General features: G+C 41.7%; 1 protein-coding gene across 1 annotated transcript; it reads right to left on the bottom strand.

Moving 5' to 3' along the window:
- Positions 1–23,236: 23,236 nt before the first annotated feature.
- On the bottom strand, positions 23,237–71,078 carry RHEB (Ras homolog, mTORC1 binding). The gene is made up of 8 exons (XM_063100271.1): positions 70,632–71,078; positions 46,074–46,145; positions 42,503–42,570; positions 37,126–37,208; positions 28,219–28,275; positions 28,055–28,102; positions 27,242–27,323; positions 23,237–23,693 (listed from the first exon to the last, which is right to left on the bottom strand). Exons 1-8 carry the CDS (start codon positions 70,681–70,683, stop codon positions 23,601–23,603), a joined length of 555 nt encoding a protein of 184 aa, XP_062956341.1. The 5' UTR covers positions 70,684–71,078; the 3' UTR covers positions 23,237–23,600.
- Positions 71,079–72,089: the final 1,011 nt, after the last annotated feature.

The raw sequence follows: 72,089 nt of genomic DNA, 5'->3' as shown, positions 1-72,089 counted from the left end.
GATCTTCAGTCACATTTGACTGCTAGTTGGGGACAAAATGCTAGAGGAATGGACTTAGAATAAATATGGTGATAGAGCAAGAAAGAGCTAAGAACGCTGTCCTGATTTTAAGAAGACCCCAACAGCATGTAATCTAGAGGCACCTGTCGCTGCTGAGCGTTGGACAGTTTTAAATCATGCTGAGCCAGGACTTTCTCGCCTGCCTCCCTTGCTCCCACCTCTTGGTTTGGTCAAGTCTCTCCCCTTTTCAGGCAGCTTAGAGTCTAGAGAATCCTATAAGGAACAATAACACACCCACTACCAGGTTTGTCAAATCTTAACATTAGCCATGTTATTGTGAGATCAATATTTTTTTCTTTTAAAAAAGAAGTCATTACACATAGAGTTGAAGCCTTCCTTCCCCACAGGGAGAGGAAACTCACTATTCTGATATTTGTATTTAGTATGTCTTTGTGTGTTTCTTTGTGTGTTTTCTTATTTTTACTGCTGTGGCAACATTGTATACATCCTTCCACAATTTGTGAGGTTTTTTGTTGTTGTTAGAGATAAGACTTTCTGAAATGGTGAATAAACACTCTTGGTAAAGTTCCTTAGAAAACTAATTAAAATCTTCCGTCTAGTAAATTGCATACTAGCAAATAGTCAGTGTATATTAAAATCATTCAAAAAATACTATGTGTTTCTAGGAGAAACTGTGTCTTTCTAGGTGAAAGCCTACATGTCTCTAGGGAAACTGTGTTTCTAGAGAAAACTTGATGTGTTTCTGGGGAAACTGTGTTTCCAGAGAAAATTCTATGTGTTTCTAGGGGAAACTGTGTGTTTCTAGGGGAAATTCGATGTGTTTCTAGGGGAAACTGTGGGACAGTTCCTCACTGCATGTCGTGGGGCATCCATATCCCGGGTCCTGCCCACCCACCGAATGCTCATCCTGTCGCATTCTGACAAATGGAAACACCCTGCAAAGTTCCAACTGCACCCAGGGCCAATACCACCCCCTTTGTGGTCCGCACCTTGGTGGGAAATCGTTGCGTTGAAGCACGAGCTCACCTTGCATGCCACCAGATGCCATAATGGCTCTCCAAGGTCCTACTGACCTGCAGGTCCACCCACAGTGGGTTGAGGTCCAGTCACTCAACATCTGTTCATATGTATATTGCCCATTTGGACTTTCTCTTTTATAAATTGTTCTTTCATATGTATTGCCCATTTTTTCTAAGTCTTTCCTTATTGATGTGTGTATGTGTGTTGACCTATTTGTCTATTCCTTTGTTGTATATGTTCGTTGTAAGGACCTTTTTCCAGTTAGTGGCTCAGACCACTAGCCTAGACCCATTTTCATTAGGTTCTTTCATGGAGAGTTTCCAGGGTACATAAATTATGTAAATCCAAAGTCCCACACCTGCATAAATCCAATAAAAAATCAGGTGAATGGGGTTAATGAGCTTCTTCCAGCCCTTTACCCTGGAACTCTGGATGTGTGGGACAAGGTTTGGCAGAGGTCTTTTCCTGATGGCCCCACGCCTCGAGTATCATCCTTGGACTCTTGGGGGAGCAGAGCAGAGGGAGGCTTGGGAAAGGCCATCCTGGCAGTATTTGAAGACAGGGTTCAGGTCTCGCCTACAACCACAGCTGGCCAGTGTCCGGGCATCCCCTGTCTGGAGCGCAGCCTTCTGGACAAACATGAATTACACTGAAGTCACTGCCTCTGCCCACAGGTGTCTGCTGATCACGCAGGGAAAAAACGCAAGGCCATTTAGAATTGAGGGTTAAGAAGGACGCATAAACAGCGAATGCTTCCCACAAATCAAACGACAGGCCATCGGTGAGGGCTGCATCCATCTGGACAGGAGGTCCTTGAGCTGTAGTGTGGCAGAAGGTCAGAATTTGGAGAGGGTGGGTCAGAGGAGGAGGCATTAGGGGGACAGTAGAGGTGGAGACATAGGAAGATGTCACTAAAATACAGTAGGCTCTTTTATGAAGTCCTGGTGGCTGGTGGTGCCTCCTACTCGTAACATTCGCTAACTTGTGCAATATCAGCCCTCTCAGTGCCCAGCCCTCTCACTGTCCAGTCTGGTCTCCTCTGTAGACTCCTCTTTTTTGTCCAGCCCCTCAGTGTTGAAGCTCGTGAACTTGCCTGTGTCCTTTCCCTGTCAATCCTACCCACTCCATGGCTTCCAGTGCTACCCATGCACTGGTGCCCCACTAGGACACTTTCCACCTTCCCTCAAATTTTTCCTCCTCCTGCTCAATTACTTGGCCAGATCCCCAAACCAGGTGCCACGGTGGCCTCCAGCCCATCATTAGATCCCTGAGTTCCATCCATTCCCCACTTCTCCTATCCCTGCCCCTGCCCGCCACACAACCAGTCCCTGCTACCATCAGCTCCACCTGAACCGCCCTGGAGCCTCCCAGCCAGTTTCTCTGCATCCGTCTCGGCCCCTGCAGTCCACCCTCCACTCAGGCCAGAGTGCAGCCCGCCCCCCTCTCTAATTATGAAATATTTCGGGCAGACAAAAAGGTCAACACCAGGACTGCAAAATGGTGTAGCCTCTATGGAAAATGGTATGGAGGTTCCTCAAACAATTGCAGATAGATCTACCATACGACCCAGCTATCCCACTGCTGGGAATATACCCAGAGGAATGGAAATCATCAAGTCGAAGGTATACCTGTTCCCCAATGTTCATCGCAGCACTCTTTACAATAGCCAAGAGTTGGAACCAGCCCAAATGCCCATCATCAGATGAGTGGATACGGAAAATGTGGTACATCTACACAATGGAATACTACTCAGCTATAAAAACGAATGAAATACTACCATTTGCAACAACATGGATGGACCTTGAGAGAATTATATTAAGTGAAACAAGTCAGGCACAGAAAGAGAAATACCACATGTTCTCACTTATTGGTGGGAGCTAAAAATAAATAAATAAATTCACACACACACACACACACACACATGAAACGGAGGGTGGGGGGGAGAAGACATAACAACTACAGTTCCTTGAAGTTGATACAACAAGCAAACAGAAAGGACATTGTTGGGTGGGAGGAGGGAGGGAGGTTTCGGTAATGGGCCACAATAACCAACCACATTGTATATCGACAAAATAAAATTAAAAAAAAAAAAAAAATACTGGTACCTAAAAAAAAAAAAAAAGGTCAACGCCAGTGATCTACCTTCCAGCTTAAGGAATAAAACCTTACAAACAGCTGGGGCTCCTGAGTGCCCTCCCTAATCTGGATAATCTTTTCAAATCCAAAATCTGATCCTGCCACTTTCCTGCCTAAAACCCCTCAATGGCTTTCCCCTGCCCTTCCTGCGAAGCGAGGTCCGTGAGCACCTTTTTTTTTCAGTTGAAACATAATTGTGCATATCTGTGGGGTACAGCGTTGAACATCAATACCTGTGTGCAACATGGGGTGCTCAGATCAGGATAATTACTATAGTCATCATTACACAATGCAATCATTTTGTGCGGCCTTTGACCAATCTCGCACTAATCCCTCCTCCCGCCCCCCCTTTCCCACCTCTGGTGGCCTCAGTTCTGCCCAGTGCTGCCTCCTGAAATGCGGAGCCCGACCTGGGGTGAGGTCCACACTCCTGCACCGGGCTCGGCGTGCTCAGTGACCAGCCCCCCACCTCTCTCCCCTGTGCTCGGCACCTCCTGTCGCCGTGGCCGGCCCCGGAGGGCAGGGGGGCTCTGAGCATGGGGAGCTGCGGGCGTCACGGAGGAGGCTCAAAAGATCCTTACACGGGCACAGAAACGGGGGAGCGCGTGGTACACGGAAGCCCAAGGACGGGAGGGGGCTCTGACTGCGGTCCCGAGACACCGGAGGGCGGGCAGCTCTGCAGGGCGCGCTGGGTCCCGAGACACCGGAGGGCGGGCAGCTCTGCAGGGCGCGAGGCCACGGTCGCCCCGGGGAGCCCCTCCCGCACGAGACCCAGCTCTGCCCCAGCCCCCGGGCGGGACCCTGCCCACCTCTGCCCCCAGCTCCCGGGCGGGACCCTGCCCACCTCTGCCCCAGCCCCCGGGCGGGACCCTGCCCACCTCTGCCCCAGCTCCCGGGCGGGACCCTGCCCACCTCTACCTCCAGTCCCCGGGGCGGGACCCTGCCCACCTCTACCTCCAGTCCCCGGGGCGGGACCCTGCCCACCTCTGCCCCCAGCCCCCGGGCGGGACCCTGCCCACCTCTGCCCCAGCTCCCGGGCGGGACCCTCCCCACCTCTGCCCCAGTCCCCGGGGCGGACCTGCCCGCTGGCTCGGGAGGACCAGGATGGTGAATGAATGGACGAGCGAGGGCAGGCGGAGTGTTGTCCCCGGGAAGCTCGCCCGCTGCTTGGGGCTGAGCCCGGGCCCTCCGGGCGTGCTGGCCGCTGGTGGCAGCGGGGCGGGGGGTAGAGAAGAGCCCCTTAGCCGAATCTGGGCCCTTCTGAGGGAGCCTCTGAGCCAGCGGGGACCGGGTGTCAGCGCCCCCAGCCCGGCTCCTGGCTCCTCCCCATTTCAGGCCTATTTCTGGGAGACGAGAAGGCTTCTGCCTCCCGGCAGAGGGGCCGGAGGTCTCCGGGGGATATCGGATTAGGGCGGGCAAGGACAGGCTGCACGTCTGTCCTGGGAGACGTCCCTCTGTCCGCATCTCCCACCCTCAAATCCAGCGCCGTTTGGGTGAAGGAAAGGTGCTGAAGCCTGACGCCTAGTGGTCGTCACAGCAACTACACCGCCCCCCACCCCCGGGAAATCGAGGGGCAGGTGGTGGGGGGATTTAGAATCACAATAAATCCAATAATAGGAACAGTAATAGTAAGACGCTCATAGCGTTTGCTATAGCCAGGCACCAACTAAGGCTTAGTAGATATTGTCATTAAATTCTTTCAACAATCCTATAGGTGGGTATTATTATCCCCATTTTATAGATGTGAAAAGTGAGGCATAGAGTGAATAAGTAACTTGTCCGAGGTCACACGGCAAGTAAGCCGGGAAGCTGGGTTTTGAATTTAGAATTCATGCCCTTAACCACTACCGATAACTATAACTATCAGCTTTTCTTCAGCTCTTTCCCGTTTGGTGTGGCCAGATTTCCCTATGTGCATTCTTGTTTTAGATGTTGCTTCTTCAGTTCCCTCTCCTTCATCAAAGTCTTCAACAGTTCCTGATCTAATGACTCAAAGGCTGAAAATATGCCTGCCCTTTAAAAACTGTCCCTCAAAATGCAGGTTAAAAGCACAATGAGACATCACTGTGCATCCGCTAGGAAGGCAGAAATGAAAAAGACCGACAATAACTGGTGTTGGGGAGAACGCAGAGCAAGTGGAACTCCCGTGCACTGCTGGAGGGAATGTGAAATGGTGCAGAGACTCCGGTTGTTTATAAAGTTAAGATACACCTACCATACGAACTGGCAATTCTACGCTTAGGTGTTTACCCAAGAGAAATAAAAACATACACCCAAGACTTCTCCATATTGCCCATGGCAGCTTTATCCATGATAACCCCAGACTACAAGCAGCCCAGGTGTCCACCAGCAGTTGAATGATAATGGAACTGTGATTCACTCATACAGTGGTGTGGAATATACTATAAAGCATATGTACTTCACAGGGCCTGGTTTTCCAAAGCCTTGCAGTTTCAAATATTGACCTTGCAAGGACAGGAAATTTTCCTCAGGCTATAAGTCTCTGGTGTGAGATAAGGAATTGTGGCACAGCAGGTTGCTGGCTCAAAGACAGACTAGTTACTGATTGTGATGTAAAGACACTGAGAAACTGCTAGAGGGAGAAGAAATGTTTGTTAAGATCAAAGCTTTTGTTGATTGCCTTACTGGAATGTCATCTGGCTTGTTTCACTGAAAGTCACCAGCCTATTTTGTTAAACTATAACCCCACCTATGTTCTCTTCCTGTAACTTCCTGGTCTGGAAAATAAATGCAGGAAGAGAACCCCAATTCAGCATTAATTTTCCCAAGGAAGGGATCCCTCTTGCTGGAGGGTCCCAGGAAAGTTAACCACTTTGGGGCTTCTCACTGCTTGGAAGAGATGGGCTTTGAGTAATCCTTTGCATCTCCGTCACCCAGGGGAAGTGGGGTGACAAATCCGTGGGGGGCGAAGCAACACAAAGCAACAGAATGGAATGCCACTCAGCAGTGCAAAGGGACAAACTGCTGATACACACCATGGCATCAGTCTCAGAAATGTCATGCTGAGCCAAGGGAGCCAGACCCAGAAGATTGCATATTGGATGATTCTATGTGTATGAAAGTCTAGACAGGACATATAAGTCTTTGGTGACAGATGGCAGACAAGTGGCCACCTGCTTCAAAGGTGGTGGTGGCAGAAATGGGGATTTTAAGAAACAGCACAAGGAAACTTTTTCGGGTTATAGAAATGTTCTATATTTTGATTGTAATGGTGGATACAGGGATGTATAAGTTTATCAAAAACTCATCAAGGCCAGCCCGTGGCTCACTCGGGAGAGTGCGGTGCTGATAACACCAAGGCCCCGGGTTCGGATCCCATATAGGGATGGCCGGTTAGCTCACTGGCTGAGCGTGGTGCTGACGACACCAAGTCAAGGGTTAAGATCCCCTTACTGGTCATCTTTTTAAAAAAAAAAAAAAAAAACTCATCAAAATTTACACTTAAAATGGATGAATAAATTTATAGCACAAGCAGACAAGACTTTAAGGCAAGAATTTGGGGCATTCAGAGAGTTAAGCAAAGTAGTCATTTAAAAAGAACAAGAAACTATGAAACAAAAGCAGGAAGAAATAAACTAAAAATAGGTTAGATATGAGAGAATCATTTAAAATTTTTGGAAAAAAAATAAAGTCATTGAAATAAAAATTCTGTGGTACAAACTCTAGACTGGATCCAACTGAAAAATTGGGAAATTTATAGGCTGTTTTGAGAAACTCACCCAGAACACAATATATAGAGAAAAATATTAAAAAACATAAAAGCATATTTAAGTGACATGGATGGAAAACTGATAATTCCAACCTATGTCTAAAGGGTGTTCCAGGGCCGGCCCGTGGCTCACTCGGGAGAGTGTGGTGCTGAGAACACCAAGGCCCTGGGTTCGGATCCCACATACGGATGGCCGGTTCGCTCACTGGCTGAGTGTGGTGCTGACAACACCAAGTCAAGGGTTAAGATCCCCTTACCGGTCATCTTTTAAAAAAAAAAAAAAAAAAAAAAAAAAAAAGGGTGTTCCAGAACAGCAAAAGCATAATACAAACAGCAAAGAAGCCTTATTTGAGGAGATAATGGCTGAGAACTTTCAAGAACTAAAGACAATCTGGAATCCTCTGATGGAGAGTACACTTTGAGTACTGAACAAAATAAACAGAAATAACTGCACATCTAGACACATTGTGGCAAAACCCCAGAACATCATGGTTAAAGAGAACATTTTTAAAAATATCAGAGAGAAAAGCTAGACCACCTACAAATCAACAGTAGACTTCCCATCAGCAACAATATTGGTCAGAGGAAAGTGCAGAAAAGAATTCAAAGTGCTAAGGAAAGATTACAGCCAACCTCGAATTTCATGCTGTGCTAAATTTTCCCCCCAATCTTTTTATTGTAGTAAAATACACATAACATAAATTTTGCCGTCTTAATCATTTGTACGTGCACAGTTCAGTGGTATTCAATACACTCATTCTGCTGTGCACCCGTCACCACCGTCCTACTCCTTCCCTCTTTTCTTTCTTTCTTTTTTTTTTTAAAGATTACCGGTAAGGGGATCTCAACCCTTGACTTGGTGGTGTCAGCACCAGGCTCTCCCGAGTGAGCGAACCAGCCATCCCTATATAGGATCCGAACCCGTGGCCTTGGTGTTATCAGCACCGCACTCTCCCGAGTGAGCCACGGGCCGGCCTGTCCTTCCCTCTTTTCGTCTCCTAAAACTGAAACTCTGTCCCCCTTACATACTGGCTCCCCATTTGCCCCTCCCGCCAGCCCCAGGCAACCACCATTCTACTCTGTCTCCGTGATGTGACGACTCTAGGTACCTCATATAAGTGCGCTCTTGCAGTATTTGTCCACTTGTGACTGGCTTGCTTCACTTAGCATCGTGTCCTTAAGGTTCACTCAGGTTGTAGCATGTGTCAGAATTTCTTTCCTTTTTGAGGCTACTTCGTGTTCCACTGTATGGAGATACCACGTTTTGCTGATCCATTCAACTGCAGATGGACGCTTGGGTTGCTTCCGCGCTTTAGTTATTGTAAATAAGGCTATGAACATGGGTGTACAAATATCTGTTCAAGACCCTCTGCTGAACTATTATTAAGTGAGAATAAGGGGAAAATAAAATCATTTCAGACAGGCAACGGCTAAGAGCGTTTGCCAGCCACAGGCTATCACTAAACGGATAATTGAAAGATATATTTCCACGTGAAGAAGAGAGAGCCCAGATGGAAGGCATGGGATTTGAGAGACAGTGATGCAGTTAGTGATACATATGTTGGTAAATTTAACTAACTAGTTACAGCCTTTTAAAAGTTTTCTTACAAAAAGGAAAATTAAAACTACAGATTACAATAATAAACTTGGGGGAGAGAGCTCTTCTTTTCTTCAAGAGTAAAATACCAGATAATTATACTTTCTTTTTAAAATGTATAGTTAAGTATTGTGTTAGTCCATATCTGTTGCTTATAAGAGAATACTCTGAGTAATTTATAAAGAAACAAAATTTAATTCTTACCGTTTCAGGGTCTGGGCTGGGTAGTCCGTGGTCTGGCAGGTATTTCTGGTGAGTGCTTTCTTCTGGGTGAGCACTCTCTACAGGGTCTCCTGGCGTTGCAGGTATCACACGTGAGAATTACAAGAGCTCTCTCACGTGCTCCTTATAACGCCGCTGGTCTACGCCCTATATAACTCACTGTCCAGGAATGAATTAATCCATTCACAAGGGCACAGTCCTCACAGTCCAATCACCTCTCAAAGGCCCCACCTATCAAATACCATAATCGGATTTCCCTTTCTCTTAACACTGTTACAATGGGGATCAAGTTTCCAACACATGAACTTTTGGGGGACATATTTGACCCATAGCAAGTATGTATGTTAAGAAATTGAGGGTAACCACAACAAGAACTGAATTCCAAACATTCAGAGGAAATAAAGGGACGGTAGAAAACTTTATTGACCCTCCAGTGTACAGGAAAAAAGTAAAAAAGATGACAAAACACAAAATAAAATGGTAGACAGTAATAAATAGGAATAGATTTAATTTGTCTATTAAAAGACAAAGATGATGGTGAGATTGGACTCAAAAAACAAGTCAGCTAAAATGCAGGTTACAAAAAATACATAAAAATTAATCACACAGTAAAGTTGAAAAAAAAAAGGGGGTATTAAAAGCTATTGCACATAAATGTTAATATACAAAAGAATGCCACTGTGTCAATATTCATAATGGACAAGGGCTGGCCCATGGCTCACTCAGGAGTGTGTGGTGCTGATAATACCAAGGCCACAGGTTCAGATCCCATATAGGGATGTCCGGTTAGCTCACTGCTGAGCACGGTGCTAGCAAAAACATAATGGACAAAACTGAATTTAAAGTAAAAGGCATGAAAAGGGATAGATAGGGATGCTATTTAATATTGAAAGTTATGATCAAAGATTTTATTACTATTATGAATTTATTTTTGCCTACGAGTTCAGCCTCGAAATATATGTAGCAAAACTAATGTAATCATAAGGAAAAGTTAACAAATGCACAGGCTTGGTGGCAGAATTTTTTGTGTCAGAAACAGAATAAGCAGGCACAATGCTTAGTGGGGGTATTGAAGATCTGAACAACAGAATTAACAAGCTCGATCCAGTGGATAAATATAAAAGCTGAACCAATGAATTGAGACCATTCCTTCTTTTTAAGGACTCATGGACTCTTTATAGAAACTGATTTCCATTAGGTCATAGTGGAAAACTCAACAATTTTTAAAGAATTAATACAGAATAGTCTTACTCACTGATTACGAAGTGACTAAATCAGAAATTAACAATAAAGGGGCCGGCCCGTGGCTCACTCGGGAGAGTGTGGTGCTGATAACACCAAGGCCACGGGTTCGGATCCCATATAGGGATGGCCGGTTAACTCACTGGCTGAGAGTTGTACTGACAACACCAAGTCAAGGGTTAAGATCCCCTTGCCGGTCATCTTTTATAAAAAAAAAAAAAGAAATTAACAATAAAAAGATAATCCCCCAAACTCCATATTTTTGGAAACTTAAAATGGACTCCTAAATAATTTATAGCTTAAAGAGGAATAATGAAATTATTTAGAGTTGAATGATTTTTTTTTTTTTTTTTTTTTTTTTTTTTGTCTTTTTCGTGACCGGCACTCAGCCAGTGAGTGCACCGGCCATTCCTATATAGGATCCGAACCCGCGGCGGGAGCGTCGCTGCGCTCCCAGCGCTGCACTCTCCCGAGTGCGCCACGGGCTCGGCCCTGAATGATTTTTTTAAAAGTGCTAAAATACCTGGGTACAAATAAGAAAGACTGAAAATAAGTAAACTTCTCAGCTTCTAGAGGCGCTTGCATTCCTTGGCTCGTGGCTCCTTCCTCCACTTTCAAGGCCGGCAGCGCAGAGTCTTCCGATATCTTCCTGGCTCCGACCCTCCTGCATCCCTCTTAGAAGGCCCCTGTGATTGGAGGAAATCAGGAGCCTAATCGGGTGGTCGAATGCTGTCCTCAGTGGCTCCTTCTGTTCCCTACACCTCCCTTGCCTCATCCCAGAAAACAAAGCAGCTCCTTCCAAAACACAGCTTTTCTCTAATTTCCCCCAGCTAAGAACTTTCAACCACTCAGGGCACACCAGCAAACACATGGGATGGAATTGCACCTTGGCCCTGAGGCCAGAAATAGCCCTGGCTGCCTGGTGATGGCACTCTCTTGGCACCTCTGAGCTCTTAAAGAGGCTCTGTGTTTCGGGTGCTGGGCGGCTCCTGCAGGAGCTTGAGAGAGGGTGCTGGGTTCTATTCAGCCTCCCTGTGGAGGGGTGAGGCTGAGGCCTGTGTGCATGCACACGTGTGTGCATATGCGTGTGTGTGTGTGTGGGGTCCTGAGGTGCAAGTGGGCAGCAGGGGTGGGGTGGATGACTTAAAAGCACAGAATGCAGGAGGCACCTTGGAGGGCTTTGACTCCAGCAAGGCCACTGCTCCCAAGGTTCTTGTGTACACCAGGAACAGGACCTTCCTCGGGGTACTGCAAGCAGTGGGGCTTATCTTAAGGATGCATGAAGCCCATGAAAGTGACTGGGATCTCCAGGTCACCCTCCAAGCGGGGTCACCCTCAGGATGTGCTGGGCCCAGGCAAATACTTTTTGCAGGGCTGTTTTGTATGTAAATCATTTGAGTCCCTTGAAGTCAGCACAACAGCACCATTCTGGTGGCCCGATCTTAGGTGACCCAGACAATGATCAGTGTGATGGACCTGCTTGTCAGGCCATCCTGGAACCAGCCATAATATAATCCTGTAGGAGGTGCAAGTCCACTGGGCATCTGGTCAACCTCCAAGCCACAGACTGGGTGAGTGTTTGTAGAGGGCTGGAGAATTCCCCAAAGGGCCCCAGTTTAGCTTAGGGCACCCACCCAGATGACACTGCCAGCCCTGTCCAGTCCCAGCAGCCAGAGAGGGATTTAGACATTTTCAAATGTCAAGGAAGGCACTCCAAGATTTCAGGGGTGGTGTTCCTGAGGCCCGGGCCCCTTGCCTGTGCTTACAGTAGTACTGGCTAACTCCAAGAGCAGGGAGACACGGACAGGTGCCAGGGTGCTGCCCAGCAAGGGGCTCTGGGGACCACAGTGTTCCAGCACTGTTGCCAGCAGGCTTCGTCACACCACTCTGTCCCCACTTGTACCTCTGGTGCACACATGGCCTCCCCTGACTCCAGGTCACGGCTTTCCAGGCCAGGGCCTTGGTCCTTCAGAATCTTAGTTCAAATTCCTGCACAAGGGAACCTGGTCCAGTTCACGTGGCACCAAGTGGGGTCCCAGACCAGCTCACTCCTGGTCTGTGTGCAGCAGGGGCAGGTCACAGGGAACATGGTTCCATGCCAGCCAGGGAAGGGGGACAAAGAGTGATGGGCCTGCAAGGACCCACGTTAGAGCCAATGTCACCCTCCCAGACCGGAGCTACACCTCCCGACTTTGGCCATGGCTCCTTCAGTCCTGAGGGAGGCTGAGAACCAGGTTGCGGAGGAGCAGAGGCAGGAGGAGGGTGGAGAGGAGCTCCCACCAGCAGTGACACAACTGCCAGAGCAACTGCCAGTGAGGCGCTTTCGTGGAAGGGAAGGGCGTGTGTTGTTGAACGAAAGCCAGCCCGCAGCAGGCGCTCGGGCACCGACAGCAAAAGACACCCACTAGCCCAGGAGCGTCCTCCTTGCCTCAGGCCCTTTGTGCTGCCGCAACAGAGTACCTGAGACTGGGCAGTTTATGAAGAACAGCAATTTGTTTCTCACAGTTCTGGAGGCTGGGGAGTCCAAGGTCAAGGCCCCGGCAGGGTCAGTGTCTGGGAAGGGCCTGTTCCCCATAGATGGCTCAGCCAAGGTGTCCTCACAGGGCCACAGGGTGGAAAAGAGCGAAACCACACCCGTGAGCCCTTTTTTTTTTTTTTTTTTACTATTTATTTTATTTTTTTCATTTTATTGAAACATAATTCATTATACATTTTTGTGGGGTTCAGAGTCGAATATCAATATCTGTGTACAATATATAAGGATCAAATCAGGATAACTGGCATACTCATCTTTACAAAACAGAGTTATTTTTTGTGACCCTTAGCCAATTTCTCACTAACCCCCCTCCCGCTTTCTCACCTCTGGTAACTACAGTGCTGTTCTCTCCTTTTGAAAGTTCAGCATATTATTGTTATTATTGTGAGCTTCCTTCCTTCCTTCCTTCCTTCCTTCCTTCCTTCCTTCCTTCCTTCCTTCCTTCCTTCCTTCCTTCCTTCCTTCCTTCCTTCCTTCCTTCCTTCCTTCCTTCCTTCCTTCCTTCCTTCCTTCCTTCCTTCCTTCCTTCCTTCCTTCCTTCCTTCCTTCCTTCCTTCCTTCCTTCCTTCCTTCCTTCCTTCGCTCCCAATTATGAGTGAGGACAGGAGGCATTTCTCTCTCTGTGCTTGGCTTATTTCACTTCACATAATTTTCTCCAAGCTCGCCCATGCTGCTGCGAATGGCAGAATTTCATTCTGTTTATGGCAGAGTAGTATTCCATTGTGTATATACACCACATTTTCCTTATCCACTCATCTACTGATGGACATTTAGGTTGGTTCCGTAACATGTCTATTGTAAATAGAGCTGTCCTAGACATGGGAGTGCATTTATCCCTTTGACATGATGATTTCCATTCCTCTGCATACATACCCAGCAGTGGGATTGCTGATTGTATGGCAGTTCTATCTGTAGTTGTTTGAGAAGCTTCCATACTGTTTTCCGTAATGGCCTGAGCTCTCTTTTATAAGGGCCCAGATCCACCCATGAGGGCTCAACCTTCAGCACATTGTCACCTTCTCAAGGCCCCACCTCTTAATGCCATCACATTGGTGAGTAAGTTTCAACATGAATTTTGGGGACACATTCAGACCACAGCACTCAAGTACAAGCAGGATCTCGCTGAGGACAGAGGACATGCTTGGGGCTTGGGGCTGAAGCTGTCTCTAATGAGGGGTATGGTGCTGCAGGCCAGCTGCCAGCATGCTCAGAAGAGCCCCACAGGCAGCTGTCGTTGTTTGCCCATCAGGTAACAGGTCGCAGGAGAGAGGGCTCTGGCTCTGCAGCCCAAGAGCCTGCCTGGAAGCTGGTAGGGCCAGGAAGCCTGAGAAGATAACACAGTCCCCTGGCCCTCTCAAAGCTGGAACCTTTGGAAACAGAAAGAAAGCACCCCGCCACACCAAGGCCTCAGATCCATAAGGACTCTACTTCTAGGAGTCATGAAGCCCATATGCTGGGCTGAAGATTCCAGGGACCTTGCTGTCGTTTTGCTGCTGGGTGGCCTTGGGCATGTCATCTCCTCTCTGTCACTTGTCACCTTCCCTACAGAGCTGTGAGGATGACTCAGGTGTGGGGCACCAGGCAGAGCACGTACCCAGCAATGCCACATCTCTTCCCTTTCCTGGGGAACCCACACTTTCAGATCTCCCTTTAACTTGAACCTAGAAAACCCAAGAAGAAATCTAGAAAGGCTAAATTTTTTTGGCTAAAAGTTGGGAAATTTTTGGGCTGAGCCCATGGCGCACTCGGGAGAGTGCGGCGCTGGGAGCTGCGGCGACGCTCCCGCCGCGGGTTCGGATCCTACATAGGAATGGCCGGTGCACTCACTGGCTGAGTGCCGGTCACGAAAAAGACAAAAAAAAAAAAAAAAAAAAGTTGGGAAATTTTTATTTATGCAATGGGACACTTTAATCCAGCTCAAGAAACACACATAATTGGGAACAACCAATTGAGTTCAAATGCTTCTTTATTTTGCAGATGGAAAAACAAGGTTGAATCCAGGAACATGTACCCTGTAGCAGAGCAAGGTGAGAACCTGGTCACCTGTCAGCCACCATGGCAGCCAGCCCAGGATCTGCTCTTTAGTCCAGACTCTGCTATGAAGGCAGGAGCTGCATCTTCCTGAGGGACTACGCAAGCCGGGGTGTGTGGCCTCATCCAGCAACATCGGCACCACCCGGACTTGTTAGAGGTGCAGCTTCTAGGGCTCTCCTCCAGACCTGCTGAGTCGCTTCTGCACTAGGCAACACCCTGCCCTGGTTGGCCGTCTCAGGGCTGCACACATGTGCATATGTGTGCGATACACATACACATGCATGTGCGTGTGAATCAACTTGGACCATGGTCAACTGGCAGAAAACTTTGGGTCTAGTCTCGGCTCTAACAGGACTTTGCTGGGGGACTCTTGGTAGGTCACAACTTCTCTGAACATCAGTTCCCTCCTTTATGAACTTGAGAGTTCTGGCCATTGTCATTTAGGTTCTTTATCCTTGTCCCTGTTTGCCAGGGACAGACTGGTTTTGAAACTGAAAGTCCCACATCCATGGAACTGTATTTGTTTTCGAGGGTGGCCATAACAAAGTACCACAAACCGGGTGGCTTAAACAACAGAAATAGATTCTCTCACAGTTCTGGAGGCCACAAGTCTGAAATCAAAGTGTCAGCGGGGCTGTTTCCTTTACAGAGGCTCAGAGGGAGGTCCTGCCCCAGGCCTCTCTGCTGACCTGGGGCTGCTGGTAGCCCTGGGCGTTCGTGGCTTGCAGCAGCATCACTCCAGTCTCTGCTGCCATTTCCACGTGACAGTCTCGCCTATTTGCATCTGTCTCTCTGTGTCCAAATTTATTCTTCTTATAAGGACTCCAGTCATTGGATTAAGGCCCACCCTAATCCAGTATGTCCTCATTTTTACTTGATTCATTTGTAAAGACCCTACTTCCAAATACGGTCACATTCACAGGTACTGGGGATTAGGACTTCAACATATCTTTTCGGGGCACACAAGTTGCCCTGTAACACCTCCTCTGTTCCAGGCAAACCGGGAAGGATGGTCACCCTACTACTCACTCTCTGAAGTCATGCAATCACAGAATTTCTGCCTGTGCTCCCCCTTATTCTTAGACTAAGAATCCTACCCTGTTATTGTCTAAGTCGGTGTTTCTAAAAATGTGGTCCCTGAACCAACAGCCACAGCCCTGGAACTTGTGAGTGATGCAAATGTCTTGCACTCCACCGTGGGCCCACAGGATCAGACACTTTGGGGCTAAGGCCCACCTCAGTTTTAATGAGCCCAGGTTTAGGAACCACAGAACCAGAGGCCAAGTAGCTTCCTCAGGCTCTCTAGGGCAGTCAGGCAGGAGGCAGTGCTGACTTAAGCTGTACCCACATTTTACAACTTCCCACAAAGCACTAGTTACAGATGGAGAAGATTACGCCTCAGAATGATTTCAGTTAAGGGAGAATAAAAATCCCACATCAGAGCTGAGGAATGTAACCTCTCCAGCTGCTCCAGCTGTCAACGCCACCACTATGCTGCTGCTGCACCCTTTTAGGGTAAAGTTCAGGACATGCTAACCTCACCAGCAATGCCACATTTAAAAGCCACAGATTACTGTTGATTTACTTGAATTCCTTGCTAATCTGATGATGATTGGGGCAGGAGGGGCAAAATGATAGAGCAAAGCACCAGGACGCCAGCGACTCTGCAGGAAGCGGCTCTCTCCCTGCTGGGACCAGCAGCCGTGCAGGCTGATGTGTTCTGTAAGGACTGATCAAAGGTGCAGCTCCGCCTGGGCCTTTCTCGGGCAGCAGGAGGAACTGGGCGAAAGGTCTTGATTTCTGAGGCCACAATATTTCCAGAATCCCACACTATTTCTTGTGAAACTACGTATCTTAAAAAAATACAACCCAAGACAGTTTGCTAGGTTGTAACAGATAGGGGAGCTGCAGGGACCTTCAGAGTCGGCTTCCACGCGACCCTCTCCTTTGCTGAAGAACTGAGGTCCCACCACCCAGAATGGGAGTGACCAGGACACATCTACTGTGTGGCAGCAGGTCTTGGCTGAGCAGGTGTGGGACCGAGTTCTGAGGACCCAGGTAGTGACACGGGACACAAAGCATCACTGCACTGACATGTGAATGATGGCAGGAGATTGCAGTGTTCTTGATACCTTGGGCCAGACAGGAATGAAATATTTTTTCTCAGATTTGGTAAACTTGCTTGTAGAAGTAATTCATGAGTTTCCACACTGGCTTTTTGGATGCGTAGCTCAGTAATGAGACGGTAGCACTGCAGGAATTCCGGAGTCACCCGCAATACAGGCTGCTGCTGGAAATACACGGCGGGGGAGGCTCAGGAAGCTTCAGAAATGAGTGGGGATCCTGATATCAGGTGAGACCTTGGTCAACAGGCCATCTTCCAGTCCCTGATTTGGCATTTGTGCAGGGCTTTGGAAACATCCAAGGGTGTCATACTTCTGGCCCTTACAACAATCCCTGGCAAAGGGAAGTTTTATAGATAAAGGAAATAATACCACGGAGTTGCCCAGAGACACACATTAGCTGCAGAGTTGGAGACCAGAACTGGTTTGTTCTGAGTCTTAGTCTGATTTTCTATTTAATGGGGGTTCCCTGTGGGTCTCTGGGAGTTTGTGTTCAAACACGGTATAGTGGCAACACCAACGGACTAAGAGTGGGAAGATCTGGATGCTAGTTGCCCCGGATCTCTCTGGGCCTCAGGTTCCTCCTCTGAAAACAAGAATTTTAAATTAGATCTGATTCTTTCCAGTTCTAACAGCAGACTTCTGGCCATTCTGTTGACCTCTAGGAAGTTATCAAAGGTAGGAAAAGGCGGCAAGGATGGGAGACACAAAAATTTTGCTTAATGCACTTTTTTTCTTAATGTAAAACTTTCCCCTCTTTGGGGAGGGGAGACAGAAAGGTTCTGGAATTTTCTGAGGAGTGTTTCGGAAGGCATTCTGGTTTCCAAGTTGGTACAGCCAGCAAGGAAGCCTCAGTGGACTGCTGTTGGTCCTAACCACATGCTCCTGTTAGTATGCACGACAGGCCTGGCCAAGTGGAATTACCATGGCACCTGGGAAGCACGCAGTCCTCCTGGGAAGGCCACAGTCTGTACTGCCGGGGCTCCAGCAGGGGGAGCAACGCTGTAGTGTCACATTCAGACTCGGGGCTGCAGCCTGTGGGCGCCACAATTTTCTTTGGAGTCCAGACCTCTGCAAGGATTGTTATTAGATACTAACCTAAAAAGCAGCAGCAGATTCTGCGTCAGCTCAATGACGTCTTGATCACTGAGTACTGCTGTGATCTGAGTCTGAGCCTGTCTGCATTTTCAATGGCAGAGAGCACCAAGCAGCAGCACCCTTCCTGGTCAGGAGCCACTAAGAGATGGCTTCAGGAAGTAACTACAGGTCAACCAGCATCGCAAGGCACTGCCTGAGTGGTGGGGAATTTTAACCACACAGCAACAAGCACAGACTACATTCAAAAGAACAGCTAGAAGGCAGTGCCATCGAAAGGCTTTCTAGTCATTCATTCAGCAGGTGGAGCACCCTCAGGAACCGTGCGGTAAGGACGTCCAAGAACACGGGCAACAAGTGTCCCTCAAATCAACCTTTTCAGAACTCTAGAAATTAACTAAAGGCTTGTGACAATCTGGGGATGTTTCAGCAGCCAGTGGAAGATCAAGGTGGGACTGGGCTCCTTCTTGGGTCTCAGAGAATGGTCACAGTTTGCTCAACCTGCAGGGCTCATCTGTCTCAGCTCACCTGGTGCCAAAGCCTTTCCCTGGGGCATTTGTCAAAAACAAGCAACAAACAATGAGCTAACACAAAACTTACAAGAAAAAGCTGGAAAACGAGATGCCCACAGGGGGCCCTGAGAAGCCCATGTGCCCGGGAAGGCAGGGGAGCGGGCAGGTAAAGGGCCTCTGCTGCCCATGAAGACCTGGGCAAGCTGGGTAGAAGATGAGCTGAGTGACACCCTCCATCCAAGACGATCCTTCTCGAAAAATGGAGAAATGAGGATATTCCCAGATAAGCAAAGCCCACAGGAACTCACTGCTAGCAGACCAGCCCTACAAGAAATACTAAAGGGAGTCCTTCAGGCTGAAACGAAAGGCCACTAGACAGTGTATTAGTCCGTTTGTGTTGCTATAACAGAAATACCTGAGACTGGGTAACTTATAAAGGAAAGAGGTTTATTTGGCTTACGATTCTGGGACAGCTGCATCTGGCACGGGCCTCAGGCTGCTTCTGCTCATGGTGGAAAAACAGCAGGAAGCTGGCGGGTACAAGCAGATCACATGGTGAAAGGAAGCAGAGAGAGGAGGTGCCAGGGTCTATTAAACAATCAGCTCTTGTGGGAGCTAATAGAGCGAGAACTCACTCATTACTCCCCCCACCTAGGGACTTAATCCATTAATTAATCCATTCATGAGGGATCTGCCCCCATGACTCAATCAGTTTCCAACACTGCCACATTGGGGATCAAATTTCCACATGAGTTTTGGAGGAAACAACACATCCAAACTCCATCAGACAGCAACTTGAATTGGCACAGGAGGCAATGAGCACCTGTAGAGGTAGCCATGCTGGCAAACAGAAAAGACAGTATTTTTGGATTGTAACCTTTTTCTATTTGATTTCAAAGACAATTTCATAAAGTAATTACAAGTCTGTGTTGATGGGCATACAATATATAAAAATCCATTTGCATGACAGCAGCAGCACAAATGAGGGTAGAGATTACATGAGCCAAGCTTTCGTATATTACTGAAATTAAGTTGATGTTAATATGAACTAGGGTGTTATGAATTAGGATGTTAATTTTAATTCCCAGAGCAACCACTGATAACTTAAAATGGTACAGTAGAAAGTGTATTTCACAGGCCCGTGCTAGGAGCCAGGAATCAGAGGCGCCTAAGACAGACACTGTCTCTGCTCCGGTTGTATCTAGTCTAGTGATACACAACACACGATACAGGGACCCAAACCAAGCACGTTACAATGCACGCGGGACCCTTTGATCTGACGCAAGGGCTTGGACAGATTCACCGAGAGGGGTGCTTCAGGTGACCTTGGAGGCCCCTGGGAGCAGCTGATGTCGAGACTTGGAGGCTGCGAAGTCATAGGAAGGGGCATCTTGTGCAGAGTAAACAGCGAGTCCAGAGAACTTTCTGGTTCTGGGAACTGACCAAGGCCAGTGACTACAACAGTCAGGGTGGCAGGTGGGGTTGAGTGAAGCAGCAAAATCATGTAGGCCTTGGGAGTAGGAAGTTTGGACTTCCTACTTTGGACTTGAATTACTATTGAAGGATTTTTAAGATTGCAACAGGATACAATTTAGGTCTTAAACAAGTTGGCCTTGACTGCAGTGTATACGGTCTGCAGGGTGTGCTATTGCAGACCAGGATGCAGTGGAAACAGAGCAAAGTGGACAAGACACAAGGTACATTTTTGAAGGCAGGGCCCTTAGGATTCGTTGATGGCCTGGATGGCGGCGGGGGGTGTGTGTCCCATAATGGGGGAAGATATAAGTTGGCTCCCAAGTTTCTAGCTTTAGTACCTAGTGGAAAATGGTGTCATTTCCTGAAACATTATGTCTAGGGGAGGGAGGACCAGGTTTTTAAGGAAAATCAAGAATTGAATTTCAAGTCCTGAGCCTGTCTGCATTACCAATGACAGAGGGCACCAAGCAGCAGCACCCCTCCTTGTCAGAAGCCGCTAAGATTAGATGGCCTCAGGAAGTAACTACAGGTCAACCAGCATCACAAGGCACAAGATAAGTCTGGAGCCTAAAGAGGTCAGGGCAGGGGATGGCAATTTTGGACTCCTTAGGCAACATACAGTTAAAGCTATGACTGGATGAAATCAAGGAAGAGGCTGTACATATGAAGTTTGACAGAGAATAGCCAAGGAGACCAAAGCACCAAGAGCGAGCTGGGAGCACTGGGAGCACTGGTGTCATGAAACAGACAGGAGGCGTCCAATGCCCAGTGATCAACAGTGTGGAAACCAGCAAGTGTCTGCTGGATGTGCTGAATACTTCAAGCAAGGGTACCCGTCAGTGAGCCAGAGGGAGACAGACCACGGAGGGCTAAGAGTAGATGGACAGCTTAGTCGCAGCAAACACCTATCACATTAATTTTAATTTGTAATGTGATTTTATAATTTGTACTTATTTTGAAATGTAACTGAGCTGCAAAACAGTTTTGAATATATACCTAGTTTTATATTTACACTTAGGGTATTTAAATGAATCTATGTCTACATTTATGTACCCCTAAGAAAAACATTACCTTTTACAACACCATGTTTTCTCATTGATTGTCAGACTCACTTCTATTTCAGAAGTGTTAAAACGTAAAAAAAAGTCTTAGTGATGAAATACAGTATTTAAATAACAAAAAGAATTTAACTCAAACCTGGTGGTTGCAAAAATTTCTTTAGAAGCTCAGATGCCATATTACCTTACAGGACACAAAATAAATTTGGTAACTGCTGCTGCTTTTAGCCATGATTAAAAAATCACCTAAAACATCTAAGATGACTTTTTTCCAGTGTAAATAGGGTGCCGCCAACTTCACAAGGTAATTGTGAAGCAAACTAGAACACGAACACATCATAGATATTACTGACCACCTCCAGTCATCATCTTGGGTAACGAGCCCCTCATTGAAAGTCCTGGGCCTACCCCGAAGTTTGGAACATGTATCACCCACCAAATAAATCAATCGTCTGGCGGTGGGATCACTGCCCTGGGCAGTAGGACTGGGCCCACACGTGGCATTTCTAAAGTTCAACATACGGCATGAGCTCTACAGGGCTACAGACTGCTCTATTCTGTTCAAAGCACTTAGAACATTGTCAGGAACATAGCAGGTACTCAGTAAACATTTGAAGGAATGATACTGTGCAACCTGCAATTAGGAGATCCAGTCCTTGAAGGGGCACTCCAGGGAGTTAAGTTTCTAGTACAAATGTGTTGCTGAAAGTTCCAATTTACATAAAACAACTTTCAGATGAAAAAGGTTGACTGTATGAACTGGATTCAGATTTAATGTAGTCCCATAAACTTAGTACCCATACATTTTTAGTCCTAAGAATAAACCCTGTTAATAAGTAACAATACTCTGTTGTCAAAATTTACTTGTTTATTTAAAAAGTGAGTTTTTGGTGGAGATCTTCTAAGGCTTGAATTTCATCCTAGAATGACGAATGAGACAAAAATACTTAAAAGGCCCCAAATAATGGCATGTTCTAAGAACAGAATTTTTCATTAAAAAAATAAATTGGGGGCGGGGAATTAACCTTATTTTTTTTTAAACTAAATCATTAGGAAAATATCTCACAGCCTTGAAACAGCAAACAGACAGGCTATATTATCATCTCAAGTAATAAGTTGGTAAAAAGATGACAAGGTCCTTATCAAAGTGACATGGTGCCATGCTGGGGCAGAACCACTACATAGTGCAAAGGGCCTAGGTGAAAATGGTACTGGGTAATGGCGGGCTGCCCCTCCTCTGCTCTAAAGGAGTCACAGCTTGTTCTAGCCCCCACTGCTTACTTTTGATCTCTTCACCTTCCTGTCGCCTGGGGATCGTCTCAGTAGGGCTCTGTTAATCCAGGAGGCTAAGTAAGCGATGTTGGGTTTTGGATTCTGTCATTCCATTCTGTTCTATGAAAATCAAGTTTTTCCAAATCCAGTACCTCACAGCTCTTAGGTAGCCAAGTTCGTCTTCAGTGTTCATCACTGATACTGCTACATGTCACAGTCAAAAGCCCCCTTTCCCTTCAAGGGGAAAGTGTTACTCAAGATTGTCCTGTCACTCCACTGCAGACAGCCTCAGAGCCCATCAGGCAATGAGAGGGAAGCTTCCTATACTCGGTGTGATGTCATCTCTCATGGGTTTTTGGTACTTTCATTAAAAATCAGTTACAAAGCAAAATTATATTTTATGAATAAAGTCAATGGTGACATTTGCTTAAATATTAAAATGGCCCTGTGAAATTTTAACTGGGAAAAGGCATCAAAGTTTGACTCACAGACAAGGTGACAGCCACCAAGCAAATCCTAATCGCCGTTTCCCTTCAGTGCTGCTCCTTGCAGAGAGGGAGACATGGAGTTGGTCTGAACGCACAACACTTACTGGGTAATACTCCCCCGTCCTTTGAACTACTGGATGTTTTGGAATGACAAATAAATCTATTTTCTAAATTATAACCTGTCTGATTTGGACATCAAGCTAAGAACAAGGAGGGGCAAAAAGAGTCTCTTAACAGCTCCTTTTCTTCAACTAGCATGACACACACACAACCACCACAGCCCTCCTACCATTAAGGTTTAGGGACTTTAGGTAGAAGGAAAGAATCTAATCAATACTGGGGAGTAAGTCCCCTGAAGAGCCCCAAGGCCACTCAGCTTCAGCCAAGTGTAATCCATGCCCCTCATCGGCCAGCCAGCAGAACTCAGCCCCGGGCTGCCGCCAGGGAGCCTCGCTCATGGTCAGCGGGCGCCTGGGAGGGCTTGGGCACATCTCCTCCTGCAGCCGCGTCCTGAGCTGGTTCCTGGAATCCAAGCCATAACCTTCCTGAAGGCCAACAAAGAAACTCTCAGGAGGACAAGGTTTTTCATCTTTAAAAGCCACATCAACCAGTGTAAAGGATTAAGGTTTGCAGCTATTTTATTTACAAGTATACATTTAACACAATGAAATAAACACTGATATACTGAAGCCTAGTTAATAGTAGTGTAACAATATGTATCATTTTGATGATTACATTATTTTAAACAACAAACTACACTGAAAAATTAATGCCGATAAAATTCTTGGTCATAATATTAAGAAATACAATATATAAATTGAAAATATGATTGCTTAAAATTTGAAAATGGAAATGAACTCATTTGGACAGAGTCAGAGTTTAACATAATCTGAAGAGGGGAGAAAAAAAAGCTCTGACCCAAATGCTATCTTTCAGGCTAACAGAAGAAAAAAGAAGCATAGTTGTCTTAAAGGATAACGGGCAGTTTGCTTCTTCAGGTAGAACAGATTCCCAGTGTCCTCAGGTTTTGCAGCAGAATCACATCACTGAGCACGAAGACTTTCCTTGTGAAGCTGCCCCATCAATTTTTTCTGCCTCCAAAATTATCCTTCTAAAAACATCAACAGCAGTCTGAACAAGAAAAAAAAAAGTGTTAGTTTTAAAGCAGAGCCCCGGGCGCCACCACGTGATCTCCAACATCAAGCCAGCAGGATTCTTGGTATTTCCAATCCACAAACCATGCGCGCAACACCCCGGCCTCTCAGACCCAGGCCTTCTCTTCTCTAGCGACCGTCTTCCCAACCTCGACCTCTCAGGCTCACAGTCCAACTCTACTGGTCCTTCACAACAAGGAGTCACTGGCACTCTGGGCGGGAAATCATCTCACGCTGAAAGACGATGAGACTTGTCCGTGCCTATCCTTTACATGTGGTCTTTGTGCTCATAAAAAAACGGCCCTGTCCTCAAACAGGCAGTGCACCTTGGTCCTGTCGTTACCAGCAACCATCCCTCCCCCATCACCCCAATTTCCCCATCCCGTCTCCCTAGCTCATTTTCTCTTGACATCCTGAAGGCAACAATTCTCAATCCCACAGGGACCTGGTTTGTTGACTCCACTACGTCTTCCCTGGAGCTTGACCACTTGTTCTCACTTTTCTCCCCAGCCAGCTTAGACTCCACGGTCCACCACTGTGGTCACTGTACTCCAACTCCCCTCTCTACCCACTGTCCGCCTGCACGGTGCCTGCAGCTAACGCAGCCCGGGAAAAAAACATCACCGACTGTTGACTTTCCACCCCCAACCGGAAACTTGCCGTGGATCTTGAGGACTGCCCAGCAACCCAACTACGTTCCCCTAGTCTCCTCACACCCAGAGGAGGATTCATGCATTGTCCTTTCTCCTCAAATTTCCCCCCATTCTCACACTCCACTGAAAACCTTGTTTTACAGTTCACTGGAAAACAGAAGCTGCATTCATAAGAGAATGCGATATACCCCGTCCACCAAACTGACCCATCCACTGGAATCCGGGCTCACCTACTCTGCTTTCTGTGCTGTTGGTATAAATGAGGTATCTGTACTCATGATTAATCTAAAGCCAACCCCAGGTCCCATCCCTCTTGTCTAATCGAGGTCACTGTCTTAGGATCACCCGATTATCAGAAAGCATTGTGTGGAGGAAAAACAACTAGATTTGGGTTAGATTTAAAATTTAGTCCTTCTTCTTACTAAGGTGTAGAGTGATCTTTAAAAAGTCATTTAACCTCTTTGGATATTAACCTCACTTCTAAAATGAGATGATTTGACTAGATGATCTTAAGGTAAAGTAGGCACCCAAAGAATGTTTAATTGAATTTAAAAAATACAGTTTATCTCTTACTATCTCAGCTCTTATCTGAATTCTCACTATCTATACTCTGGAACTGAACTGATTCAGATGAATCCCTCGCTATCTGAAATTTGGAAACCGATTATATAGATTTAATATCACTCTATATCTGAACACAGGAAGAAACAGATTTGACTATCCAGGGAGAGCTGGGTTGACTGATAACATCCTAGATACAAAAACACCATGCTGAACACTATGGAGAATATAAAGGCAAATAATGCTGTCTCAGATCTCAGAATGAATTAAGGGGGTAAGAGAGAAGAAACTACTGTTCGTTTCAGCTGGATGAATGAAAAAGGAGTCGAGGAGAAGATGAAATCTAAGCAGAGCGCAAAGGACCAGGGAAGAGGCAGAGCAGGGAGAAGATGCCAGCCCCAACCCGGAGTCAGCCACCCACACCCACACCAGACTGGACTTTCCTTGGACATATAAAAACCTATTAATCTTATCTGAGGATCAACAAAGACCATGTTGAAAACACTTTGAAAACTTTAAAATGCCATATGAATGTAAGTAGAAAATTACAGAAAGGATATTTTAAGACAGAAGAGCATGAGGAAAGATGAGGCTTTTTGAAAGTGCCCTGTATGCTGAAGGATGTGGGAATGGTTGGTGGGACTGAAAAGAAGAGGGATGTAGTGAGAGAAGAAACTAGAAAGTACAAATCATGCACTGCACTTAATACGACACTAAGGGCTTTGAGCCTTGTTTTACAGACAGTGGGCGTCCACTGACAGTTTCCAAGCAGAGGGCGACATCACCTGATTTGCAGCTTTAGAAAGTTAAGGACAGCAAAGAGAAATATATTGGTGAGAAAACAAAGGCGGAAGAAATCAGCTTGGATGCCACAGGTTTGGGAGAATGAACATGAGTCTAAATTAAAGCAACTGAAAAAAAGGAAAAAACAGTGATGTGAAGTCTTCTGGAACAGGATTTACACACTTCCTAGGACATGCCTTTAAAGGAACATCTGCAGGGCTGAAATTGGTAAAAAATGCCTGTAAAATGGATCTTAATCATTTCTATGTTAAAAGTAATATGTACATCTGACTCAGTTTCACCCTACAAAGGGGGAGGTATAGCTACAAAATTAGCGTCAGAGTGCTTTAAGATAATTTTTGCTTTTTTTTACTATGTCTGGACTTTATCTCTGTACCAGACTTTGATACAAAACAAAAATAATACACTTGTGTGTTCACAAATAGTAGTATTTCCTTTACTACTAATTTCTGTTTATCCTACAAATATTCTAGGTCCCATCATAAGTAGAATACTGACTGAATTTATAAAAACAAAAGCAGTGTGATGTGGAGTACACCAACATTTATAAAGCAAATGTATTTCACAGGGCCTAGTTTCCAAAGCCCTGTAGTTTCAGGTTTAACCTAACTTTTTAAAATTACATATAGAAATATTAAGCTTGCAAAAGACAGGAAACTTTCTCCTGGCTGAAGTCTCTGTTGCGGATATAGAATTGTAACACAGCAAAGTTGCTGGCTCTCAAGGACAGATGCCCTTGAGAGCAGGTTAACCTACCAATTGTTATGTAAAAATACTGAGGAAACTGCTGCTGGAAAACACAGTATTTGCTAAGAACAAGCTTTTGTTGGTGGATGACTTAACCTTTTGCAAATTGCATTATGTGATGTCACTTTGCTTATTTCAATTTGTTAGCCATAATTCTGCTGATATCCTTGTGTTTTTGTAATGGTTAAATCAACTGAGTTTTCTTGTAAGACTTCCTCGTCTTTACAGTAAAAGGGAGAGGCCAACTTTGGAGGGGGCTGACACATTCAGTTTTGCCCCTCCTAATGAGGAAATAAGTGCATTCTGTCCAGGCCTCAATGCATACATAGTGCTTGAGTAATCGCATGCAGTGTGTATGTGTGTGTGGTGTGTGTGTGTGTGAGAGTGTGTTTCTCTCTCTTTCTCCCCCCGGTAAGGGGATTGTAACCCTTGGCTTGGTGTCGCCCCGCACCGCGCTCAGCCAGTGAGTGCACCGGCCATTCCTACATAGGATCTGAACCCTCGGCCTCGGTGCTCCCAGCACCACACTCTCCCGAATGAGCCATGGGGTCGGCCCGTAATCGCATACTTCTTTTTTTCGTCTCCATCACACAAGGAAAAGAGGTGTAACAGTGTCTTCCTAAAACAACCCAAAGTTTGGAATTAGGATAGAAGGCTAAAAATGAAACAGGAGTGACAGAGCTCAAATGCTCACTAAGAGGAACATGTACTTAAAACTGATGAGGACGCAGCACAAAAGGAGTTAAAAAAAAATACGCACCTGATTTTCTTTAGCAGAAGATTCCAAAAAAGCTGCATTCCAAGATTCTGCCAAAGCCTTCCCTTCTTCATAACTGATCACCCTAAAGGAAAAAGAAAATTCTAATTAAAGTACTTTGCTCTTTATTATATAAAACACCTATAATTGATTTGTGAAACAAGCTCCACTTGGATCACTTTCTCCTCAGGAAGCAGAACCATGCTCTGCTCAACATTATCGTCAAGAACGTAACAGGAGCATTTTAATTATGCCCAAGCTGGGGAACAGAATAGACATGCCTTGTGGGGTTATCTATGCTCCAGCAAGCTCCTACAGTTCAGAGGACATGACTGTATTTTCCACTACTCCAATATCTGTAACAATTGACTATTTTATAGTGAGGTTTTAAGCACCCAAGGCCAGGGGAAATGCCAAAAGGGCTCACAGCTCAATTCTGTTGTGCACAGGTGCAAGGGTCTCTTCCTCTCTGACATGAAGCTCCACAGGCACGAGGTCCCTGCCTCCCTTGCTCATCACTGTAACCCCAGCCCTGGTACTAAAAAAATACTTGCTGAATAAATAAGTGCTACCTTTGTCTTTTTAGATTTTGTCTTATGCAAAATGGTAGATAATGTAAAGATAATTTTCTATAAGTTTGTTCTCAGTGAGATTTATTTTGCAGTTTTGCTATGCACAACTGCAACACTTCCTAACAGACGGAAATGCTACAGCTAAAAATATTCTTGCCAGCAGAATAATTAAAAATGGCATTTCAGTGACTAAATCACCTTAGACTTAATTTTATAAACTGGTAATGATTTAAAAGCTACATACCTTTCCATGTGCAGGTCTTTCTTATTCCCAACCAACATAATAGGTATTCTATTTATAAAGGGAAAAAATCCAAAATAAACTAGTCAGTGCCAGATTTTATTGCTCCAAGACGCTATGACTATGAGTTTATCTAACACAAAGAGATAAAATGTAGTATTACTTACTGCACTTTCCCCACCATGTCCAACAATTTGCCATGGATAACTTTAATCACTTCAAAACTAAAAAACAAGAAGTATGAAGTCAGACATCCACTTGAACGTTGAAGTTTTTCAATGTATGCTATGTGACATTAAGAGCAGCAAAAAATAAAATGCACACACCATTTTAACAAACTGAACACAAGAATTCTTTTACTTTTTCCTACCAATCTTTTCCACATGTGAATTTCTGACACTCAGTAATCCTTACTGAGAATATCTGAAGTGAAACAGGTGAGAAATTTAAATAAGAAAGTCTAACACCGAGCTGACAAACCACATAAACACACATTTTAACCTCCCAACTCATCCAGCAAAGAACGAACTGTGTAAATTAATATGTGACGAACTCTTCTTAGCTAGTGTGCCCTACCCAGCCCTGTTCCTCTATTCTTTTCTAGGTGTATGCATTCTCTGGGAGATGCCAATCTTACTTGGCTTTGAATCCAATCAATATGCTGACGATTCTAGGTTGGAGATGGCTCTCACTAGCATGGGCATCTGAGAGCCAAGTCTGCACTCAATGCTGTCACAATGATAATGTGAAATCTGCCACAATGGGTTCACTTATACAACTGACTACTCACCCCAAAAGCTCCTTGTAAACATGTGCCAGCACACCACTGGCTCTACCTTCAAAGCCTACCAGAATCTGGCTACTTCTCACTCCCTCCTCCACTGCTGCCACTTAGCCTGAACCTCCCTTATGTCCACCTACATCACCACAACAGCCCCAACCCCTTCCCCTCCAGCTGCAGTGTGCCTGTTCAACATCCTCTGAAAGGGACCCATCTCACTCTGTACCAATGATGCCCACACCCTGACCACCGACTCCATTTCTTGCCCCTCCTCCTGACATCCATTCTGCTCCTAGCTGCCCTGGCTTCCTCACTGTTCTTCTAATACTGCCAGAGCCTCTGCTGTTGTTTTCCTTATGCCTGGAATGCTCTTCTTCCCCTAGGAATCCCTGAACAAACGTGCTCCCTCTCTCAAGTCTCTACTTGAATGTCACTTCTTAGACTTCTGTTTATTCTATGTGAATTTACAAATTGCCTCCATATTTCTTTATCCCCTTCCCTGACTTATTTTTCTTGTTAGCATTATCAGACATCTTATTTCACATATTTATCTTTTTATTGTTTGTCTCCCACGCCAAAAACATAAGCTCCACGAGGCAGGGATTTGTCTGCTTTGTTCACTGTTGTATTGCAAGCTTTAGAGCAAGTAAGCTTGTTGAATGAATTATACACTATGCTATTTTAAACTCGTTGTTCTGATAAAAATTAAACTTAGCCCCCCACCCCCCACAAGTTCACCATGGGTCAACAATGGGATATGGGTGTCCCAAGCACCTTAGGATGCGTTACAAAACAAGTCCCTTAGCATGTGCTGTATCCGCCTACATTTAAAGTAGCATGGCTGCTTGGGAAGAAATATGGTAACCAGTCACATGAGAAGCAGCTGAAAGAAGTGGGATCATGTGGTAGGCAGCTTGGGAGCTGGCTCCCAGAGCTCCATGCACTTCCAGTAGCCACATACCCTTTATAATCTCCCTGAGTGAGGCTAGACCTAGCGATTCACTTCTAATGAACAAAACATAGCAAAAATGGTGGGAGGTCACCTCAGGGGTTAGGTTTTAAAAGACTGTGACTTCCATCTTGCTGGAAATTCTCTGACTCTTCTTTTGTGCTTGCCATGATGAAGAGCCACCTGGCAAAGAACTGGGGGCAGCCTCTGGCCAGTGAGGAACTGCCAGCCTCAGTCCAACAACTCTCAAAGAACTAAATCCTGACAAGAGCCACATGAAAGAGATTGGAAACATCCTTCCCCAAATAAGCTTTCAGATGGGATCACAGCCCCAGCTGACATCTCAATTGCAGCCCACAAGAGACCCTGAAGCAGAGGACCCAGCTAAACCATGCCCAGATTCCTGACCCACAGAAACTATGAGATCACAAATGTGGATTGTTTTAAGCTACTAATTTGGGGGTCATTCATTATGCAGCAATAGATAGCTAACACAGAGTTTCACTTAAAAGCAATTAATCTCTACTACTGTCTCCAAATATTTCCATTTTAATCATGTAAAAGCAAAACAACATGAGTTCTGTGTAAGTCTAACAGACTACATTAGGACCAATGGGTGGATATTAGGAGGGCAAATTTAGATTCTATTTTAGAAAGAGCAGAGTTTCTCTAAAACAGCAAAGAGCTCTCTTAGAATGAACTAAAGTGTTCAAAGCAAGCCTGGAAGAAATCCAAGGTCCATTCCACCAAAGTTCTATGTATTCATTTATTCTCACAAAAGTATACTAATAAAAGTTTAACATGCACAATAGAATCTCTCAGCTGACCTCTACTTAAATGACTTGCTAGACTGACAACAGGTTGAATGGTCGAAGCCAGCAGTTTTCAAATCGTTGGTCACTGCCCAGAATTAAGATGTATTATCAATTTAGTGGGTTTTTTAAAAGTACCATTTTAAAAAAGATGAAATAGTGCATTACATATAAGAAAGGTAACAGTTATATAACAATTATTTACAGAACATTTATACTATATTAGGTATTATAAGTAATCCAGAGATGATTTAAAGTAAAAGGGAGAATGTGCATAGGCTATATACAAATACTATGTCATTTTATATCAGGGACCTGAGCATCTGTGGATTTTGGTATCTGCAGGGGTGGGGATGGGGATCCTGGAACCAATCCCCCGCAGATATGCAGGGACAACTAGGTCAGCTTCATTTGTTCCCAAACCTGTTTATGCCAGTTAAATTCATCATAAAGTCATAATTTAATTTATAAACTTCTGAAAGATGAGGATAGATAGTTTTTGTTTCTCTGAAAACTAAAAGTTGAATGCTGTGGATTGATCTGCTAAAAACACTGCTATGCTCCTTAATAAGGTGTGCCAAAAGAACTGAAAAAGACTGGTGGGAAAAATCACACAAATCTGTAAATAGCTGAGACTGAGACTGTCTCACGAGTATCTCACTCTAAAGAAACTGAACTGGAAATATAGCTGACGCAATATGGGTATAGGTGACACAAGAAAGGGGGAGAATACCAATGAGCAAACCCATATTCAAAGACCACTGATGACCAACGCCCTATTTCAGAAGATTAGTGACCGAATGTACATTTATGCTATAAAAGAAAACACTGGAGATTCATATCACCTTTCTGATTCTTTCCATTAACCAATGTTTTTAAGTAACTCTCCTGGACTGCCTCAGACAAGAGAGGTCTTCCCCTCTATCAACATGTCTAATTTATAGCTGACAAACTGAGGTACTGCAAAGTAAATGACTTGTCCGAAACTGTTAGTGGGCATAAACAAAAACCCAAATGTTCCATCTCTCAAATCTGGGTTCTTTTTCCATTTCTGGGATGTGTTTTTTGCTTTATGTAGTTGTCAGAGGGAACAGTTCTACAGGGGCTTTATGATACAAAGGAATAATCGAAGACTTCTGTTTTATATCACAAAATAATGAACAATGGTCATAATTCAGGTAGAGGCTAAATTCGATAAAAAAGAATAGGTAGTTCAAATTGGCTTACTGAGAAAGTTTTTGTAACATATTTTTTGGATATTCACAAATATTTGTGTATTCAGCATATAGGTTTCTAAAAATCTAAACAAAACACTGCTCCGCTCTTACTCCCTTCATGTTTCAGATTTATTAAGAATGCTCACTAAATTTAGACCAAAGTAAAACACACCTATTTCAGTAAGGAGAAATGTGTTCATAACTTGCAAAGGTACTACTGAGATGACATAGCAAGGTTTTTGTCCCCTGCTTTGCATTAAACCATAGTTTTCTCAAATATATAAGGTTCTTGCTGAGCAAGTTTTCATGTATTTTTTTGGTGGCTGGCCAGTACAGGGATCGAATGCTGGACCTTGGTGTTATTAGTACCACTCTAGCCAACTGAGCTAACTGGTTAGCTAGTTTCCATACTTTCAAATGTAGCTTAATGTATTTTTCGACTTGATTCTTGAATGTTATCTAATCTCTCCCCACCAAAAAAGAGATTAAAAAAGGGAATCAATTGGATGCACTAAGAAAATTTTCAACCCATTACTTTTAATTCTTTGGAGTCACAATTTGTAAAGTAACCAATATTAATTATTTCTTAAAAATCACATAGAATAAAATTACACTATAATGAAAAAAATGTTTAAATAGTGTTTTTCAAGTAAATCAGTGAAATAATGGGAAATCATAAACAAATCTGATCTCACAGCACTTATCAGATCCTTAGAATCTACTAAGCAAATGAGAGCTGAACATGTGTTATGTGTGCAATTTTAAAAATATACTATCAAAATTAGGAAAATATTTGTAACCAATATAACAAAAAGGACTAATGGTTTTACTATTTAAAGCGTTCCTGTAAGTCAATAAGAAAACTATCAAGTGGGCCGGCCCGTGGCTCACTCGGGAGAGTGCAGTGCTGATAACACCAAGGCCCCGGGGTTCGGATCCCATATACGGATGGCCGGTTCGCTCACTGGCTGAGTGTGGTGCTGACAACACCAAGTCAAGGGTTTAGATCCCCTTACCGGTCATCTTTAAAAAAAAAAAAAAAAAAGAAAACTATCAAGTCCCCAAGTAATAAGTAGGCAGTGGTTTTATGCATAAAATCCAATCCAAGCATTGTTTTAGTGACAAAACTATAAATACATAAATACATCAAGGCTAACCAGTTAGCTTAGTTTGTTAGAGCATGGTGCTGATAACACCAAGGTCTAAGATTTGATCCTTGTACCAGATAGCTGCCAATAAACAAACATCAGAGAGGTAAACAGGTATCCTTCTATTATTGAACATGGGGTATTATATTGCTATTTACTGTTTTCAAACAGTAGGTAATGTGGGAAAATGTATATTATATGTTAAGTAAAAATAAAAAAAACATAAAAAGTATAAAACAGCATTCAGAGAGCAAATGTGTTAAAACAATCCATGCAGAATAAAATAAAGACCAGAAAGAAACATAACAAAATATTCACAGTATCCATGCTTGGGCAATTAAATTGAGAGTGATTCTCCTCATCCTCCCCCTTGCTTTCTCTTCTTCACATTTCCCCAATTTTCTGTAAGGAACACGTGGTTCTGGTACTCGGTTATGATTTAGGTGTAAGCTTTCTCAGGGAATGGCAGTATGGGATCTGTTAATAAGAAAGGCCATAGTACTTAAAACACTTTATAACTAGACCGTAACACCTAAAGTATGCTTCCCTGTCATGGAGAAGAATGATAAATAAAACATTGACAGAGCAGCAGACTGCCATTTCATTGGCAGTAGAGTGTGTAGTGGTGAGGAGCCTACACACTGTCTAATACGGCAGACACCAGCCACATGTGGCTACTGAGCACCTGAAAATGTGGCCAGTACAACGAAGACACTGCATTTTAAATTTTGTTTAATTTAAATTAATTTAGGGCTGGCCCGTGGCTCACTCGGGAGAGTGTGGTGCTGAGAACACCAAGGCCCCGGGTTCGGATCCCATATACGGATGGCCGGTTCGCTCACTGGCTGAGCGTGGTGCTCACAACACCAAGTCAAGGGTTAAGATCCCCTTACCGGTCATCTTTAAAAAAATTAATTAATTAATTAATTAATTAATTAATTTAAATGGCCACACAGAGAACAGAGACAGAACATTTCCATCACTACAGTAAGTTCTATTGGACAGTGCTGGCCCTGTTTGTGGAATCTGAATATTCCACAATATAAATGCCAGCTCCGTCACATACCATCTATAAAATCTTGTCTTATGTAAAAGTTATTTTATCTGCTAGTCACTTAGTTTCTTTCTATGTAAAGTGTGAAACAAAATAATGAAGAATTGTTTAGAGTAACAATTAAAGGAAGTAATGTATTATGCAGGCAAAGAGCACAGCAAACTCTCTAACATATCATATACACTCAATAGATGCTATATATTTCTGCTGTAGACTGGATGCCCCTCCAACCTCACTGAGGCTTAATTCCCAGTGTTAACTGTTGAGGATGGGAAATTCTATTATGGTAATTGAAAGGTGGGTCCTTGAAGACATATGATTGTAGGAACATGCCTAGTGAATAGATTAAAAATAGTGGTCATGGGCATGATTCTGAGGGCTTTAAAAGGAGAGTGAGTAACGAATTCTCTCTCTGCTTTGCCATTTTCTGCTACGAGACTCCCGCGTTGCTGTAAAGCCACCACCAAACCCTTCACCAAATGCATCCCCTGGACTTTGGACTTTCCAGCCTCTGAAACGGTAAGCAATAAATTTCATTTTCTTTATAAATTACCCAGTTCCAAATATTTTGTTATAAGCAACAGAAATGGACTAATACTGAAAACTGGTACCAGAGAAGTGGGGTGTGGCTTATAATAAATAATTGAAAATGTGGAAGTGGCTTTGGAACTGGGTGTTAGGCAAACGTTGGAAGAATCAGGAGGACTCAAAAGAAGACAGAAAGACAAAGGACAGTTCTGAACATCTTAGAAACTGGTTACATGGTGGTGAGCAGAATGCTGATAGAAATAAGGACAGTAAAGGCCATTCTGAGAAGATCTCAGATATAAATGAGAAGGGACTTACTGGAAACTGGGGCAAAGATCACCCTTGCTATGAACTGGCAAGGAACTTGGCTGCATTCTGTTCATGCCCCGAAATTTTATGGAATGTGGAACTTAAAAGTGTTGACCTCAGAGTATTTGGCGGAAAAAATTTCTAAGCAACAAAACATTCAGGAAGCTGCATGGCTACTTGCAACAGCCTATGCTGAGTTATGGCAGAAAAGGCATGACATAAAACCAGAATATATAATTAAAAGAGAAGCAGAGTGCAAAGATTTGGAAAATTTGAAGCCTGTCCATGTGGTAGAGAAGCAGAGAGCAGTTTTCAGGAGAACAATTCAATGGTATACGACCATTAGCTAAGGAGATTAATGCAGAAGAAAGGGATGGTCAAGAGAAGGGAAAAAACGCCTTGAAGACATTTCAGAGATCTTGAGCGCTGCGTCTTCCATTACAGGCCCAGAGGCCTCGGGAGACAGAATGGTCTTGAGGAACAGGCCCTAGGCACCCTCCAAGGGCTTGCTGCCCAGGGCCTCCTTGGGATGTTGCTCCCCATACCAGCACCCCAGCTGCTTTGGCTACTCTAACTGTGGCTAAATCAGCCCCAGGTATGGCTTTGGAAAATACAAGCCAAAAGCCTTGGCAGTGTCCACGTGGTGTTAGGTCTGCAGGCTCAGAGAATGCAAGAGCTGTGGAAGCGTGGGAGCCTCCACCCCAAGTTCAAGGGATGTACGGAAAAGGCTGGGGGTGCAGGAAGATATTGGTCACAGGGGTGGACTCACCACACAGAGTCTTTGCTAGCGCGATGCCAAGAGAAAATGTGGGGTTGGAGTTGCAGCAGAAAAACTCCACCAAGGCCTTGCCTAGTGGTGCTGTGAGGGCAGGACGACCATGGAGACCCCAGAATTGTAGAGCTATCAGTGTGGAATGCCAGCCTGGGAGAGCTAAAGTGTGGCCTGAGACCACAAAGACCACAGGAATGGAGCTGCCCAAGGACTTGGGGACCCAACCCCTACACCAGCATGCAGAGGATGTCACTCATGGAGTCAAGTACGTAATTCTCCAGCTCTAAAATTTGATGTCTGTCCTGCTGAGTTTTGGACTTTCTGGGACCTGACGCTCCTTTCTTTGGCCTATTTCTCCCTTTTTGAACAGGAATATGTACCCTGTGCTTGTCCCATCATTGTACCTTGGAGTAGATAACTTGCTTCAATTTCACAGATGGGACTTTGAGACTCTGGACTTTTGAGTTGAAAACAAGTTAAGACTTTGGGGAAAATATGAATGTATCTGTGTGTGAAAAGGACATGAGTTTTGGGGGGGTGAGAGGTGGAATGCTGTAGATTGGATGCTCCTATGGTAACTGAAGGGTGGGGCCTCGAAGAGGTGACTGGATTGTAGGATCATGATGTACTAGATGGACTAAAAATGGTGGCCATGGGCATGGTTCTCTCTCTACTCTGTCATATTCTGCCATGTGAGACCCCTGGGTCACTGTTGCCACCACCAAGGCCTTCACCAAATGTGCTCCCTGGACTTTGGACTTCCCAGCCTCTGAAATGGTAAGCAATAAATTTCATTTTCTTTATAAATTACCCAGTTCCAAATATTTTGTTATAAGCAACAGAAACAGACTATTACATCTACCAAACTTCCTCCAGTGACACTGATATTTTCAAAGACTAGTGTCCAGAGGTCTGCTGCTACATACAGCTAGCTAGCTCTGTTCTAGTCACAGACACAGACCACTCCTTCCCATGACAATATATGCCATCCCCTGACAACAGAGATGACGTATGAAACGCACGGCTAGAGGAACCAAAATCCATTCTTACTAATAGAAACAGTGGCTCCAATTTTATGTAATAAAGTGAGACCCTATTACTGAAATAATTGTATTTCATAAATTCAAAGGATAAAATATTCAACAACCAAAATCACGATATTGTACTAGAAAGTCTATTCCACATTAATGTGGTAAAAACACAAAGTAAAATTAATTTAGGCATTTCCCATTTCAATTAGCAGAAAAGTTCAGATCATGTTCAACTGGTATCTATCTAGGCAGCTTGAGGTAAGAAACAGTTTTTATTCTGTCAGTGTAACAGAACATCTATTGGGACACATTTTCTACCCTTTACTGCCTGGTTACTCCATGAGAAAATCACTAAAAAACATTTAGACCAATAATTAAGTCTAATTATACTACTACCTGCAGCATAATCTTTTAAAAGTGTTAATGCTGTCCATGTGTAGCAAATAAACTCAAGAAAGAAGCAGGAATCTTACCTTTTGATTGATGTAACAGAATACACAAGAATATAACCATTAATATCTATGGAGTATGTCTGAGGAAAGATAGAATATTCATCCTGTAGAAGAAAAAATAATTATGTTTGAATAATATCTTCATACAGCATAATAATCTTTAGCCAAAGTTTTACAAACTACCTGGAGAAATCAAAGTAAACACAAAGTGGATTTCAATATTATTCCAGACACAAAGCCCCACACTGAAGATTTAAGACGTTTGGAGGTGAAAATGTACCTCAAACCGATATTCAAAAATGACTCTGATTGTTCTAAGACGTGAGGGGGAAGGCTGATGACCTCTAGAATTCATGAATAAGGGATGGAAAGAATGCAGAAATGACTGGTTCTGTGGTCTCTTATCAAGGAACAAGCCCCATCACATTTCTTTTATGGATGAAAAGTCAAGAATTTCTCACACCTCATGGGAAATCCTACTGGTTTACTCCATAATTCTGTATTTTCATATTTGAAACTGACCTAACCTCTGCATGTCAGTCACAATGGACCAAGTATCAATCTACAGGGAGGTAGAGGGTTGCCACCAGCATTCGAGAGTGAGAAGGGAAGAGAATCTAAACTCTAGACTTGGCTGGTCCAAAGGCAGTGAGTTATCTCAACTGATTGTTCTCAGTTACAGATCAAACTCTTCCTTCTACTCTTTCTCCCTTTCTCAATACTACCCTGACTAGTCTTAAAAAAACAACAACACTAGAGTCAATCTGTGCATCTAGACTTTCAGGGACCAAAAGAGTTATTTACTGAGGAACTTTAGGAATTAAAAACAAGGGCACACATTATAAAACAGTGTATTAGTCCCTAGTTTTATAAAGCAGCTTTAGGTAAGCAGGTTAATATAGCCTTTAAATAAAAATAAAAAAAAATAAAAATAAAAAGGCAGCTTTATGAAACTTTGCTTTAGATACAGAATTATTAAAGCACATAAAAAGTTCTGATGTCAGTGTACTTTTCACTAGCACATGCCACTGTCTGGCACAAACATTTCACTCAGTTGAAATATAATTGTCAACATACCACATACCACAAGCACTATTACAGAAAAATCACATCTTGCCACCATTAGATCAAGTAGCAGTCTCTGTCAACTTTGCAAACCCACAGTATGGCTATAAATACTGTTTGTGATGGACCAGAATGACTGCCCTATGTATGATGAAACTCTTAAAAAAAAAAAAAAAAGTTAAGTTTTAAGTTTTATTATCAATTCTTTGACATCATAAATAAGATTAAAAACAAAATTCCAAATGATTTTGGTCACCAGCTCAGCTACAGTAGGTTTAAAGTTCAAATTACCCTTTCCCTCAAGGGAAAATGAGGAAATAAAGAGTAATCACAGTTAAAAGCAGTGTGCAAAAAACAACCACTAAGAAGACATAATGGTGGAAAAGACCCCCAGCTGCAACAGCAACCAGAAAAAGACAAAATTCCTAAGCATAAACTTAATAAAATAAAAATATATGATCAAATGAAGAAAATCTTAAAAACACTCCCAAGAGACAAATGGAATAGTGTGCTGTGGTTTTAAGCAAAAATATGCAGAATCACAAGGATTTCCATTGATTAATACTAAATTAATACATAAACCTAACACGATTCTAATAAAAAATATACTGTCTGAGAAACAATAGTAATTGCGAGGGCTGGTGAGTGAAAACAATAAAGCTACAGAAATTATTAAAATAGTGCTGTACTGGCTCATAAACAGAACAGACTGAAAAATCTAAAAAGACCCAAATCGATATGGGAATTAGATATGTGGTAAATATTGGCATTTCAAATAAAAAGGATAAAAAGTAACTCTCAGCAAAATGTTTAGGGACAAGTGCAGAGCCTTCCAGGGGTGGATAGCTAAGTTCGATCTCTAATTCACACCTTGGAAAAAATGGATTCCAGATGAATCAAAGATTTAAAGATGAAAATTAAAACAATGTATATAGGTAGATGGGAGAATTAAAAAAAAATCTATCACTTTAAAAAAGATTAATAAATTCAACTATGTGTAAATGAAAAAGTTCTTCATAGCTGAAAATGTCTCAAACAAAAACCATAAACAAAAGACAAATTGAAAACAAAACAAAACCCTGAATCTCAAATCATATACAAAATGCTAATTTTCTTCACATATTAAGGGGTCTCTCAAATCAACAAGCAAAGACCAACCACCCAATCGAAAAAATGGCAAGGTACATAGACAGGATAATCCACAGAAAAGGAAATACAAATGTCCTCAAGCATATAAAAATAGGATCAAAGCCCCCCATAATTATTAATACAGAGTAGGCAACTTTTTTTTTTTTTTGATAGCTCACATCCCTACCCCAAAATTCATTTAGGGTACATGCTCTCATCTCAAAATTAAACTGAAACAAAACAATTCATGCAAACTAAAAATAATCAACTTGTATTTAACCTATGTTCATCACCATCCCTAGCTAGACAATTAAACCACAGTGATACATACATATATATATATATACACATATATACATATATATATACATATATACATACATATATATATATTCTGATATAAACTACTAAGTAAATAGCCTTGCTATATTATATATTGCTATGTGGCAATTTATTGTGTGCAATTTTACTCCTAATGTGTGTAAGCTAGTGAATAAATTTACTATACGTTACTTTTAAAAGAATTTGCCTCTTAATCATCTTTTCTTACTACTATCACTCAACCCCAGAATTAGCCCATTATGAATCCAATTTAAAAACAGCTCTTAGAGCAGTAAAGAGTTTCATTCTCATCTAGTTTTCTATGGAATCAGGGTGGAACCATGTCAGGAGGAGATGCCTGTGTTTCACCATCATGAATTTTAAGTACTAGCAAAATCTTTTATTTATTGTCTCCCAACTGTGAATATAACCTTTCAGAACTATTAGCTGCAATGAGAACAACTTATTCAAAGTAGATAAATTTGGATATATTTTGTGCAAAAATTCTCTAAATACTATTATCCAGTACTAACAGAAACCAAAGGAGCAGGACAAGAGAGCTGGTAATCTAGCCACTTGTCACAATGCACATCATGTACTCAACTCCCTAAAATTTGACTCTTTTTGTTTCATTATTTGAAACTATATCATTGAAACATTTTAAAATGTTTGATGCCCAAACGTACTTTAGAGCAAAACAGTACCTCAGAGGAACACATCTTCTATTTTGATAAGGAGAGCCAATATAAAGAAATTTTCTCTCTAGAGAAATGTTTTCAAGCTCTCCAATGATTGAGAACATCTTTTCTACCACCACGCATGGCTGCTAACTTCACCTGAGTTAAAATGCCAGCATTGCTCTAGCTTGGGCAGCCTCAAAGAACGAACACATCCTCTCTAACTCCAACGTTAATAATCCTGTGAAGGTAGATACCGAACACCATTTTATAGATGAAGACTCTGAGGCATAGAAAGTTTCATTCACTTCTTAAGCCAGTCACTGGGTGAGAAAAGCCAGGGTTCAAACCCAGACAGTATGACTCTGGAGTGCACATTGCAAAAAATTATGAAATATTGGTTCTCCTACTGGACTGATATAGAATGTGTTTCTATAGTAATAAATACTACATGTAAGCAAATTTATCAATTTATATCTTCACCCCCACTTTCCAGGAGCTTAAAGAAGATTCCAAAGATATAAAAGCAATCCAAACTCTTGATAATGTCAGAGCCCCATATAAACGGAATGACTGTATTTGTTTGCACAGGACACTCTTGAGTTCACATCTGTTATCCCAGCATAATTATTGCTAGCACCCCCCCACACTCTAAAAGTATCTAGGTTTAGGCAATAAATATATAGTCACCTTAACTGTGAAAGAAAAATGCAAACCCTAAGCAGCCAACACAATTTCCCACCCAAGAGGCTCTTCTACACCATTTTCCAAGACAAGCAGTGCCATGTGTGCCATCGTTCCCCAACAGAGGCTGCTATTGCTCCCCTTGTTCTATTAAGGCCCTAACTTACTGGCAAGTGGACAGGTACCCTGTAAAGGCCCAGGATGGCTCTGCTCTAATAAAACCATCAAGATGTCTTATTACTAAAGCATATTATATCCACCTCTGGGTGGGAGTGTGTAGGGTGAATGAGGGTACACCATACAGTTCTGTGTACAAGCTCAAGGAGACATACACATTGATTTACTTTCTTCAAAGCTTCCAAAATGGAACTTCAGGGTTTCTCCAGTGCTAATATCACTCAATGCAGCTATTCTATTTTTTCACTAAGAGCTCACACTTTCCTTCTATGTTCATTCAAGACATAAAGCAGGGGCTGGCTGGTTAGGTCACTCGATTAAAGCATGGTGTCAGTGACATCAAGGTCAAGGGTTTGGATCCCTGTACTGGCCAGCTGCCAAGCAAACAAACAAAATAACCAACATAAAGCAGCGGGAATTCATCCCAAACCCACAGGACATGTCACATTATTCTATGCCTATTCCAATTACCCCAGGTTCCAGAAAAAAGCCTCCATTTAACACAGCAGACTGGATTATACTACACTCACCCTTCTGGTAGTTGAAATCTCAGCTTCTTTACACTCCCCACCCTCCAGTGAACAGGGATAAATTCAGTAAAAGTGGGACTGGGTACCACAGTAACGGGGCTGACAAAAGAGCTTTATTGTTTCCTTCAAGTATACTCATTTCTTTCCCCCCAGCTTCCAATCAATTCCTCTGGCAATGCATCCCACACATCACTGCTATATTAATTAACCTATGAATATCCTTGTTTTGGAGGTAATTTAACGTTTGGCAATTAACTACTGTCTGGCAAGTCAAAGCAACATTCCTTAATCTAATAATCACTCTCAAATCCATCCATCATATAATCTAACTTTATAAACTAAAGGCAGCACTCAAACTAGGTCTGGGACTCCAATCAAATTGGTGTTTTATAGCCCAAATCAAAACAAGACCAACTCATTTCTGTCCTATACCCTTTTTTACGGCTTGCCCCTGGAAAAGACTTTTGCTCTTAATATAGGAAAATATATATTTCAAAGGAAGAGGAAGCACTAATATGATTCACAACCGAATTAACATTTAGAAAATGGAAAATCACAAATAAAGATTAAATGTTAACCCTCATAATGTTAAGAATATATTTAAAACAATTCCAAAGTAGAAAAACAAGTTATGTGAAAAACTGCCATAAATGTCTTAGAAGACAAAGTAGACAGCAGACAGCCTATTAATCTACAGTTACTGCATATTTACAACACAAGGGGTTTTCTTGGCACAGCTGTTGTGTTTCCGCATCAGTGCTAGGACCAGGACTGTCATATGCTGGATGAGATTCGGAGATGCCAGAGGTCACTTACTTGCCCAGCTGTGTCTACAAGTTGAAGATGATATTCTTGTCCATTTACCGTGATCAACTTTGTGAAAGCTACAGGAGAAAAGGGAATTAAATATTAGTTAAAAAAAATTAACTCTAGACCACTTAGAGTTTAACAATGACCACCAATTAAGCACAAAGTCCCTAGTAATCTCACAAAAAGTCCAATGAAACAAAAAAGAACAAATCTGTGAGTTGTACAGATTCCCACCTATTTAAGAAACACTTTGGCTGACTGACTATAATAAAGCTTGAATCCTGAATAAATTGGGTAAACCTTGAATCTTTTTCAAAGTAACTAAAACTGGGTAACAATTGCTACCCTATAATAATTTGAATGCTCTGTGGAGAATCCATCCTCTTGTGAAAAAGTGAAATATACTACTTAAAATCTGAGATCTAGAATGAACCAAAAACACAAAAGTTTTCCATTAAGTTATAAGAAGTCTGGTGGCAGAGCACAAAGCGCTAGTATTAATTGAAATACTAAGAATTTTCAGTACATAAAAGAGTTAATTTTATTGACAGATAAAACAGCAATGAAACAGATGTTCTGTGTTGAAGCCTTCAATCCCGCTAGCATAAGCAATTTGTCACAATTTCTTTTCCCTAACAAGGGGTGGAAAATCAGACTCAACTTCTGGAAAAGTCAACTCAGAATTCTAAGGGGACCAACTTCAAACAAAGACAAAAGAGAAAAGAACTGTTAATAGTAACAGATATTAAAAAGTAACTATCTGGGTCCGGGACCTAGACAAGGAAATGGAACAGATTTCTTCTCAATTCCTGGCCCTAGGCATCAGCCATCCTGACTCACAATGAGTCTTCCAGTCTCCTGGCTGGCCAGCCCATGTGATTACAGCCAGCCAGCAGAACCTAGTCCTTGCATAATGGAGAGGTCCTATTTTGTCCCAAAGTGGAAAGGCAAAGCAAAAACACACAAACGGAAATTATGCAAGAAAACTCTAAATGATGAGAAGAGACAGATCTTAGCTGAATTACAACGGTACTTCAAAAAGTTCGTGGAAAAATAGAATTAAAATACGAATCTTTCCATGAACTTTCTGAAGACACCTCATATATGAGTTCCACAGGAAGAGAAAAGATGGTCAAAAGAGAAGCAATAATCTGAGAGAATCATGCTGGCAACATGCTTTTCTTTTCTTTTTTTTAAAAGATGACTGGTAAGGGGATCTTAACCCTTGACTTGGTGTTGTCAGCACCACGCTCTCCCAAGTGAGCTAATCGGCCACCCCCATATAGGGATCCGAACTTGTGGCCTTGGTGTTATCAGCACCGCACTCTCCGAAGTGAGCCATGGGCTGGCCCTGGCATCGTGCTTTTCTAATGCAAACAGGGGTAGCAGAAGTCAGGTGAGCAAACATTACAAACCAGACTACATAAGCCAACCACTCGCAGTTTATATCATTCTTGTACCCTTTCTGGAAATTAACACTTTAAATAAACCAGATGAAAATTGAATCAGTATATTTCAAGATGGGAAATACCCAATATAACCTGTTTTATTAATTCCAAGAAAAAATTCTAGTGTATTTTTTCACACTGTAACCCTCTAAACTTGGGGTGCATCTTGTACTGCTGGAGCTTTCAATCACAGAGGGCAGTCATAATGCAGCTGTGTTAAAACCTTCCATCAGGTATAAGGTCAAAAAGTACTTTTTAAATCTGATGAAAATTATGTAAGAAACATCGGTGAACAAAATAAAACCAGTGGCCTTCAATCAGAAATAAGTAACTGTGGTTATGAAGTATAACATAATTATTATGACAAGATTATTAGAACAAAACATCATTCACTCATTTAAGAACTATTTCCTGAGTGCCTATTATCACCAGTATCATTGTTCTAGGTATTTGGGAGTCCCTGACACTCAGTGAGCTTACACCCAGTGAAAACAACTATTGTTCTATGAATAAAATTCCCAAATAAGCCTTACTTTTTTAGGGGCATAAAATCCTAAATTGCTATGTATAGCGAATATTACGGCCAAAATCATGGTTTTCTTACTCTTATTCCAGTGGACAGATAACCAAACTGTTTATCTAGCATTCAAATTAATCTGCTCCTCACACTTGCTTATTATTCTACGAGTGACCAGCTAAACAAATCAATACAACAAATCAATACAGGATACAGTCAGGACTCCTCCCTGCTGATACTGGCAGAGGTAATTTTCAAACATGGGTCTTCCCAAAGTTAGTTTAGCAACCAACAGGTTTCTTTGTCTGCCACTAGCAAACCGGCACACAAAGGACAGCCAAATATTTTAAGCCAGGGGTGAGCAAACTTTCCCTGTAAAGGGCCAGACAGTAAATATTTTAGGCTTTGTAGGCCATATGATCTCTTGTAACTATTCAACAACTCTGCCATTGTAGAGCAAAATCAGCCATAGACAATATGTAAAGGAATGAGCATGGTTGTGTTCCAATAAAACTTTATGCTGAAACTTGCATTTCATACAACTTTCACATGTCACAGACATTATTCTTCTTTGGACTTTAAAAAATATAAAAACCATTCTTAGTTCTTGAGCTGTACAGAAACGGGCAGTGGGCTTTTCTGGCCTGTGGGCCGTAGTTTTACCAATCCCTCTGTTGTAAGCCAAAGCACTTAAGTGTTTTTCTCATAAGCTTCAGGCAAGTGAACTCCATGAACCTTGTTGTTATAAGTTTATGAATCTAGCAGTTAAGTCTGCTTCATGTCTAGATGCCAGTCAGGTTTTGATGAATCCCATTTCTTAATCTGTATGTTCCCGGTGACAAATCCCAGATAAGCCCTAATCTCAAGAATCTCCGAAGACTGGTTCTAGGGCCTACCAGGGGTTCTAAGATAACCTGAAACAAGACCAACTTCCCCAGATGGAACTGTTTCAGACTCTCCTTAATGATCCCTGGAATCAAGATTTGTCTCATGGTCTTAGAATCCTCCTGAAGGATTCTGACACCATGGATTGAAATTAAACAAAAGAAAGTCTGTGACTGGTTCTGGTCTTCAGTGCTTTTTTCTGCACATGGCCTGAGATGCCAACAGGCTTTCTGAGTCAAGATCTTTTTAATTCTGCCTACTGGTCACTGTACAATCTCAGAATAGCTCATTTCTCCACAGCCTTCTTTCAAGTCTTTACGACTGAAAGGGGTTGGGGAATAGGGGGAGTGGTATAGGGATCTGGGGTGTTTTCATTCTTTTCAAGCTTGGAATCCCTAAAAAGGGCTTCTGCTGAAACAAGGGGGGGGGGGTAAGTCTGCAATCTCTATTCCTGTCTTCTTGAAGCAAATTCTGGAATATGAAGATTCCAGTACAGGTCAGGTTACTACTGGTTTGAATAACAATCTTTAGCTAACAGGGGATCTAGACACCGAATGAAAAATCATTCAGTGAAAGTGGTTAATGCTTTTTTTGGTAATGCTTTTGACCCCAGTTGGAGATATATAGATTTAACCAAATACCACCAGTAATCAAAGCCTATACACAATGGCTATTTGTAGGCAAAAAGAGGCTTCTCAGTTTATAAGTACTTGAAAACAATACTTACTGTTTTCTATGGTTGGATCGTAGGAGTCAACAAATTGGCCTTCAACAAACTGAATCGTCAATGAGGATTTCCCTATAAAAGAGAACAACAGCTCAGTATATATTGGCATATTAAGGTAAAAAATTTTAATTCTATTGTTTTACAAAAAGACCACTCTAACAGATGAAGAAACTGAAGATATTGGGTCAGAAAACACTCCTTTAATTATCATTTGAGTAATTTCAAAAAACAAAATAAATTTCATTAATTTGCTTTATGAAAGGGCTTTAAGCTTAATTAAGCTATTATTAATCAAACACTTCTGTGATAACAAATATTACTGACCAAACACATCACATACCCTATTAAAGGTAAACTCTTCAAATAAGATCTAAACTAAGCTAATTTTAGTTTCCTTGGGTGTCCTTGAAATCTGGTTATTTAATTTTAATATGGAAATTAATTTTAAAAAAGATGTTTCTTTGTGCTCTTTCATATATGGCTGTTAGAAGTACAGTTTTTAAAAAGTAATCTGAAACTACATAACAAGTCTTTATTTTAAAAACTCCTTGAAGATAGAAATCCTGTCTAAATCATTCGGTATTAAAGGCCTAGCAATGTCTAGACAATTAAGAAATGTTTTGGATTTCACAAAATCACCAGTAATAATTAAGCCCATGTATTAACCAATCAAGAACTAGAGCCCTAACTTCTCACCTCTGTATCTGTTACCTAAATTTCTACTGGAGGACTTCAGCACAGGGTTCATACCCTATGAAGAAGCAGTGCAAGAACACAGTCCAGATTATTTTACCACCAAGAAATAGGAAGTAGTCCTTCCCTTTCACCCCCAAACACTTCCTTCTCTGCTGTGTCCTCAGAACATTATTGAACACATGCTCCATATGCTTGTCGTACTTAACTTTCATCTCAAAAAGACATGCAGTGAGAGCAAGGGGGAAGGGGCATGGTCATACCAATTGTACATGCCTGGGTTTAATTTATGCTTTCCCCTCCTCCAAACCATGGAGAGGTAGTTCACAGATGGCACATGTTTTCACAAAGGCATCCCCCATATACACGAAAACGAAATTATTTAAAAGTTGGCTTGAGAGTAGGAGCTGCTGGGAGACAACTAGAAAATCCACGAGTTAGCAGACCTATGTATTCCTGACCGGCAGCTTGACGATACTTCAAAGTGTCTCTAGAATTACTAAAACATGCAATCATTCTCTACAATGTGGCCTATATGAGCTTTTGAAAATCTGATGTTACTGCCCTGCCTGAAATCCTAATTGCAATTAGAAGAAATTTCCAACTCCTGACCATGGCTCATAATACCATGTCCTCCCTACTCTCGCTATCTCTAACCTCATCTGCCACTCCCCCGGCTCCAGTCACATCCCTTCTGCTCCTGCCAAGTTCCTGCCTGCCTTGATCTCTTTATTCTAGCTAGCCATCCCCTCAGATCTTTGAATGTATAACTCATTTTTGCCATTCTGGTCTGAGCTCAAATGTCATTTCTACAGAGAAACCTTCTTTAAGACCATCCTACGAAGGTAGCACCCCTCACTAACAAACACTCTCATGGCTGTCCTATTTTATTTCTTCTTAGCACTTGAAATTATCTGAAGTTATCTTCATTTATTGGTCCACAAGACCAGCACAGTGCCTGACACACTATAGACACTCAGATTTCTGAACAAAGGAATGAAATTAAAGTTCAGACCTATGAAGATCATATGCATCCATTCAGATACTACAAAAGACCTCAATTTTATACAAATGAAATAAGAACCATAGGTCAAGAGAAATTAAGAAACAATTCAACTACTAGATACTGGTACCCAATCATGGGCCTGCCTGTGATAAGGATACAATAGTAGTTCAGGAACTCCATAAATTTCAAATGGATTGTGTTCAAGAAACCTTGTTAAATATGCTAGCCTGTAAAGAATTTAACTCAAAATATAGCAAGACTTTTTGTCATAAAAATAGCAAGGAAAAAACTCTTTTATGTTAGCAAAACTTTAAAAAGTTAAATAATTTTTTTAAACATTGAATGCTACTGCTTGAAGCAAAAGGAGTTTGAATGGAAAGAATTAAAAAAGAAACTTTGTAAGGGCTTTTAAAGAGTACTTCTGGCACTCTGGAACTTTTGATATCCTCAAGTAGGTAGGATAAGGGTATAGGTGTGGGAGTGTGTGCTTCTTACAAACGGAAAAAAAGGGAAGGAAGAAAGCAGAAAATTTCTTTCCTAACGATAAACGGGCAAGAGTTACAAAGAAAAAAGGGGATTAAAAAGATTTCTGTAACTTTTTATAAGTAGAACTAGATAAAAAAAAAAAAAAAAAAAAAAACAGCTAAAGAAAGGTATCAGGTATGATATTCAGTATGTGATAAGCTCCCCAGGCAGTGGGAAACTAGTTGGAAACCTTGATGTCTCAACAGCCTTACACTGTAGGAGTGAAGGAAGGGAACAACAGCCTCAAGAGTTATCACATGAAACTTAGGAAGCCATATCCAAACTGAAAAGAAAGCAGTACACATTAAACAAGACAGCATGAGATAAAGTGTAAAAGTAGACAGATAACAAGTGGACGTTTTAAAAATACAATTATTGTTACAAATTCAAGGAGTTCCCCATTTATATCATAAAGGGAATAAATTACTTGACAGGCTAAATTACCATTTAACTGGAAAACTTAACTAATCATCCTGGCAAAAGCAGACAATACAGTCTAACCAAAATCACAACACAGGCCACTGTTGTCTTCATGAATAGTAAACTGGAATACCAGAATTTAAAACCTTATTCTTTAGGACATAAACTAGTTGTCTCAATCAGATTGGCCCCTGGGAGAAAGATATTATTAGCAGAACTGGGACTGAAGAAAAGCTGGGTTTCCCTTGGGTCTCTCCTCTCTTGGACTCTCCCCTAAGGGGAGATCATTAATTATTTAAGTCAAGAAGGGAATAGGAAGGAAGTCTACATTTGCTGACATGATACAGCTGTTTTTTGCCATTTCTATGAAAAAGAATTATTAGACAACTAATGTTAAAACCTTTACAAGTCAGCATTGAATGATAATCTTTGTAAATAAATTCCACTGATCATTTTTCAAGTGTTCTCAGCTCTGGTTATTGTAATATCTAGGTTTAAGCAATCCAGCTCTGACGAACAAGTTTTTTGTGAAGTTTGCTTGCAGCTACAAAAAGGCATTGTAGATCTCCAGCAAATTATGTTCTTTTCTATGATCACCTTTTAAATTTTTCCCTTAATAACTTCATACATTTGCTTTGGCTTTTGTCCTTAGCAAATTCAAGTCTGAATCACTAGTTATTTCTTGAAGATGTTTCAACAATAACCATGCTCTCAGAGGGCTTATCCATTTGTTCAACCTGAGGAGACTCAAACTCCAGACCAACTGTGGAGAAGTGTTACATGAAAACAACAAAAGAGTGACTAAAGTGAAGAGCAGAACATACCCAGACATGTTTATCTGCATACAAAGACACAAATCACTCATTTTATGACATATGTATAAAAAGGTTTGAAAAGAATATATCAGTTCCCAATTAACTTCCAATCCAAAAGCCACCTTAACTTTATTATTCTGGGCAGCTGGCCAGTATGGGGATCCAAATCTTTGACCTTGGTGTGGTAACACTGCGCTCTAACCAACTGTGCTAGATGGCCAGCCCTTAACTTTAAAAACCATAAAAGTTATTAAAAAAAAAATTCTTCTGACTCTTACCAGGTAAAAATAGCAGTTATATGTCTTTTTTGCAATGATAAAATGGCACAGTAAGTTTTTTCACCAATTTTCACTATAGAAGGTACAAATATTCTCAAGGTTATGGACTGAATCTCATTCTTTGTGATTATTGCAAACACCGTTTACACAACTATTTTTATAGTTTTCAGATTTTAAGCTTGTTTTCATGTCTATTCTCCTAAAAAATCTAATTGTATATAACCCCCCCCAACCCAGCATTCATTGGAACATTTGCTCCTTGGGATATGATGGGGAGGAGCCAATTTTCAATCTACCAACTAGTCTACCAAGTCATTTGGGAGAAAGGGAACTGATGTAATATATCTGGGAGAGAACCCATTCTGAGGACTGCTTTCATCTTCACTCCAGTTTCTTAATATCACTTTAAGGGACACTGATGTCCATGTACACAAGCTGTCTAACAGCTTAGCCTCAGAGCCTATCAGTCTCGCTACCAGTAATCATCTCCACACCTCTGAGCACACCAGGAAGCGCTGGTCACCACCCAGACTGCTCCTCCTGAAACCTGCATCCGCCTACGTAACCAATGGACCAGGTATACTCCTAGCTCTCTTACCACCTAATACAGACCATTTCTGGAAACAACATTTCCAGGGATTGTGACCTCACAGGTCATGAAATCAATATACTGAGCCATGACCCACACTACTTTTAAGAAATAGGAACATCAGTGTAGACTGGAAATAGTAAAGGGGTTGTGAAACTCCTGTCTCAGTTATACACACATTATGACTGGGTCACAACATAAAATATATTTCTTACTAAGGGCTGCAGTCAAAAGGGCTAGCTACTACTCCAAACTGTCACCCTGAATCTCCAATCTCCATGGGGGTTCACTTCCTTCCCTATCCAGCTTAAGCCCCAAGATAAATCATTTTCTACTACTCTTGTCAGGAGCCTCCAATTTCCTTTCTCTAGGGCCCTTTGATAAACCATTATGATCTTAATCTAATCAATTGCCTTTGTGAGCCTATTGAGCTTAGCTGAAGAAAAATTCCACAACTGCCTTGGCTTGTGACCTTTCCCTCCCCGTCCTATCTTTTTAGGAATACTGTGTGGCTCCCTTTTCTCAAAGTGTGGGCCCAGAGGCTTAGCACCATATTGTAACTTGTTACGCATGCAAATTCTTGAGCCCCACCCAAACCTACATGAGAAATTAGTATGGGAGTATGAATAAGCCCCCCCATGTGATTCTGCTGCACACTAAAAGAACTACCACCCTCTGGCAACAAGTTGAAATATGATCATCTATGATCAAGATACACCTCCAGCCTCCAGGTGTTTCCTTATCCTCCAGGTCCAACCATCAGCTCAGATTATAAGCATTTATTATTATTATTTTTTTCTATAAAGATGACCAGTAAGGGGATCTTAAACCTTGACTCTGGTATTGTCAGCACCATGCTCACCCAGTGAGCAACCGGCCATCCCTATATGGGATCCAAACCCATGGCCTTGGTGTTATCAGCACCACACTCTCCCGAGTGAGCCACAGGCCGGCCCCTCAGATCATAAGCATTTAAAGAACACCTAATATGGGCCAGTCTCTGGAGATACAGCCATGATTAAGACACGCTGTGGGGGAGGCCCTAAATTTCCCAGACCACCACTATCCTCGGGGTGAATGGAGCTCCCAAGTTGAGTGATGCAGCCCCGGCTGCCTTACATTGTCTTTCTTACATGATCACCACCACTCCAGGGAAGAGGCTGGCAAAACCTCCTTTCCACCAAAGCTGTTCTATCCCTTTGTTTTCTAAATTCCACTCCCTCCTAATCTCTAAACCTTCCACCTCCTCAAACAGTTAGACATTTTTAGGTTCTCTACAGATTTATTCCATTCCATGTGGTTTGTTATAAAGGTATCTCTGCAACATTTAAATATATTTAAGAATCCAAGGGGTTAGGTATACTGACATGTTCTTCTTTTGCTCTCAGTGCTACAGGAAGATCTCACTGGGTGCTACATGCTTGACCATGAAGATGAGTGCACCCTGCAGAAAACGATCTCAGCCATGTAAAGCTCCACGCCACTAACCTAAGTTAAATGCACCCATGGGAATGCATGTGTATCTGTGTGTCCTGCAGAAATTTGACCATAATACCTAACAAAAGGTGTGGAGATTCTGGTTTGAGGAACCTTCAAAGAAAAGGTCAGGTAAACAGGGGCTAAAGCTCTGGAGGCAATTAAGGAAGAGAAGCAGCTCTTTAACTTCACAAAAGAAATCAAACATCAATGAAACCTGCAGAACAGAACTGAAGGGATACAGTTGAAAAACTACTGGCTGGAGGCCAGCTGTGACTTCTGGATGTCTGTTTCCAACTTTGACAGAAAGCAATTTGGTTTGTTCTCCTCTCCAAATACCCTGGAAATATATATGTTAGACATTAACTTAAACTACTTCTAGTTTCATCATTGATAGACAGAACCGCTTTTTGTACACGATTATCTCCCTAACATGTCTTTCTTTCTTTTAGTTCGACCTTCCAACAGCTGTATTTTTACAGTTCCACACTTGATATTCCATTCCCAATCCTAAATTTTCAGAGCTCTGATTATGGATTAATTCATCCATTTACTCAAGTATCTGTTAAGCCGTTATTACATGCCAGGCACAATTCTAGGCACTGGGATACATTCTAATGGGGAGAAACATTAAAAATAAGCACAACAAACACAATAAATCAAAGAAAATCTGGGTATCTATTCCTTGTAAACAAAAGGATATAACTTAAACAAATACCATGACTAAAGAACAAATGTATTGAAGCAATGATCAACGGCTATTAACACCACAAAAAGAGAAATAATCAGATAATCTGACTTTTATGTGCAAACACAGACTGGTGAAGCAGTTTTAAGTGGGGAGGGAGGGGGGAAAACCACCCAAATCCAATCAAACTGCTAGATCTATTTACCTATTTACAGGAAATGCAGGAATCAAATGAACATGTTAAATATTATAAGGATACAGTAGCAAAACCCAGATTCTGGGTAACACTTCAGGATCCCCCAAAATCAAAATTTTTAGAGGTGGGACCTATACTTCAGTATTAAAATTTATCCAGTGATTCCAATGTGCAGCCATGTTTGAAAAACAGTATTCTAATATTCTAAAGCAGTGCTTCTCTAATGTTAAAGGACAAAGGGTTCATCCAGGTACCTTGCTGAAGTGAAGATTTTTAATCCATTAGTTGGATTTTTCCATTTCTACCAAGCTCCCTGGTGATGCTGATCTCCAGACCACACTTGGAGTAGAAAAGTTCTAAAGTTTAGAATACTGGTTTCTCAAACTCAGCTGTACCCAGGAATCACCTAGGGAGTTCCAAAACCTACTTCCTGAATCTCACCCCCAGTGATTCTAATCTAATTGGTACATGGTGCAACTTGAGCACAGGGAATTTTAAAAGTCCCCAAGTAATTCTAACATGCCACAGTTTGTGAACCACTTCCTTAAAGCCAACATGAAGGATGACAGAACAAAGAGACTGAAAGAACCTGTGCTCTTGAGTTGACTGGCCACTCGATTAACCTCTAGTCTTCTATTTACGTGAGTTAACTTTCTCTACTTTTAAGCCAGTATGAGTTAATCTGCAGTCAAAAGCATCCTAATTGACTATAATATTATTAACTGTATTATAACAATGGAACTGAAAAATTTAGTATCTTCCTATGAGGATCAGTCAGATCATTCCTCTTCTATTTGATAAATTTGTATTTCACTATGATAGGCATCTTCGTCCAATTCTCTGCTTTAAGAACCTTTACATATCACTTTAGACTCCACACCCACTCTTCAGAAAGAGTTCAGAAATAAAATCCCTTAATCAACTTAGGTCTTTGTTAAAAAAAAAAAAAAAAAAAAAGCATCACTGCCTCCTAATAATAACTGGTTTGAGTGATCCTCATAGGAAGACGCCAGAGCCAGAAACTTAAAGAAGCAAGGAAAGTAACTCAAACATGAACCTGAACTCCAAATTCCCAAACACATGAAGAATTCCATTACTAAGGAAAACACCCATCAAAATAATTGGAACAGATGAAGTTAATTTATAAAGATCTGCAAAGCCATTAACAAAATGTTGAGTTTCCAAAGAGATTATCAACAGCATAACTTCTAGTTTTTAAAACTTTGAGCCTCAAAATCCTCATGCATTGTGATGATTAAATGAAACCACAGAAATAAAGCCCAGCACCTGGCACACACCACATTTTCAATAAATGGTTATTAAGTTCTAGTACAGCATTCCCAAAGTCAATCAAGCTTTTCCTAAATTATGATCAACACAGAGAACCTTGAGTCCACAAACACTGACTTAAGTCCTTCTCTACATGTAATTCTGTAAATGATTTCAGTATAATATACCTGATTGACACCTACAAGGACCCAGTAATCTTAACAGGAGAAAAGCACTCAAGAAAAGTAACAGCCCCTTACCCCTCCAACCCTGATTTGAAAGTGTCTCTAAAAAAAAGCCAAACTGAAGATTTTCAACTTTACCCTCTAATAAAAGCCACTGAAGGTTTTCCAGTCAGGAGGGGACATGAGAAGATAAAACAGTAGGAAGATCAGAATGAAACTGTGAAAAATGGACTAGAAATGAAAACTGGACACTTTTTTTAACCCACTTTAAAATAGGTGCTTATTCAATGTTGTACCCCACATGTATACATAATATAAATAAATAAATAATAAATAAATAAAATAGGTGCTTATTACAACCCCCCCCAAAAAACTGGAAAAATTAATCTCTAAAAAAACAAACAAACAAAAAAAAAACCCAGAAAATCTTAAGAAACAAAGTATGTACCTGACTTCAAGATTTACTAGGAGTCTATAATAATCAAGAAATTGTGGTATTGATATAAGAACATAGATTAATACACAAAATAGACTCCAAAAATAGATCTGTACATTTGATCAACTGATTTTTGACAAAGGTACAAGGGCAATTCAAGGGAGAAAGGAGTCTTTTTCAAAAAAGGTGCTGAAACAACTGAAAGTCGACACAAAAAAATGAGAGAGAGAACCTGACCATACCTGGCTCACAGCCTACAAAAAATGTACAGGATCGAAAATGGATCACAGACCTAACTGTAAAATCTGAACTTATGAAACTTCTATAAGAAAATCTGTACTATGAAATTTCTATAAGGAAATCTTTGTGACCTTGAGTTAAGTGAGGATTTCTTAGGTATAACACCAAAAGCACAATCTATTAACAACAACAAAAAAAGTAACATATTGGATTTATCAAAATTAAAAACTGCTCTGAGAAAGACTCTTGATAAAGGCATGAAAAGGCAAGCCACAGATCTGCAGAAAATATGTGCAAAACATATTATCTGACAAAGGACATCTATCTAGAACATACGTAACAAACTCTCATAACTCAACAATAAGAAAATGAATAACCCCATTAAGAAAGTGAGCAAAAGATTCAAACACTTTAACAAAGAAGATAGTCAGATGGCAAATAAACACAATAAACAATGCTTAACATCATTATTCATTAGGGAAATGCAAATTAAAATCACAATGAGATACTACAAACCTAATTAAAATTGATAAAATAAAAAATATTGGCCATCCCCGTGCTCATGAGGATATACAACAACCAATACTCCCAACTACTGCTGGTAAGGAGGTAAAATGGTACAGCTGCTTTGGAAAAAAGTTTAGCAGTTTTTCTTAAAAGTTAAGCATACACTTATCACATAAGCCAGCAAACCCATTCCTAGGTATTTATCCAACAGAAACGAAAACTTACGGCCAAATGAAAACCTGCATATGTATGTTTATAATGGCTTTATTTATAATTGCCCCAAAGTGGAAACAAACCAACATCCCTGAGCAGATAAATACATTATGATAAATCCACACAAAGGAAACTACCCAGCAATAAAAAAATGAATGAAAAATTGATATACACATGTGTTATGCTAAAGTAGCCAGATACAAAAGCTCCATCATGTATGATTCCATTTATTTGGTAATCTGGTAAAAGACAAAACTATAGGGATGGAAAACAGAAGGGGGGTAAGGGCTGACTAGAAAGGGGCAGACAGGCATTTTTTGAGTTGAATGAACTGTTCTACATCCTGATTGTGGAGCGGTTACACGACTGTATTTGCCAAAACTCATTAAACCCTACACCAGAAAGGACAAATATTCTGTACGTTAATTATACCTGAAGTTAAAAAAGAAAAAATCCTTACTCTTACTTCATACACAAAAATTAACTAGAAATGGATCATAAACCTAAAATTAAAAGCTAAAACTATCAAACTTTTAGAAGAAAATCTTTATGATCTTCAGGTAGGCAAAGATTCCCTACATAATACAAAATGAAGGAGCCATAAACAAAAAACTGATAAACTGGGCTTCATCAAAATTAGATTTCTGCCCTATGAATCACAGGAAAATGAAAACGGTAGCCACAGACTAGGAGAAAACATTCACTTTATATATATATATATATATATATATATATATATATATATATATATATATATATATATATATATATATATATATATATATACACACACACACACACATACATAAAAAGAACTTTTATTCAGAATATGTCAATAAAAAGAAGAATCCAATAATATAGGCAAAAGACTTGAACAGACACTTCACAAAATTAGATATGCATATGACCAATAGGTATATGAAAAGATGCTCAATCATTAGTTATTGGGAAAATTCAAATAAGACCACAACCTACCATTTGAGAATAGTTAAAGTTAAAAAGACTTCCAATACCAAGTACCGGTGAGGATGGGCAAGCAGCAACTAGAACTCCGATCCGTTGCTGGTAGAAGTGTAAAAGCATTTGTACCTGCTTTGGAAAACAGTTTGGTACTTTCTCATAAAAGTAGACATTTAACATGTATGTGACCCAGCAATCCTATTCCTTGATATTTACCAAAGAGATTCATGTGTATGCCCACAAAGACATCTACAAATGCTTATAAAGCTTTCTTCTTAAACAACCCAAATGTCCACCAACAGGTGATTGGATAAATAAATTATGGTACATCCATACAATGAAATACTATTCAGTAGTAAAAGAAGAAACTACTTATACATACAACAACACGGAGCAGTCTTAAAAACATCACATTTACTGACAGACAAAAAAGAGTGTATACTACATGGTTTAAGTTATGTGAAATTTTGGCTGGTCGGTTACATCAAGGGCCAGGTTTGATCACTGTACTGGCCACGCACACACGCACGCGACTTGATGTGAAATTTTATTTTAGTTTTTAAAAGATGTACGGCCAGAGAGAGAGAGACAGACAGACACACACACACGACTTTATGTGAAATTTTATTTATTTAATTTTTAAAAAAGATGTCCAGTAAGGGGATCTTAACCGTGTTGCTGGCTCCACGCTCAGCCATTGAGCTAACCGGCCATCCCTATTATAGGGATCCGAACCCGTGGCCTTGGTGTTATCAGCACCGCACTCTCCCAAGTGAGCCACGGGCCGGCCCTATTCATGTGAAATTTTAGATGAAAAACTTAATCCAGGATGAGGGAAAGCAGATCAGTGCTTGCCTGAGACTGGAAGTAGGGTGTGAGGGACTGACCTAAAAGGGGCATGACGGAAGAGGGAATTTTGGGGAGGATGATGGAAATATTTTGTATTTTGATGGGGATGGGGAGGGTACACCAGTGAATAATGGTCAAAATTCACCCAACTCTATACTTAAAATGAATATTTTATTATACGTAAATTATACCTCAATAAATTTAAGAAAAAAAGACAAAATACTTTTTTAAAATGGGAAAACAAATCATTTACTATTTTTTTATTAAGCAGTATAGGATGGTGATTACTAGCTTTGTGACTTTAGGCAGTTTTCCTGCATCCACTTCCTGTCTGTAAAATGGAGATAATTTATAGGGTGGTTGTAGGGATTAAAAGAAAACACATGTAGAATATCAAGTATGTAATAAGTGCTCAATAAATGTCATTATTATTAGTACTACTCTTAGTAACTGCTCTTAAAACAGAAATAATCAGCTTAGAAAAAAAGCAGTTTCATGGGGCTGATTGGTTAGCTCAGTTAGTTAGGGTACAGTGTTGATGACACCAAGGCCAAGGGACTGGATCCCTGTACCAGCCAGCCACCAAAAAAAAAAAAAAAAAAAAAAAAAAAAAAACCATTTCCATAAGTATATCTAATAAATTAATCTGAAATTAAAAATGACAATAGATAGTAAAGGTACAGCTTCAAAATAGCATAAAAAAATCAATAAATATAAAAATAAACACCCCCATCCCTAATGCAGAAAATTACTGTTTCAGTTATCCATTGCTGCAATACAAATCACCCCAAAGCTTACCAACTATAATCAACCATCTCATTTGCTTATGTTTCTACAGTTTAAGGTTGGTCTCAATTAGTCACCCCTTTGATGGCCTTTAGTTGGTGGACCAGCAAAGGTTAGACTCAGCTGGGAAGGCTGGGCCTTCTCCCTTTCCATGTGTCCTCTCCTAAGGTCTCCCACATTTTACTCGAGGCTCCCCAAAACATAAAAGCAGAAGCTGCCAACTTCTTAAGGTTTAAAGTCTGGAAGAGCAGGTTCAAGACATTCAAAGGGCAAGGGCAGAAATACCGGGAGGGTGCTTCATTGGGAGCCAACAACAGAATAGACACCAATAAAAAGGACTTGGGTTTGCAAACAGCAGAAAAAGACTGCAGAATTACCTGAGGTTATAAATGGACTGAACAGGGCTGCAATAACAATGAACTACATAAAGCTTTAACAATGTGTTTCTTACGTGATACACAATGCCAGTTATATGCTTAAGAAGTACATGCACCCACTTTGGCAAAAAATATGTAGTTCCATCAGAAGGATTGGTTGTTTTTTTGAGGGGGAAGGGTGTTTATATGAGGGTCACCAAAGAAGTGTTTTGAAAAAATACACCTGCCTCAGCATTTTAATTTTAATAAGGGTGCATGAGAAGTTCTTGCCCACTGCAATTCTAATATGAATATCCCCTCTCCATTATACGGAGGCAGATGAAAGCATGTGATGCAGAGAATAACAAATTTTAATTGTTTAACAGAACCTACAAGGCAGACACTGTTTTAGAGTTTACAAAACATTTTCACACAAATTATCTTGCTTATTCCTATGAGTTAAGCAGGGTTGATATCTGTTTCTTTCTCACACCCTTTCCTCAGTTTTAAAAATAGATGCTGGGAGAAGAAAAAAAGGAGAAAAAAATTAAGGTGCAAATATTATTATGACAAAGACAAGGCAGAATAACTAAGTAAAACTGGTTCATAAAATTAATACTCGCTCAAAAACTTATTGGGTACCTACTATTGTCAAGCACTATGCTACCAGATACATTCCACTGAGGAAAAGAAGAAATAAGTTTATATTATAACATGAAGGACTGAATTACATAAATGAAGAATTTTATTAACTGCCAGGGTTATTAAACTAAAAAAGAAAAAAAAAAATGCTGTCCAGAAAGACCATGGAAATGTTTCCCTAAAGACTTTATAAATATAATATTCATCTCTATAGGATGATTTAGAGATAAAGCCAAGTTGGAAAGCAAAGGGATAGACCTAATAAATGGCAGGAAATTAAATGTTTGGTAACAATAAAGAATAAGTTTTCATAGATTTGTGGCCAAAATTGGGGAGAAGGCTGGAGTTGGGGGTGAGAGTGGGAAAGAACTAGAGAAAAGCAAAGAGATAAATTCTCAAATTATGACACAATCTTCAACATATTAAAGAGCATGAAAATCCAAGACTCATCAAAATTATTAATAACAAAGTATAATGAGAATGATTTATAAAATATAGCACATTCATCAGTCAGTATGAATGGTTAAAAATACACCTATTCTCTCCTCACTATACCTGTGCTATCCAATACAGTAGCCAGCAGCCATATGTGGATAGGATAGTGAGTATCCAAAATGTGGTTTAGTTCTAATTAAGATGTGTCAAGATTTCAAAGATTTAAGTGGGAAAAAAATGTAAAAATAACAACATCCATTACATTTTGAAATATTATTTTGGACACACTGTGCCTAAATTATTAAATTACTAAATTATTAAAATGAATTATTAAATTAATTTCACCTATTTCTTTTTACTTGTTTAATGTGGGTAATAGAGAATCTAAAATTAAATGCGGCTTATATTTCTATTGGACAATGCTGCTCTACAAACCATAGTTTAAGGGAATAGGAGCATCCTATTTGTATAAATTTAGCTCCAAACTTCCACAGAGTTCTAAAAAAATTGAAGATAGGCTCATTTTGTATACAGTTCAATTTTTTTAGGACAGTACTCATACAGAAACGCGATTAAGAAAGCAACTTATTACTATAAAACATATTCACGTTTTTGTAGCATAGTTATACAGAATGAAAAGATCTAGAGATGCAGCCCAACTCCTCCACCTCCCAAGCAGGAATGACATCCTTGTAATTAGACTTGAGTCTACAGCACCCCTGCCTGGCTGAGTGGGCACTGGAAGTGTGTGAGGCCACCTGGGTCCTGCAACCTCATTTGTCTCAAGACAATAGGGAAATAATCCTGCAGTGTGAGGGTATGTTGGGTCAAACCGTTGGGTGACACGAGGACTCACATGTCACAAAGTCTTGTTCATTCTCCCTCTAATTAAATCCCAAATGTGTGTCCTCTTCATCTTGCCTACACTATACAAATGAGTCCATGACACCTTGGCTGGTCTTCCCATTTCCATTCCCTTACCACCCCCCTCCACTTCACAGAGCAGGAGGAGGAATCTTCCTGATGATATAAAACAGGATCAGCTAACTCAATACCAGGGGCCAAATTTGGCCCACAGACTGTTTTTCTATAGCCTATGAGCTAAGAATGGGTTTTACACCTTTAAATGGATGAAAGAAAAATCAATAGTATTTCATGGCACATGAAAATCAGATGATATTCAAATGTCACATCCATAAATAAAGTTTTATGGGTACACAGCCACACACATTCACTGCTGTATTGACTATGGACTATTGACAAAGGCGAAGTCAATTAGTTGCAACAGAAGACACAGAGCCCGCGAAGCTTGAGATATTTACTATCTGGTCTTTTACAGAATAAGTCTGCCAATTCCTAATATAGATCATCATCTTATTTGTTGCTTAAAACTCCTCAGTGACTTCCCATTGTTTCTAGGAGAAATGTCTAAAACTTTCAACAGGGAAAGCTGTTCTTTACAGACAGTTGCTACATGGGTAAGTCCCAACTTCCCAATTTCCTTGAGTCATACTGCCTTTTCTTTAGGGACAATTCTTCTACCCCCACCCATCGTTAAGTTAGCTCTCCCTGTGATTATTTCTCTCAAGCACTCACCCCAATGTATTTAAATAGCCTGGCTGGTTAGCTCAGTTGGTTAGAGTGTGGTGCTGATAACACAAGGTTCAGGGTTTGATCCCTGTACTGGCCAGCTGTCAAAACAAAACAAACAAAGCCAGAATACATATTTAAATAAGAATTTGTGTAGCAGCTAAAGAGTGCCAGCTCTGGAGCTACTGCTTGAGTTCAAATCCTGGCTTTGCCACTTAACTGTTTGATCTTACAAGGGCAAAGTCACTTAATCTTTTTGTACCTATTTCCTTTTTTGCAAAATAGACATAATAATTATACCTACCTCGTAGAGTTTAAAGGCTATTAAGAGAGTAATACATGTGCCCCACATCAGTCAATGCTTCAAAAATACCAACAATTATTATTATTATCAGTAGCAGTAACTGTTTTCCTGGGTTCCCTCACTAGCTTGAAGCTCCTCATAGGCAAGGAACATGACTGCCCTAACCTCTGTGACTAAGTACATAGTGCCCGGTACAAAGTAGAGACTTAATTTATTCAAACACCTAAGGAACACCTGTTTGAATAATACGTAACACTTTAAAACTCACAAACTGTTCTCTTCAACCAATAGCTTCAGTGATTCAATCTTTTGGGGGACTGATACCCTTCTGGAAAGCTGACAAAAGCCCTGGACTCTTCCCCCAGAAAACATGCACACAATTTCAGGGAGAGCTCACGAACTTAAGAACCTCTCTCTAGATTGGCTAGTGTTCCTCAAAATGCAACTCCCAGAACTGAAGAGAATGCCCTACCTGTAGTTCAGAGTTTGCTCTAAAACTTAATCCCCAGAAAATTAATCCAGGTCTCTCAACCTTTATGCACACAGGTGATTTTTTTCTGAAATTTCTTCTGAAACATAAACATAGGACTTCACATCTGTGACTTGAATTTTTGTGCTCTTCCTTCCTCTCCAGGAGCAACCTTGGTGATGCTCTGGTCCAATATACTTGCATCACTCTCATGTCAGTGTCAGGCATTCCTGCCCCCTGGTGTACACAGGGCCATTAAGAGCCAGCTCAGAAATTCCCCACACCACACTCGAGGAATTTCCTAGCAGAGGGATTCCACAGTGTTTCCCACTTGCACTCATGCCATGGAGGTTAGCCATTAGGTTGAATTTTTCCCATTTATGTTTTTATTCAGTCACAGATACAAATCATGAACAATGACAAAGAGAACCTACATTTAAAAAACATTCTCTTTAAAATAAATTCCAAATTTAGATTTTAAAACCAGCAAAACATCAGCCAGGCACATTTATATCTAAGACATACAAGTCTCAGAAAAGCATTTTCATTTCAAAAACCTATACTAACTGTAAAAGCCAATATCTACAACCCCTCTTCACAAAAGTATTTACTATGCTATCATGTAGTTAGTATACAACTCTTAATCTTGCAAAAAAGCAGGATTATGTATCTTATTAAAATACCAATTTCTGTTTCAAAAATCTCTGGAGTCTTTTTGTAAACAAGCAAGCACAATAAAAATAAATGGGGGGGGGGTACCCTTAATGATATTACAGTTTTAAGACACAAACTGAGCAAGAAGGACACTAAGGAGTTAATTTTATTGATATCCTTCAATTACCCTGCTTTAACTTGTCCACAGAGTATAACACGAAGGCTTCTAGCACTTTCTGTCCTAAACTAATACCAATTTAGATTTAAAATTCCAATGTCCCACAGGGAACTCTTTTTTATCAGAAGCCCAATATACATTTAAGTACATTGAAATACTAAAGTAGTATTACAGGACCTTTACGTTTGATATATTAAATTATATTTCTAAATCAATCAACCAATTCATGTTAAAAATACGTAGCAGTTTGAATTCTGACAGCAGTTTGACTTTAAGACTGTGAGTACTATAACTATTAACTGTACTTTGTAATAAACTAGAAGAACAGAGGTTCTTTCAAGTGTGATCATTAATACTTTTACGCAACCATGTCCAAGTTCAATTCCTATTTATTCAAATAAGTACAATCCACTTACGAACAATATTAAAGTTATTAACTTGTTATTACGGACTTTAAATTAAGAAATGTGTTGTACATGTACAACTTCCATAATCAGAGGCAGAAGTGGTTGTTTCTCATTTTGTGATAAAGCTGCTGATTTTACTTATGTAACCCTCCCCACTTTCATCCTGATACTTGAATTTAAAAACCACATTATTAGTATATGGGTCCTGGTACGCTGCCACCCTTGGCAATTTTTATTAATCTTTGGGGACCTCACCGTGACCAGGTCCAAAGACAACAACTCACTCGGAGCACAACTCAACTGGCATACAGATATCCAAAGTCTCTCAATCCATCTGTAACGCACTGCTTACTACTCAGAATGAATGATTTCCTAAAGTTCCTATATGGCCTCGCATAACGCAGCTCCTGACCACCTTCACAACATTTCCTACTCCCACTTCGTTATGTTCTAGCCACCCCTGTGCTTCCTTCCATTGTCAACCATGCCAAGTTCTTTTCTGCCTTACCATACCACAGGGCCTTGAGAGGGCTCTTCTAAGACTGTGGGGATCATATCCTCTTGAACAGCATCTAGGATGCAGCCACTTTCAATTCAATTATGAACAGTGAGAGAAAGATCCTAGCACATCACAAGGCAATGGTTCCTAAAGTGTGGTCTGCAGACCTCTGGGGGTACCCTGAAACCTTTTCAGAGCTCATGAGGTCAAAACTATTCTCAAAACAATACTAAGATATTATTTGCCTTTTCCAGTATGTTAACATCTGTACTAAAGGTGCAAAAAGCAATGGTGGATAAAACTGCTAGGTTGGCACACCTTGGTATGAATCAAGACAGTGGTTGCAAACTGAGTGGTAAGTCATTGTATTCACTACCATGCACTCACACACACAAAAAGACATTTGCACTTGACAATGTCCTTGAAAAAGTAAAAATTAATTTTATTAAATCTAAGGGCTGGCCAGTTAGCTCAGCTGGTTAGACAGCTGATAACACCAAGGTCCAGGGTTTGATCTCTGTACCACCAGCACACCCCCCTGCCAAAATCTTGACCCTTAGGTACATGTCTTTTTAATATTCTACACAACAAAATGGGATGTAGGCATAAAGCACCTCTAACATACTAAAGTATGATGGTTGTCTCCAAGAAATGCATTTGTGTAATCATTTGAGAAGTGACCTGAACTAGCCACTTTTATTATAACACCTTTTCTACTTGCAAGAATGATTGACAAACATTATTTCAAATGTGGGTATTCAGCAGACATTTTCTTGGAAATTAAATAAATGAGATTGTCAATTCAAGTATAAACTGGTAGCTTGTTGCCAAAAATAAAGTTTGAACTCTCAAGGGGGAAATGCGAATTTCTGGAAACTTGCATCACTCATGGTGAGCTTAACAGCAACCAAATACTTAGACTTTTGAGAGTGGTGGTGATAGTAAAAATGTGATTTTTAAAATATTTGCATATTAAAATGTTTCAGCGTATGTAAGATCTTCATTAACAGTGAACCAATATTTTCCAAATGACCAATGTATGATGTGTTACAAAATCAGGCACGGGTAGAAAACCCATTCGAGGTGTAAAACAGACCAACGGAATTTAATGTAACAGAAGGACAAAATTGTCAATGTGATTTCAAATTGCATACTGCAATTAACCTTTAAGAAACTACCACTTATGGAGTTTTGGTGAGTATCAAAGAATATTCACAATTATCTGGAAATGCTTTTATTAACATACTCCTTTCTTTCCCAACCAAATCCAAGGCTGGATTTTTGTCATATAGTCACTAAATAAAAAACACTGCAACAGATTTAATTCAGGAGCAGATATAAGAATTTAGCTGTTTTTTAAGCCAGACATTGAAAGATACTTGCAAATCTGTAAAACACCCTATCAAAATCTCAGTTGCTTTTTTGACAGAAACTGAAAAGCTAGTCCTAAAATTCATATTGTCACATAAGAGACTCAGAATAGCCAAAGCAATCTTGAAAAAAATAGAGGGCTCACATGTCCCTATTTAAAAACTGACTACAAAACAACAGTAATGAAGATTGTGTGGTACTGGCATAAGGATAGACATACTTGTACAGATCAATAGAAGGTGAGAGTCCTGACAGAAACTCTTAAATTTATGATTACTTGATTTTCACCAAGGGAATTCAAAGAGGAAAGGATAGTCTTTATAACAGAAGAGGCTGAAACAACTTGATATCCACATGCAAAAAAATGAAACTGTATCCCTCCCTCACACCACATATAAACCTTAACTCTAAACAGATCACAGACCTAAATGTAAGAGCTAAAAGTAACATCTAGAAGAAAACATAGTAGTAAACATACACGACCTTGGATTAGGCAATGGTTTCTTAAATATGTTAAATAAAAATTATAGGAGACCATTGTTCTGGACTAAATTTCTGCACTATGCCCCAACAGACCTTACTAAATTTCTTAACAAAGTCACTCCTGCTAAATTTCCAAGTTATCAAACCCAAACTTAGTTGCTGTCTGACCTTCAGAGAAATCAGAAGAGATTAACAGCCAATTCTCAAACATGCCACCTTCAATCTTCAATGGTCACAATAATGAAGCTCCTCTCTTTTAATCCTTACACACAAAAATAGCCTGAAGTAACCTGATGTTAAATAATCAGTTATTTTTCTATTGTTCCAGCTCCCTATCCCTACCTTAAAAGGAAAGTAACTTTGAAATAACCAATCCCCAGGGCCAGACTGTGGCTCACTTGGGAGAGTGTAGTGCTGGTAACACCAAGGCCACAGGTTCTGATCCCTATATAGGGATGGCCAGTTAGCTCACTTGGAAGAGCGTGGTGCTGACAACACCAAATCAAGGGTTAAGATCCCCTTACCAACCAGTCATCTTTAAAAAAAAAAAAAGAAATAACCAATCCCCTTTTGTTCTGTTTCTTTCTTCAGCTCTTTTTCTGTCTATAAAACCAGCCTCTTGTTCAGCTTCAGTATATTTTATGGAATGAAGTGATCACAATAAGCCAATTGAGATCTTTAAATTTGTTGTTAATTTTGTCCCTTGACAGGTGTGACAAAAGAAAAAACAGATAAACTGGACTTTAAAATTAAAAACTTTCTGCTTCAAAGGATACCATCAAGAAAATGAAAGACAACCTACAGAGAGAATTTTTTTGCAAATCATATGATTCCACTTCAAACCCACTAGGAGGGCAAAATCTAAAAAGACAGACAATAATAACAAGTGTTGGTGAGGATGTGGACAAGTTGAAACCCTTATACACTGTTGATAGGAATGTAAAATTGTGCGGCTGCTTTGGAAAACAGTTTGGCAGTTACCGTATGTCCAGCAATTCCACTCCTAGGAATTTTCATTTCCAAGAGAAATGAAAACATAAACACAAAAGCCTGTACTGCAATGTTCATAACAGCATTATTCCTAATAGCCAAAAAGTAGAAACAACACATATTCAATTGACAAATACATAAACAAAATGTGTTATACTCACACAATGGAATATTATTCAGCAATAAACAGTAATGAAGTATTGATAAACGATACAACGTGGATGAAACCTGAAAACATATCACTAAGTGAAAGGTGCTAATCACAAAGGATCACATATGTATGATTCATTTATATAAAATGTTCAGAATAAGTAAATCCATAGAAACAAAAAGTAAATAAGTGGTTGCCAGGAGTTAAGTGGAGGGGAGGATAGGGAGTGACTGCTAATGAGTACAGGTTTTCTTTTTGGGGTGATGGTAAGATGAAGGTAAGTATAGCTAGACATAACCCACATGACTATCAAAATAACATTGCGCACTGGAAAGTCATAATCACAAATGCAAGCTCTGATTATTCTCCTGTACAGGACAATGAGACTGAAAAATTGTAAGTTCAAACTTCAATACAAAGCGACCACTACAGGACAACCCCACCCACAAGTACACAACATGGGAATGTTATTAAGCACCTGAATATACAATTTCACATACTGGTAGATTTTATATGTGGCAAATAATGTTTATACCTTATAAGTTTTCAAGGAAATGTGTCAGAAAAGGACAGAATAATTTAAAATGTAGACAGTAAGTCAGAACACAATGATTGTGTTCTATTGGGAACAATCAACTATTTAATGATATCTTTCTCTATTAAGTATCCAGATACCACCTAAAACATTTTGACAAGGAAATAATCTGAGTACTATTGCTCAATTGCCTTTTACCAAACCACAAAGTTGTTTCATATTTTCTCTTATGATCTTTCACATTCCTGTGATCCTGTTCCTCTTGTTAACCATATACAAGAGGCTTATGTAAGACAAATAAGCTTTTGATTACAGTCTAACAGTAAAATAGATCACCAAAGCTCTCTGTATAAGATTCCAGTGAAAGATGTACCAGATTGAAAACAGTTTACCCGACACTACAACTTTAACTTGATTATCTCTTATTGTGGAACTACTGAGTTGCATTAAAAACAACAGAATGTAAAGGAGCTGGTACATGTGGCTATCAACAATACAATACAATACAACACAAAGCCAGACTGAGTTATAGGTGACATGTCCTTAAAAGCTTTAACACTGTAAATAACAGGGAAAGTACTTCAGGGGGAAAAAAGAGTTTTATAAATTACCTGAGAACTATATTTTCTCTATTGGCAGTTTTTCAACGTTTTCAGAAAAAAAATTTGAAAAGCAAGTAGTAAAGCAATTATGGCATTTTGTAGTTCTATCTGAAGGCAAATCTTTAAAATAAAAGTTTGTGACATGACAAGTCTCAATGACAAGTATTCTGCTACAGTCCAAATGGCATAAGGTATTCATTCAACCAAGAGAACATTCTAAGATGTGGTTCCTAGATGAACCTTTTTCTAGTACTCTTTACCCTCACTCAGTATGACACAACAGCTTAGCATCGCAAAATATCACAACTTAGAAACACATATACTCAAATTTCTCTAGTACAGCACCATCCGAAAGCAAACATGTCAGTAAGCTCCTGGAAGTCTGAATACTGAATAACTCGAAGAGTGGCTAGTACGTGGAATCACGCTGGCAAAATGGCAAAATAACAACTTTGCCCCCTAAAAAAGATCCCACGAACTACGAAATACTCTTACTCAGAATAAAGATAAACATCTTTAAAATGAGCTGAGCTGACCAGTGAGCTCAGTTGGTTAGAGCACAGCCTTATAACACCAAGGTCATGGGTTCAGATTCCCATACCTGCTGGCCGCCTGGCCGCCGAAAGAAAAAAAAAAAAATCAAATGCAAGATTGGGAATAATTTGACCTCTACAAACAAAATATCTTTTACTTTAATCATTACTATGCTTGAGAATACATATGGAGAAAATAAAGTAGGTTGTAGAAACATGACACACTGAAGGCACAGAAAATAGGGACTAAAAGTTATTCTGTATCCCACTAGAGACAAAGCACAGTATTTAACACAGTTAAATAGCAGTTGAAAACAAATGTGAAGAGAAGGCTAAGGAGTGTCTTATCACATCTCAATCTTTAAGAGGATGCTGATTAGAAGATAAAATAGAATGGACTGCAAATGGACATGAGGAACTTCTTTAGCAAAACAGTGATAAGCCACTTCACTTGCTCACTGAAGACTAGAGTCACCATTTCAAAATTTTCAAGGGGTAAAACAGGATCTTTAGGACATTCTCTTGGGTTGAAAGCAGGGAGCTCAGGTGCTGTCATCTGCATCTTTTTCAATCAGTTGGCACTATGTGTCTGATTAAATAGAGTTCGATAAAGAGCCAGGATGTCATGGTCCCACTCCTTAAAATGCAAAAGTGGAAATAAAGAAAACAGAGAGAAGCAAAAGCATGGTTATTCAGGCTGACAAATAAATAAAGGTTGGATCCTGGGTTCCACACTGGCATTTGGGAAGTAGACTGGTAGTGACTTTAAAAGCCTCAATTTGATGCCTGGTTACTTTACCGACGTACCTATTCATCCCTTTTGATTTGACATCGCATCATAGAGGAGTTACCCCTATGACTCTTGGCACCCCGTATCTCTACACCCACTTCTCCCAGCCTTTGATTCCCTCCCCCCGCCCCCCAGCACTTCACTGAGAGATGTAAAAGGATGAGTAAGCACGTCGTACTGATCTTGGTCAAAGGGCACAGACCCTGGCACCAGCGGTGGAAAGTGGGGGTGAGGAAAGAGAACAGAAAGTGTGGTCGGGGAGTTCATCCAAGCTGCGGCGGGCAGTTACGGGCTTCCCTACGGCAGTTACTGTTACCTCTTCCAAACCCCCACTTTCATTCCCCATCCCCACCCCCCTCCCCCGTGGTCAAGTGCACGTTTTCTTTAGACAGTTACTTCTTAAAAAAGAGCACCAATTTCTCCAGGCTTCCGCCTGTCAAACATGATAAAGCCTCACCCTGAAGCATGGTTAAGTTCAACCCTTGTTTTCTCACGGGATAGAAAACTACTAGTTTTCCGACTCTCTGTTCATCCCATCCCACCCTCCCTAGACCACCTCTATTCAGCAAAAAGGCGACTGGCAGAACCAGTTTCAAATGTATGTCAAGCTTTTGGGGAAAAAACATAAAACAAAAAGACTTCTGAAATTACTTCAACAGCCCGGTTAGAAGGACCTGACCTTATTTTTTCCCGAAAAAATAGGGCACCGAGAGATCAGAAATGTCTTTTTCTCTCCTTCCTTACTTTGGCCTCAGGCAGTGTCTAGTGGGCTTCCAAAGAGGTCTCTTTGGGGGACTCTCTTAGGTTCCTCAGGTAGAAAACTTGCCCTCAGTAGCCAAACGTCCCGAAGTCCCTAGTTTTGTTTTTGTTTTTTATAAGGTTGAATGAACTTCACCACACACGGAAAGAACCCAAGGTGCTGTTTCCTCTGTTACAATCCCACGAACTTTATCTAATTGGGGATGGGGGAAGCCTGCTAGCCACGACCAGGAGCGCTTGCAGGGAAAGGCTGCGAGAGACAGGTGTGACTCCTTCCCTGGGGAGTGCCTCGCAGCACAGTCCCGGCAGGGTGGCAAATGACTCCTGCCACCGCCTCGCTCGCCCCGGACAGTCCCCGGACTCCTGGGCACCGGTGGCTCCCCGTCCTCCGCCGTCTCCCACGCCCCGGCCGGCCGCCCGCGCCCTCCGCCCCCAGCCGCCACCTGTCTGCCCCGGCCGAGGGAGGGCGCCGGGCTCCCGCACCTCACGGCCCCGCGCGGACGTCGCCCCGACCGCCGCCACCTCCGCTCAAAATGGTGGTTGCGAAACGCGCGGCGCCCGTCCGCCCGCCACATGGCCGCGCCGGCCCCAAACTTCGCAGGCCCGGCCGCGTCTCGGCTCCCAGGCGAGGCCCCTGCCCGCGCGGCGCGGGGAGGCCGCGCGGCCGCCGGCCACTCACCCACAGACCGGTAGCCCAGGATCGCGATCTTCCGGGACTTGGACTGCGGCATCTTGACGGCCTCCTCAGCCCCGGCCCAACCACATCAACCGCGGCGGCGGCGGCTCCTGCTGCTGTGATCGGCGGCGGCCGCGCCGGGGGAGAGCGGCATACAGAGCAGGGGCGGCGGCGGCGGGCGCGGCTGCCTCTCGCTCGCTCGCGCGCTCCCAACCGCCCGGAACCGACCGCGCGACGGCACCCCTCCCCCCACAACACGCCCACGTGACCGGCCCGCCGCGCCGGGCTCGCGTCAGCGCCCCCCCCACTCCGGGCCCACCGCCTCCACCGCCCGAAATACGCGGGGGGTGCGTCGAGGAGACGTTTTACTTTAAAGGGAAAAAAAGGGGACGCCAAGATGCCCCCGGAAAAGTCACGACTGAAACTCGCTGCGTCATGACCCTCCCACCTCCTTCCGCCGCTTTTTAATTACGCCAGCTCTCCCCGAGCGCTGATTGGACAGCTCCCGCCCGCCCGCCCGATGACGCGCGGAAACTCCATCTCTCATTGGGGGCAGTGAGGAGGCGGAGCCGGGGGGCGGGGCTACTCGCCCGGGAGCTAAAAATACCTCCCGGCTGTGATAAAGCGGTTGGACGCCGGGGGAATTTGAAGTCTTCGAATTTCGAAAGGGTGGGGCGGGCTGTAGAGGAGATAGCTTCCCAGTGATGGGCCAGGGCGGGGCGCGGGGCGGGGCAAGCGGTGGGAGGCGCGGCGATTGGCGGAACGCTGAGCGGTTGGCTGACTCGCGCCCGCTGAGCCTTTAAAAGGCGTGAGGCGCGGGGCGTTTGCCATCTGGCTGTGGGTCGAGCGGCTGTCTCGTCGCGCTTGTTCCCTCCTCCATTACTTTTTAGAGTTACAAAGTCTAGGTTTGAGGATGTATGTGGTGACTGATAATCATCCATGGCTGAAGGACTGTGGGAAGGATGGAATCCGCGTTAATTGACAATGTTAGGGATTTCACCGGGGCTCGGCGCACCTCACAGGAAACAGCGTCCGTGTGGGGACGCTGCTGTAAGAGGCCACACGTCTTGTCGCTGTGGACACTCGTGCGGCTGATCCAGGAGGGGGATGTTGGCACAGTCTCCACACGAGGCACACTGGCAGACTCCTCAGGGGTCACACGGTGTCCTCAGGAAGAGAAGCCAACCCAGGAGGCCTTGGTCGTGGAAATGAAGCTGAAATCCACGCCCGAAAAAATGAAGATGCCATTGGGACACTTCCCAGTGTTAAATAAAAATTATCGGAGGCCATTGTTTTGGACTAATTTCCTGCACTAGGTCGCAGCAGACCAGACAAAATCAAAATGGAGTCACCCCTGCTAAGTTCCAGTCACCAAAGCCAAACTAAATTGCTGTCCGGCTTTCTGAGAAATTAGGAGCCAGCCAGCCGGTTTCTCAAACTGGCCAGCGTCAATCTTCAATA

This window comes from Cynocephalus volans, chromosome 6, assembly GCF_027409185.1.
Source record: "Cynocephalus volans isolate mCynVol1 chromosome 6, mCynVol1.pri, whole genome shotgun sequence".
Taxonomy (NCBI): domain Eukaryota; kingdom Metazoa; phylum Chordata; class Mammalia; order Dermoptera; family Cynocephalidae; genus Cynocephalus; species Cynocephalus volans.
Note: the sequence above shows the minus strand (reverse complement) of the source record. Positions and strands in the feature narration are given on the sequence as shown.

Coding starts and splice junctions, on each gene's coding strand:
- RHEB (XM_063100271.1), bottom strand. CDS start 70,683: ATGCCGCAGTCCAAGTCCCGGAAGATCGCGATCCTGGGCTACCGGTCT. Junction 37,209..42,502: donor TTGTAGACACAGCTGGGCAA/GTAAGTGACCTC, acceptor TTTCTTCTACAG/GATGAATATTCTATCTTTCC. Junction 28,276..37,125: donor TCTGTTACATCAATCAAAAG/GTAAGATTCCTG, acceptor CTTGTTTTTTAG/TTTTGAAGTGATTAAAGTTA.